Source organism: Cornus florida, unplaced genomic scaffold, assembly GCF_030987335.1.
Source record: "Cornus florida cultivar Cherokee Brave unplaced genomic scaffold, ASM3098733v1 CherokeeBrave_3.0.0_Hap2_Chr10, whole genome shotgun sequence".
Taxonomy (NCBI): Eukaryota; Viridiplantae; Streptophyta; class Magnoliopsida; order Cornales; family Cornaceae; genus Cornus; species Cornus florida.
In genome coordinates, this window is record NW_026775580.1 from 65,013,838 (window position 1) to 65,085,926 (window position 72,089).

The window sequence follows — 72,089 nt, forward strand, 5'->3', positions numbered from 1 at the left end:
AATAAAATGAATTGGATCCATATGTCAAAACAAATCGAATTCAAATGTTCCTAAATTATTGATCAGTCTCTACATTTTCTTGAGGGAGAAAGCCAATGTCAAGGGATTAATAAATAAATTCAATATTAAATGTCTAAAGAATATGCAAATACGGTTAACCAAAATAAGTACTAGCGATTTCAAATAGTTGCAGATATTTCTAGTATATACACCAAAAGACACAAAAGCACCAACAGTTGCGGTCGATGACATAACCAAGTTAGCTTACCTCCATGAGCCAGGAGTCCTTTACAACCTTGCTTCTAGATTTTCTCTCAATGAGATATATGTGAGTCGCCTCCACCCAATTAACTCTGGAACTGCAGTAAAATTATTTAGTTCAATAACTTCTATCCAATGAACCATAGTTCAAAAAGGAATTCAATAGAGAAAAGTTAAACTTTTTCTTATAGATCAGACAAAGGGTCGTTTCTTTATAAAACTGAATTTTGCTCTCAATCAACATATATACATCTCATCAGCCGGATGGGGTCGGTAGCCAGCACGAGCCTTGCGTGCCGGACTAGATAGCGAAAAATTGGTTCTAGCCAATTTAACATGGTTCTTAGAATTCGGATACTTAGAAAGATCCCACGCAATCCTAGTTCCAATCTGCTACGTTGGCTCTTGCATTCTCTTTCACTTTCCTTTGCTTGTTTCTCATTCTGGAAATGACATTAGCTTCGCTACCGCTTGCTAAACCTTATCGGAAATGGAAGAAGTCGAAGCTCCATTTACCTTTCTGAGTAGAGTATATATAAGAGCTCTTTTTGAACAACCGATATCGAATTTTGAACAATTTGAATTGCATTTTCTGACAAATCAAAGAGCATTTTCTTCCAAATCAAATAGAGAAAAGGGGACTTTGAGAAAGCCAGATAGGTGAAATCAAAGAGGATTTCTCGGTGAATGAATTCGCAATAACAAGAACAATCCAGCAGCATAGAAATAAATTAAAGAAAGACTAATACTTTCAAAGATTTGGGCGAAACAACAACAAAAATCAAATCTGGGTCGTATGTACAGAAAGGGAAGATCTTACATACCTGTAATTTTTGATTGAGAGAGAAATTCAAAACACAATCTTTGGGCTTAGGGTTTCGTTTCTGAGCAGTGTGTTATCATTTTGGGCTTACAGCTTTCTTCGATCGATGGGCAATTGAAAGAGTAGCCAATCAGCTGACCTCCTCGCAATGGCAACAGGCAAGGATTCGTTCCTCTTGATTTTCGTTTTGAAAGCATTTTAAGGGCTCCCTTCTCTTTCCAAACTTAGGGGCAGTTGTTAGCAATTTAAACTATGGTGATCGACAGAAGATAGAGACAGAGTAGACAAAAGAAATCCCTTTCACACCGAAATGTTCATGAAGAGAAAGTTGGGGCTTGATGAAAGAGGGTCTGTTGAGTGGCGTATTCGTTTTTGTTGAGTCGTGTGCAGAGAGCGAAACGAGAGAGAGAGTCGTGGTGGGTCGTGCAATTACAAAATTCTTAAACGCGGGCAATAGACATATGCGCGCGAAAAATTGAATTAAAGTTAGTGCTAAAAAATTTCAAATTACTTCACAACATGCTCAGTATGTTGTATCTTTTCAATTTTACGACACACATGGAAGCATGTTGTAAAATTTCTTTTTGACAAGGTGTAATTTTGCATGTTGTAAATACCTCGTTGTAAATAATCATTTTTCTTATAGTGAAGTCTTGTCGTGAGTTTCAATTTGCCGCAAACAACACTTAAAAATACTAAGAATTGAGAGAGGAATCAAGAATGGAAACTTTGAAGTAAAAAAAAAAAAAAAAAAAAAAAAACTGAGAGGAAGACAGAGCAGCGGGTGAGAGCATGAGAGAACAGAGAGTAAATGTGGTCTCATGACCACTTAAAACATTTAAATTTATTTATTTTCCTTTTTCCTTGTTTTTAACTTACACCACATATATATATACACATATATATATATATATATATATATATATATATATATAATTAAATCATAACATTACATGTTGGCGGTGCCGGAAGCTTACTGAAGGGGCGTGTTTGTTACAAAGTTTTTAAATTCAAGGAGGTAAGCGAAATTATCCAAACTAAAGAGAATACAGGCATAATTTGACATATGTACAAGGCAGGTAACGGTAAATTACCCAAATTATTATTATTATTATTTTTTGTATTATTAGACTTTTTAAAAAATTTACTTTCTTATAATATTGGATAACTCCTTTGTAGTCCAATGCTGTCCTTGGGAGCCCCGCTTCTAGTCTTGGCATCTTTAACTTCTAACCTAACATTCTTGCATTGACAAAAAATAAATAAATAAATATATATATATATATATATATATATATATAGATATTTATTATTATTATTAACTTCTAAAATTATTATTTCCTTACACAACAGATTTTTAAAAAATTTTACTTACTTATAATATTAAGGCCCCTAAAATTATTATTTTTACATAACAGACTAAAATTTTTTACTCGTTATATTATTAAGGCTCCTAAAATTATTATATTCTTATACTAAGCCAGGTAATTGCAAAGATTAAATAGTTGATGCAATTTTAATTCATTTTAAAACTTTTCAATTTACATACTATTAGAACTCTTAATTTCTATTTTTATCTCCTTTTTTGTTTTCTTTATCTAACTAATAATTGTGGCAATTAATAAAAAAATTCATCTTTATGTATTACTTTTTATCTTTTCAAGTCAACTAAAATAATTTTTAAAAAAAATTATGAATGAAAAGGATTATGTTATTAACTTCATTCACAGTAAAAATTAAATGTGTAAACCTCTAATGTCCAAAAAATTCTATTTATATAAGTGTAAATATTATTAACACAATTAGAGGTTACTTTTATATGCTTTTGTCTACAGCCTCTGAGTATGAGCCGCCCGTGATCTCAATTTCAACTATCATATATACTTTATGCTTATATATACAATATATACAGATACAAAATAGAAACTAGTCACAGGTCCCATTAGTGTCTAACCAAAATTTTCAAGCTCTGGAGGAAACAATGAAACTCATTAATGGGGTTCCTCTTCTTCATTTGATCTTGCTTGCATTGTGTCTTCTAGTTCAGGCAAGATCAACATCAGTTAAAAGGTCCACCTATAGAGTCCACATGGACAAGTCTCACATGCCCAAAATCTTTGCTAGCCACCACCACTGGTACTCCTCCACTGTCGATTCCATAAACTCTGCCGCTAACACAACATCAAACGGTCATCAATCCAAACCAGAGCTTGTCTACACTGATAACGCATTACATGGTTTTAGTGCACTGTTGTCTCTAGATGAACTAGTGACTCTTAAGGAATTCACCAGGTTTTGTCTCAGCTTATAGTGATAGAGAAATCACACTTGACACCACCCACAGCACTGAATTCCTCTCCCTCAATTCTGTCACCGGCTTATGGCCAGCTTCAGACTACGGCAAAGACGTCATCATTGGTGTCATCGACAGCGGTGTGTGGCCGGAGAGCAAGAGCTTCAATGACAAAGGAATGACCCCAATCCCCTCTAGGTGGAAGGGTAAGTGCGAGGAAGGACAAGAGTTCAATTCCTCGTTGTGCAACTTGAAGCTTATTGGAACTAGATCCTTCAACAAGGGGGTTTTAGCTGCAGATCCCAACATCACAATCCGCACGAATTCGGCAAGGGACACTGATGGCCACGGCAAGCACACAGCCTCCACAGCTGCTGGAAACATTGTGGAAGGCGCTTCGTACTTTGGCTACGCACAGGGGACAGCTAAAGGGGTTGCTCCCCGCGCTCGGGTGGCCGTCTATAAGGTCAGTTGGGACGAAGGAAGCTATGAATCTGATTACCTTGCCGCAATGGACCAGGCCATAGTTGATGGTGTTGATGTGATATCGGTTTCAGTGAGTGTCGGACGTGGGGTACCTCTGTATGAGGATCCTTTCGCAATAGCTTCCTGTGCAGCCATGGAGAAGGGTGTGCTTGTTTCTGCTTCAGCAGGCAACAGAGGCGATTCTCTTGGACAAGTGCGCAATGTGAGCCCATGGATCTTGACCGTCGCAGCAGGTTCAATCGACAGGTGGTTTGCCGGCACTTTAAATCTCGGAAATGGGGTAACAATCACCGGATGGACCCTGTTCCCTGCAAGTGCCTTGGTGTTAGACCGCCCTCTCATTTACAACAAGACGCAGTCTCCATGCAATTCAACTGAATTGTTGTCAGAAGCACCTAGTGATATCGTCCTCATTTGTGATATCACTGAGGCATCTTATTATCCATATGGACCATGTATTTATCCAGTTATTGATCAAGCTAGGCGTGTCTCACGGTAAAATGTGGCTGCAGCTATTTTTATTAGAGATGATCCTGCATTCGTTATCTCCTATAAAACTGAAGTATTTGAATCCAAGGAATTCCCCTTTCCCGGAGTTGTGATTAGCACTAAAGAAGCCACAGCCATGATGAAATATGCTGAAAGTGCAAATACAGCCGCAACTGTAATGACCCGGTCAAATTTTTTTTTTTGTCTTTTTTTCTATTTTGTCTTTTTCTCGATTTCCATTTTTCCTTGCATAACCTCACTTTTTGTGCTTGGATTTGATTCCGGCTTTGCATACATCCATGACATTTAATTTCTATGATATCTGCATTTTTACTTTTGTAGTGTTTACTTTCCTTGTAAAAGGTATGGATGCATAACTTTTTTGTAATATTTTTGACTTTTGGGGTTTTAGTGCAATTATGCAAAGTAATTATTTTTCGTTTTAGGGACCATTTTGTAATTTAATTTGAAAGATATTTTCAAAAAGGACCTTTTTGTAATTTTTGAAAAATGTGACAAGTGTCACACTCTCATGGTGCCACTTGTTGATCTTGTGGTGGAACCATTTGGAGGCTTAATCTCTTGACACATGGAGGATGGGATTCACTCATTTGTTGGCCTAGGATTGGAGCAGTTGTTGCCTTAGATGAGTGACAAGTGTAGGCTTAGGACTAAGCATAGGAAGGAGCCTTAGATGAATGACAAGTGTAGGCACCATACTTGGTCTTGTAATTGTATGTGTGAGAGTTAGTGCAAGAGCACATAGTGAGTGGAGAATCCCACCACATTTAGTTTAGGGTTTGTGTTTTTACTTTATTTCATCTCCTTCCTCTCAAACCCTAACTTGGCTACCATTGGAGCAAAGCTTGATTTAAAGCTTTTGACTTCATTTTTAGCCACCTTCCACTTATCTTAGACCCATAAGCTTGGAATACTTTTACTTCCTCTCACCTTTCTTTATAAAACCCTAGTTTGTTTTACCATTTTAAGCTTGGCTTATTGGTTTATAGAGATTCAATTCTCCATTGAGGTAGGAGGTGTTCTAAGTTATGTTTTTTTTTTTATTTTTTTTTTATTTTTTTATTTTTTTATGCCTTATTACTTGGTACAAATGAACTACATGTCCTTAATCTAAATCTTTAAGTTGATAGTTAATGATACCTTGCATGAAATTAATCTAAGACATGATTTTTGGAAAAGCCATGACTTGATTCATAACTCATGTTAATTTGAAGTCAATTAGGGTTGCTTTGAAATCTAGAGGAATTAATTAATTAATTCAATTAATTTTCATTTATATGTTCTTATGACTTAAGTCAAGTTTTGAAGTGATATATGTAATGATCATAATAGATTCTTGAACATATATTAAATTGAGTATGTTTGGATGAGAAATGAAATCTAGAGAAATTACTTGTTTTGTTTAATTAATTTCTATCCTTGTTGTGTTAGTGATTTGAGTATATATTTTATGCCAATTGCATGTTTAAATCATGATTCTACACTTGTACTATAATTGTGAGATTGTGTTCTTAATATTGAAGAATATTGTTATAACATGTGACAAGTTGCATAATGATTATTCAACATTTTTCATGCCATCGTAGTTGTGAACTTAGGGCATGTATTGGGTTTCCAAAATTGGTTGTGCATGGCAGATGGTTTCATATTGTATATATATGTTATGTTAATATATATGCGTTGCTGTACAAATTGTTGATTTTGGAAACTTGGGATGTTGTTGTTATAACTAAGGCTAGAGCATGGTTCTAATACGGGGAATTGTCCCTCTACAAGTCTAGTGCGCACATAGGGAGGTTACCCATGGGCTAGTAACCCTAAAGTAACTATGGTGTCGGTCTCATCCGGCGTGATGTCCAAAATATCCACTTTGGTTTGATTTCACATTTAAATTACAAGTTAATAAACTTATGAGTTTGCATCTTATTGCGTTATGATGGAAGTTCCATTGTCGGTTAAACATTTTAGAGTAAATTGTAAAGTTGTACAAAGATAAGTTTATGCATGCTCATTCCCAACGAGTAAACTTGTTTACTCACCCCAAAGTTACCTGGTGTTTTTCAGGTAAAGAAGCTTTATTGTGGGATGCACAACACTCTTAGACTTGCTAGAATTCTTAGAGTATTTTTGGTGACATTGAATATGCACTTGTTAGCATATCAAGATCCTTTTTGGTTTAATATATCAAAACTTTTAATTTTTGCTCTAACTATGCAATGTGCACTTAAGTGCACCTCTTGTTACTCTTAGAATGTGTTTGTAATGAGTTCAAGGGCCAAAGACACTTATGTGATATGTATACTAATTTTAACTTCATTGTTGCCTATGGAAGATATGTGATTCAATGCTTTGAAGGGTCATATTTTGCATATAACATGCTATGAGACCTTAGGCCATTGTAGCACATTTATTTTATCATATTACATATACTTGCATGTTCATTTTGGCAAACAATACCATTCTTGATGAAGTAAAAACTTAAAGTTGCATTTTCTTGAATTTTTACCCTTTTCTGACGAAGGGGCATTTTGGAGTTTTCCTTCAAAAAATAAATTTCGGTTTTGACATAGTCATTTAGAAAGCGTGATTTTAGGGGGGGTTTGTTCTTCGTGTTTTTCCAGAAAATGTCATCTTGGTATCGGAAATCCATTATAAAGTTTAGCTTTCAGTTTTACATTATAGTAACTTTTTGACCCTCATGACCTGATTTCATGGGGGGGCATTTTGGGCATTTCTTAGCTAGTTTTTTTTTTTTTTTCGTTTTCTTCCATATTTTCAAGTAGAAAACTCAATTTTGAGTGGGGTTTTTTCTTTGTGTTTTTCCAGAAAATGTCATCTTGGCTCTCAAAATCCCATTTTTTACCGAAAAACCCCTGCTGCCAGGTTTTTGCTAAGTTGTAGTTTAAGTGTGCGAATGGTAAATTTCTCGTAACCGGTTAGATGACTTGGGGCAGTGTTGTGGTCATTATTTTTGGCTTCCTAGCTGGTTAGAAAAGTTTGGTAACCGATTAGATGACCTAGGGTTGACTATTTTGACCTTTTTGCCATTTTTTCTTCCGTTAGCCATATCTTCTTCATCGGGACTCCGAATGAAGTGCTTCTTGAGTCTAAGTTCATTAATTTTTCATTGTGTTTTCAATGGTGTGCTCAGTAGTACCCACTTTCACCTTGAAAATGACCATTTTGCCCCTAGGTTCCCTTTTGTCCCTTTTTGAAACGTCACTTCCGCATTTGTTTTCTTTAGGTTCTGTGACCTCATTGAGGGTCACATTGGTGTCTTAGAGATGTGTTGTATCTCTAGAGACTATTGTTTCACCTTTCACTTCCGCATTTTGGATCCGTTACTGGGTCAACTTTCGGGTCATTATTGACGCACCGGGTTGAATAAAAACTCGGGTCATTACAAGTGGTATCAGAGCTCCTATGTTTAAATACCTTAGGACGATGGGTTTTGGGTGCATATCATGCTTTTGTTAATGTACTTTGATATATTCGCATGCTTTTGATGACATGTTTTGGCATTGTAATATGTTTATGTGGTTCTTGGCAACACACTTGGTATTATAACATGCTTTTACGCTTATATGCTTATGTGTTTAAAAAGCATCCTTATTTAACATGTATGCTTATTTTTTAAGTGCTTAGTTGTTTAAAGAGCTTTCTTTGATTGCTTTAGCATGACCGTATGTTGTATACCTTGTATTGGTTCGTGTTTCATGCTTTTATAGTGTTAATTGCATTTGGTCATGATAGCTTGTATTATTGTTGACCTCTTTCTTTCCGTACGTTTAACATCATTGTTGTCACGCGTGGAGAGTCTTCACGTCAGGGCGTTGAGGAACAAGTTGATGACACTGAGTTTACGAGAGGTCCGGGAAAGCCTAGGATTCCAGTTCGTGGCATGGGTCCTAATCCACCACGAGCACCGACTTATGAGGAGCAGATCGCACAGGGAGTGGCACTGGGATGTTAGAGTCCATTCAGCAGAGGTTTTGTCAGCATATTGCAGGGATGTAAATTCCGGTACCGGCACTAGTTGCTAATGAGGCATTCGACTACTTCATGAAGTTACAGCGGATTAAGATCGACCAATTTACAGGGAGTACGGATCCGCTTGTATCAGAGGTTTGGTTTGATCTCATGGTACGCAAGCTCGATAGCATGGCAGTACCTACAGACCAATTGAGGATCTCCTTGACAGCCTCTACGTTCATAGGAGATGCCGATATCTGGGGGAGGTCTATGACCAATATCCACGATGTGGAGGTGATGACATGGGAGGAGTTTAGGACATTGTTCTTCGACCGCTTCTTTTCGAGGGCTATGAGGCAGGACATGAGAGTACAGTTCACAGGTCTCTATTAGGGTATGATGAGTGTCATTGAGTATAAGACACGTTTCACTTTTCTTTCCTACTATACAACGAAGATAGTAGCTACCGATGAACTCAAGGTAAGAAAGTTTCAGGATGGATTACATTTTGATATTAGGCCACGGATTTCAGTATTGGATTTGAGGACCTACGGAGAGATGGTCTAAAAAGCTATGTTAGTTGAGGTAGAGGACCAAGATCAACTCAGGATCAAGGGCTCATATAAGCGTCTCTTGGAGAGGCTTCATTGGTACCTGTTGGGGGTCAGTGGAAGAAGGCTAAGGCCGGGGATAGTTCTCGTGTTCAGGGACAGTCACAGCAAGCTCGGTCTGCACCCACAGTTCCTATTCCTTCAGGGAAGTTGATTTGTCACCACTGTCAGCAGCCGAGGCACATTAAGCCTCGCTGCCCACAATTACAACCTCAAGGCAGTCATTCTTAGACGGGTAAGTCTTCAGCTTTGACGCAGGGGCACCAGGGAGCTTGTAATTACTGTAAGCAGCCCGGACATTTCAAGAGGGAGTGTCCACACCTATAGAATAAAGCACAGGGTGGCATTGGTTCACAAGCCACACCAGCATAGTCTGCAGTTGTTCAGTCGGGTTTCAGGGTGCCTTAGGCACCACAACCAGTGGCGCCGTCAGTTGGTTCTTATCCGGTTAGGGGTTCTACGCCTACTGTTTCCGGATATCAGTCGGGCCACCAGGGCAGTTCTCAGCAATCAAGGGCTTAAGGACGAGCTTACACATTGCCATAGGCCGATACCTCCGCAGGGACTTCTACAGTTTGAGGAATCTTTTTAGTTTTTAGTTCTTGGGGTAGAGTTCTTGTTGATACAGGTGCATCACATTCATTTATATCTGCTTTATTTGCACATTCTTTTAATCTGGAGGTCACGTAGCGGGATGGTTTCCTTTGTGTTGACACACCAGTTGGGGGTCCAGTGTTTTTGGACCATTTTTGTCGGGGTTGTGCCATCGAGATAGCTGGGCGGACCTTAGAGTTCAATTTCATCATTTTTGATATGACGGGCTTTGACGTTATTCTTTGGATAGACTGGTTGTCTTTCTTTCATGCCATGATCGATTGTTTCCATGGGAGAGTGTCTATTTGCACTCCGATGGGAGATTGTTTTCACTTTGTGGGAGATCGGAGCGATTCCCACTCGACTATGATTTTCAGTATCGGTGACTGGAGTCGCCACAGGTCCTACTTGGCTAGCCTGTTAGCTGACAAAGATAACAGTTCGGGCCATGTTTTGCTGGTAGTTGTAGACAAGTTTCTGGATGTCTTTCCGGAGGAGTTAACGGAGTTTCCTCCTCTTTAAGAGGTTGTCTTTGCCATTGATGTCATTCCCGGTACTACACCTATCTCTATGGCACTGGTAGAGCTTGACGAGCTGAAAGCTCAATTGGATGATTTGAAAGCTAAGGGTTTTATTCGTCCTAGTGCTTCACCCTAGGGAGCACCAGTTCTTTTTGCGAAGAAGAAGGATGTGTCTTTGAGACTTTTCATCGATTATCATAAGTTGAACCATGCCATGATCAAGAATAGGTATCATTTTCCTAGGATTGAAGACTTATTTGATCAGTTAAAAGGAGCCACTTGTTTTTCAAATATTGATTTAAGATCAGGTTACGATCAGTTGAGGGTTAAGGATGATGATATATCCAAAACCACTTTTCACACACGATATGGCCATTATGAGTTTCTAGTGATGCCATTTGGTTTGACCAATGCTCCAGCAGCTTTCATAGATTTGATGAACTGTGTATTCAGTGACCATCTTGATCAGTTCGTTATGGTCTTTGTTGACGACATTCTCGTATACTCAGCTTCGGTGGAGGAGCATGAGTATCATTTGAGGACAGTGTTGCAGATCCTTAGGGATAATAAGTTATACGCCAAGTTCGAGAAGTGCAAATTTTGGCTATCGGAAGTGAATTTCCTTGGACATGTTGTGTAAGGGGGCGGTGTTGCAGTGGATCCATCAAAGATTGAATCAGTGATGGATTGGGAGCGTCCGAAGATAGTGTTTGAGATTTGAAGTTTTCTTGGCCTAGCTGGCTACTACCGGAGATTTGTTTGGGATTTCTCTCATTTAGCGGCACCTATGACTTGACTTACCCGCAAGGGGGTCAAATTTGTATGGAACGAGGCATGTGAGTTTGCCTTTTAGGAGTTGAAGGTCAGGTTGACATCGGCTCCAGTTTTGATCATTCCTTAACGTGGTTTGGGTTATGTGATCTTTTGTGATGCTTCGCGGGAAAGTTTGGGTTATGTCCTGATGCAGACTGAGCGGGTGGTTGCTTATGGGTCTCGACAGTTAAAGACTCACGAGTTGAACTACCCGACACATGATTTGGAGTTAGCAGCAGTTATCTTTGCCCTGAAAGGGTGGAGACACTATTTGTACGGGGCTAAGTTTGAGGTTTTCTCCGATCACAAGAGTATCAAGTATCTATTTTCTCATAAGGATTTGAACTTGAGACAGCGCAGATGGGTTAAGTTCATGGAGGACTATGACTTTGAGTTACAGTACCATCCGGGTAAGGCTAATGTAGTGGCCGATGCATTAAGTAGGAAGTCGTGGGGAACTCTTGCTAGCATTTCCATTCACAGATGGAGGATGCTAGAAGAGCTTACAGATCTTGGTTTACAGTGTTATGAGGATGTTTCACCGGCTATTTTGTTTAGCCTTGTGGCTCAACCGGCTCTTGTTAGTAGAGTTATTGAGGCATAGCAGGAGGATGGGGAGATGAAGTCCATCCATGTTCGGATTTCAGGCGGCGAGAATGTAGAGGGTTGGACCTTATATACAGACAGTGGTCTCAGGTACAAGGGGATGATGTTTGTTCCTTTGTCTTATCATGAAGACATTCTTCGGAATTTTCACCACTCTCAGCTCACAGTTCATCCTGGTGGTACGAAGATGTATAATAATCTGCAGCAACAGTTTTGGTGGCAAGGCATGAAACGGGATGTTTCATAGTTTGTGGCTCGATGCCTTACTTCTCAACAAGTGAAGGCAGGATATCAGCGACCAGCAGGATTGTTGCAACCATTACCAGTAACTGAGTGGAAATGGGAGTATATCGCTATGGATTTCATAACGAGACTTCCGAGGTCTCAGGCAGGGAATGACGCTGTTTGGGTCATAGTTGACAGGTTGACTAAGATGGCTTACTTCTTGCCAATGGCAGTGACAGACAGTGTAGAGAAACTAAGTGGACTATATATGAGGCAGATTGTAAGGCTTCACGGGGTTCCTGTGTCTATTGTTTCAGATAGGGATCCGCGGTTCACGTCTCACTTTTGGCAGAGTTTTCAGGAGGCTTTTGATACGGGGCTTCATTTCAGCACGGCATTCCATCCTCAGACTGATGGTCAGTCAGAACGCACCATCCAGATATTGGAGGATATGTTATGGGCTTGTATCTTGGATTTCGGAGGTAGTTGGGAGGACTACTTACCTTTGGTTGAGTTTGCCTATAGCAATAATTGCCAAACCATTATTAGCATAGCACCTTTTGAGGCATTGTATGGCAGACCTTGCAGATCTCTAGTTTGTTGGACCGAGGTCGGTGATACCGTTGCCTTGGGTCCCGACATTGTCATTGAGACTATTGAGAAAATCAAGTTAATTTGGCAGCGGTTGGCTACCGCACAGAGCAGACAGAAGAGTTACGCTGACAGGAGGAGACGATCCTTGTCTATTGAGGTAGGAGACTATGTCTTTCTCAAGATTTCTCCGCGCAAGGGACTTCTGAGATTTCGATAGACAGGCAAGTTGTCTCCTAGGTTCATTGGACCATTTGAGATATTGGAGCGCATCGGTGAAGTTGCTTATCGTTTGGCGTTACCACTAGACCTGGACAGGGTTCACGACGTCTTTCATGTTTCTATGCTGAGGAAGTATGAGTTGGATCCATCACATGTTTTACGATGGATAGATGTTGTTGTTAATAAGGACATGACCTACGAGGAAGATCCGGTCCAGATTCTTGATTCACGAAAACAGGTCTTGCGGACTAAAACCATTCCAATGGTAAAGGTCTTGTGGAGATACCATGGCGTTGAGAAGGCCACCTAGGAGCTCGAACAGGAGGTTTGCTTTTGGTATCCTTATTTGTTCTCTCTTTTAGGTATGACTCGATTTTAGGGACGAAATCCTTTTAAGGAGGGTAGGTTGTAATGACCCGGTCATTTTTTTGCTTTCTTTTTTTTTCAGTAATTTCTTTTTTTCGTCTTTTTCCCTATTTTGTCTTTTTCTCAGTTTCCATTTTTCCTTGTATAACCTCATTTTTTGTGCTCGGATTTGATTCCGGCTTTGCATACATCCATGATATTCAATTTCCATGATATCTACATTTTTACTTTTGTAGAAAAACATGCTAAGTGTTTACTTTCCTAGTAAAGGGTATGGATGCATAACTTTTTTGTAATATTCTTGACTTTTAGGGTTTTAGTGTAATTATACAAAGTAACTATTTTTCATCTTAGGGACCATTTTACAATTTAAATTAGAAGATGTTTTCAAAAAGGACCTTTTTTGCAATTTTTGAAAAATGTGACAAGTGTCACACTCTCATGGTGCCACTTGTTGATCTTGTGGTTGAACCACTTGGAGGCTTAATCTCTTGACACATGGAGGGTGGGGATTCACCAATTTGTTGGCCTAGGATTAGAGCACTTGTTGCCTTAGATGAATGACAAGTGTAGGCTTAGAATTAAACATAGGAAGGAGCCTTAAATGAATGACAGGTGTAAGCACCATAGTTGGTCTTGCAATTGTGTATGTGAGAGAGGTAGTGTAAGATCACATAGTGAGTGGAGAATCCCACCACATTTAGTTTAGGGTTTGTGTTTTTACTTTATTTCATCTTCTTCCTCTCAAACCCTAACTTGGCCACCATTAGAGCAAAGCTTGATTTAAAGCTTTTGACTTTATTTAAGCCACCTTCCACTCACCTTAGACCCATAAGCTTGGAATACTTTTACTTCCTCTCACTTTCCTCTATAAAACCCTAGTTTGGTTTACTATTTTAAGCTTGGCTTCTTGGTTTATAAAGATTCAATTCTATATTGAGGTAGGAGGTGCTCTAAGTTATGTTTTTTTTGATGTTTTGTATGCCTTATAACTTGGTACAAATAAACTACATGTCCTTAATCTAAATCTTTAAGTTAATAGTTAATGATACCTTGCAAGAAATTAAGCTAAGACATGATTTTTAGAACGGTCATGACTTGATTCATAACTTATGTTAATTTGAAGTCAATTAGGGTTGCATTGAAATCTAGAGGAATTAAGTAATTAATTTAATTAAATTTCATTTATATGTTCTTAGTACTTAAATCAAGTTTTGAAGTGATATATGTAATGATCATGATAGGTTCTTGAACATATATTAAATTGAGCATGTTTGGATGAGAAATGAAATCTAGAGAAATTACCTGTTTTGTTTATTTAATTTCTATCCTTGTTGTATTAGTGATTTGAGTATGTATTTTATGTCAATTGCATGTTTAAATCATGATTCTACACTTGTACTATAATTGTGAGATTGTGTTCTTAATATTGAAGGATATTGTTACAACATGTGACAAGTTGCATAATGATTATTCAACATTTTTCATGCCATTGTAGTTGTGAACTTAGGGCATGTCTTGTGTTTCCAAATTTGGTTGTGCATGGTAGATGGTTTCATATTGTATATATATGTTATGTTAATATATATGCGTTGTTGCACAAATTATTGATTTTGGAAACTTGGGATGTCATTGTTATGTGACGAGCCCCTTTCCAAGTGTTTAGAAAATGAACTTTTTAATGCGAGAGGTCGCTTCGCAAGGTCAAAATAAGAAGGTGGTTTAGGAAGCTTTTCTAGTCAAATTTACATTTATAAAAACCACTACTACAACTAATGAAGTATAGTGAGTAGGGATCGTCCACAGAGATTATACGTGTTACAATTACAAAACACGATCTCACTTACAACTTAAAGATGATTAAAACACACAAGGAATATTCACAAAACACGATATTCACAATCAAACTAAAATTTAACCCTAAACTTTGGTTGCTAAACCGTTTGCAAGTCCCCGGCAACGGCGCCAAAAATTGATCGGTTGATCAACTATACATCAACCTTCGCAATAGCACGAATCATTGTAAAATAGGGCTATTGGTCGAGTAAGCCGAACCACTGGGACTGCGCTAATCTATGGCAACCTAAGTGTCTAGAGTCATTTTAGAGTGATAAGGAGTAATAAGGGTTTGTTTGATGGTCACTAAACTAGAAATGTAAAGATGTATAAACTAGTAGATTGCAAGGAATGTAAAGAGGTGAAATACAAGTAGAGAAAAACTAGGAAAATGAATCCGCTCCAACCCTATACACATTCTAGATTAAGATTAAATTGGGAAAATCAACATAAATGATAGTCATGACACATAACAACCCTTGGTTGCTATACTATCCTCAAGAGGTTCATTAAATCAAAAACAAGAATAATCTATCAAAGATTCACATGCTTGAACTACCTAAACTAGGGTGTAGTCTTCAACATGCTCCCTAAGCCAAAAATTATCAAGCCCTTAATTAAATGATGAGAGCACACAAAGTTAAGAATCAAGTATAAACCATCAAAGGGCATCCTAAGCGATGATTTATCAAAGTTCTCAAACTCCATGCCAAAAAATCATTCCATGATCTAACTTCCATTGTCACTATGGAAATGCAAGCAATATGATTAGGAAGAGAAACCATCTAAGACAAGATGAATAGCTCAAAATAATCATGTATAGACATTAGAATTCATTACAACACATATGATGCTCTAGATCATAAAATCACCAACAATAATACATTGAAATCCCAAAAGTAAAATCTACACTAGAACATGCTTACAAGGGAGGGGCTTCATCACCTCCTTAGAGAAGATTTAGTTACCCATAGGAGCAATGGAAGAAGGAAGAAGCTTGAAGACCTCCTCCATTTTCGTGCTCCCTTCTTCAAGCTTGAAGAACTCTATCTCCTTGCTCTCTTCTCTCCCCAAAATCTGATCCAAACTCCTTAGGAGATGTGTGGCTCTTATCCCTCTTATCTACCACCAAACTAGGCTCTCTCTCCCCCCCCCCCCCTAGGAACATCTCCAACCACCTCATAAAGAAGGAAATCAGAAAATGAAGGAACCAAGAAACAAGTGGCTGAAATAGTGATTTTTTGGAGACAAACTGCCCAAAATTCGAGTGCTCGAATTTGGGCCTCGGGCACTCGAAAATTGGGCAGAATGCCTATTCTCCATTTGCTCCGCCCGGACCTACTTTGATGAAATGGCCATAACTTTGCGCTCCAAACTCCAAATGATGAACCATTTGAAGATTTAGAAAGCTAATTCAGAGCTTTAAATACTTTATGTTTTGGTGGAGATCCACTTCACAAGAATGGTTGGTCGAAAATGCAGATCAAGGTAGAATTTCATTGCTGCCAGGTAGTTCTGCGCACCTCTGGTAACAAGGCCATAACTCTCGGCTCCGAGCTCTGAATGACAAACTGTTTGAAGATTTAGAAAGCTAATTCAGAGCTCTAAATATGCCATTTTATAATGGAAGTCCAGATCTCAAGATTTCTGGGTCAAAAGTGGCAATAAAAATCGAGTTCCACTGCTGCCTGAAATTCAGCTTTTGAGCACATTGTTGATCAAAAATCCACAACACCTTATTTTTGCGCCTTTTGGGCCAAGGAACCTGAAAATGCATAAAAACATAAAAATGAAGATAATCTACATAAATTAACATACAACGGACTTTACTAATGCAATTTAGAGCGTTTGAATATACAATATTCGGCGCTTATCACACTTCTCAAGGTTGTCACCATATTGACATGCTCTATTATAGGACTTTCCGATGAGGAATGAGTCTCCACAACACATTGTTGCTTTGGTAGGGCATTTAAAGGCATTTTCCCTTTCTGTCTAGCATTTAAAGTTCTAGCTATTTGCCCTACTTGGGTTTCTAGCTTAGCAATGGATTGAGAATGAGAATGAAGCAATTAAGTGTTCGCCTCTAGAGTGCCTAGAGCGGTCAAAACTTTCTCTTCAAACGTGGGACTCCTATAATTTCCTTGAGAATATGATAGTTAATTAGGAAAATGAGAATTAGAAAATTGATTTCCTTGTGATTGAAATGATGATCTAAAACCTTGGGAACCTTAGCTTTGCATCGGAGGTGGAACATACTTCCCTTGAAAACCACCTTGGGGAGGGTTTGAGCCTTCCCCTTAGTTTCTCCAAGAGAAATTCAGGTGATTCCTCCAACTAGAATTATAATGATTGCCATTAGGATTGTTTCCTTGATTAACAAAAGTTGCATTGACTTGTTCATGATGCTCATTTTGCACATATCCATGGGGACAATTGGAAGTAGAATGTAAAACACTTGAACAAGTCGTACATGTCTCATTGGATGCATGATGGGAATGGTTAGGGATGGAAGATACTTGATTTACAGAGTTTTGGTTGATCAAGAATTGATCAAACCTTTGAGATAAGGATTTCATCTCAGCAACTATTTCATTGGAATGGTCAACTTGATGTAAGCCAACACTCTTTCTTCCACTTAAATTCCTACCATTCTTAGAAGATAAAGTTCGATACAAAGAATTTTCACTCATGGTCTCATAAAGACGCCACACATCATCCTCATGCCTATCAATGTAAGAGCTACCCATGGAAGCATTAACCATGCCCTTGTAATTATCGGATAAACTTTCAAAGAAATATTGAACTAATTGTCATTTGGGCATGTTATGATGTGGATACTTCCTAATCAATTCATTGAATCTTTCCCATGCCTTATGGAACGTTTCCCCATCCCCGTGTGAAAACTCTCGAATTGAGGTTCTCATGGCATTGGTCTTAGAAACCGGATAGTACTTCTTCAAGAATTCTTGTTGCATTTCTGCCCAAGAAGTTATTGAGAAAGGCCTAAGATTGTTAAACCAATATTTTGCCTTATCTTTAAGGGTGAATGGAAAAAGTTTAAGCCTTAAGACCTCTTCTGGCATATCCGTGTATCTCATGGTGGAACATACTTCAAGAAACTCATCCAAATACTTGTAAGGTTCTTCACTTAGAAGTCCATGATAATTAGGAAGCATTTGAATGGTTTATGGTTTGATCTCATAGTGGTGTGCTTTAAATGGTGGCAATTGAATGCATGTGGGTGCATTATATTCATTAGGCATATAGTGATCTCTTAAAGCAAGGGGAGGGTTTACAATTGGAGGTGCAACATGGGCACCTTGATTGCCTTGAACTATGGGAGGTTGTGGAACAAACATTGGCTTAGGCATTTCCAATGGAACTTGGCCTTGTTGTTGTGGTGGGTGAATGAATGGCCTCGGCATACCTAATGGTACTTGCATGTTATCATGATGCACATTGGGGTGGAGGATACCTTGTTGGTCTATGTGACCAAGGTCCTCCACGTGGTCCTCATTATGTACTTCCATTGATAAAATGGATTGACTAAAGCTTCCTCTTCCCCTAGGGTTTCGAACCATGGATTAAAATCGAGAGGGGTAAGAATAGGTTTCAATGATTTACGACCATGCATGCACAACAAAACACAATAAGCAACAAGTAATGAACAATCACTTCACATTCGCAACAATTCAACAATCAACAAACTTCCTCCACATACAATGATCCCATACTCCAAAGCTATCAACAATATGCAAAGAATAATAAAATTGCCTCCACGTGGGCTCACGATTTATCTAAGAATTGAAATACAAGCCTCCACGCGGGCCGACGATTTAACTAAAGATTGAGTTAAGAAAGAGTTCACAAAGGGTCCTTTAGAACTTTAATTCAATTTTCAATTTTAGCCTTGCAAATTTTTTAGATCTTAGCTTTTTCTTACTTTTGCTTAGCTCCTTACTTAAAATGCTCATTTGCTTGCCTTCTAGCTCAATGCACCTAGTCAAACAAGAACCAACACAATAAGTAACAAAAATGAAAACGAAAATAAAGTAAAGACACGATCAAAAGAGTACTAATTCCTAATTGATTCCACAAATACGACGTTACCTTCCATCAATCCCCGGCAATGGCGCCAAAATTTTGGCATAACCCTTTCCAAGTGTTTAGAAAATGGACTTTTTAATGCGAGAGGTCGCTTCGCAAGGTTAAAATATGAATGTGGTTTCGGAAGCTTTTCTACTCAAATTTACAGTTATAAAAACCACTACTGCAACTAATGAAGTATAGTGAGTAGGGATCATCCACATAGATTATACGTGTTCGAATTTAACTTCAACTCTAATGTACTAATTGATTGCAAAAAGAGAGATTGGTTGATTAAACTAAGATGCAAGAAAATTAAAATTCAATTAAAATAAAACTAAGTTGAGATAGAGATTTAAGAGATATAAAGAGAGGTCTTAGGGTATTGGAATCACCACTGAGCTCATGTAATTAACCACTTTCTTTCCATTAATGGGGAATACATTGTTGTGAACAAAATGCACTAATTGCAATATTAAGCATGGACCATCAAATTTATGTATGAATTGTCTACCTAACCAACAAATAAACTAAGTGTAGAACAACCCTTCAATTCTAAGCATGACCCATCAAACTAGTCACAATTGTAGCACACATCAATCTAGATAATCATGGAATTTGTAATAATTAGTGTGGAGTATCAAACCAAGCAAAGATTGTCTACCTACCTACAAACATGAATTAAATTGTAGACCAACCCATCAAGTGTAAGTATAATCCATCAAATTAGTTTACAAACCCATTCAATGAAAACCTATGCTTAGCCATCACTTAATCCTTAATTAATCACACATAGACATGCAACCAACATAGAGAAACTAGTGTGGAGATCAATTACCAAATAATCACATATAAGATAACATGTAATCAAATAGAAAACCAATAGAAAGAATTAATCCATATGAATCATGTAAGAAATAATTCCTAATTTAATCACACATAGACATGCAAATAAACTAGAGATCATAGAAATATACCAAGATTCATTAAATTCACAAGGCTGGAACACTAATCACAACAATACATATAAATCCCCAAAAATAGAAATACAAGGGTTTAGATTACACAAGACTTAGGGCTCATCCAAGCCCTAAGTGTAGATCTAGCCAATCATGGAGGAGGTAGATGTGGTCATGAAACCTTCAAGGGTAACATGGCTCCATCTTCTTCTTTCTCTTCTTCTTCTTCTTCTTTGAAGCGCTAAAGAGAGAGAGAGAATGGATTTAGAGATAGATCTAGAGATGTGCCTCCACTTCCCTCTTTTCTTTTAACCTTAATCTCTAACTTTCTAGAGAGAGAAACTAATGAAGAAATAGAAATTACAATCTAAAATATAAATCTCTCAACAAAAATGGTTGAATCCCTCTTATATACAAGGCTTTAGGAGCCCAAAAATATGAGAACTCGGCCCTAGAATCGTCCCTTTGAAGCACAGCCCGAGTTGGGTCAAAATGAGATTCCGATATGCTTTTTAATAACTTTCGCGAATAGTTCGATCAATCCAACTTTTCTTCAATCAATCAGAGAAAGTTCGATCAATCCAAAATAAGTTCGATCGATCATAAATAAGTTGGATCGATCAGAAATAAGTTGGATGGATCCAACGTGGCAGATTTATAGCATTAGCCTCCTTTCGCTCCAAATTCTCACCAAGACTTAGTTTTGACTCCAAAAAGGTTGTAAGAAACCATTTTTAGCCCATTTTAACATTTTTGACCTTAAATAGACAAAAACACAAATAAGTACTAAAACGGGTAAATAAAGATAGATGAATGAACTAAAATACCCTTACTTAAGGGGTTTAAATGTGCACTTTTCAGCGCTCATCATTATGACTAAAGCTAGAGCATGGTTTTTAATACGGGGGATTGTCCCTTTACAAGTCTAGTGTGCACATAGGGAGGTTACCCATGGGCTGGTAACCCTAAAGTAACTATGGTGTCGGTCTGATTCGGTGTAATGTCCAAGTATTCACTTTGGTTTGATTTCGCATTTAAATAACAAGTTGATAACCTTGTGAGTTTGCATCTTATTGCATTGTAATAGAAGTTCCATTGTCGGTTAAACATTTTAGATTAAATTATAATGAATTATAAAGTTGTACAAAGATAAGTTTATGCATGCTCATTCCCTACGAGTAAACTTGTTTACTCACCCCAAAGTTACCGGGTGTTTTTCAGGTAAAAAAGTTTTATTGTGGGATGCACAACACTCTTAGACTCGCTAGAATTCTTAGAGTATTTTTGGTGACATTGAATATGCACTTGTTAGCATATCATGATCCTTTTTGGTTTAATATATCAAAACTTGTAATTTTTGCTCTAGCTATGTAATGTGCACTTAAGTGGACCTCTTGTTACTCTTAGAATGTGTTTGTAATAAGGTTAAGGGCTAAAGACACTTATGCGATATGTATGCTAATTTTAACTTCATTATTGCCTATGGAAGATATGTGATTCAATGCATTGAAGGGTCATATTTTGCATATGACATGCCATGAGGCCTTAGGCCATTATAGCACATCTATTTTATCATATTACATATACTTGCATGTTCACTTTGGCAAACAATACCATTCTTGATGAAGTAAAAACTTAAAGTTGCATTTTCTTGAGTTTTTACCCTTTGCATTTTGGGGTTTCCCTTCAAAAAATAAATTCCAATTTTGACATGGTCACTTAGAAAATGTGATTTTAGGGGGGGTTTCTTTTTCGTATTTTTCCAAAAAATGTTATCTTGGTATCAGAAATCCATTGCAAAGTTCAACTTTCAGTTTTACATTATAGTAGCTTTTTGACCCTCATGACCTGATTTCATGGAAGGGAATTTTAGGCATTTCACAACGAGTTTTTTTCATTTTCTACCACGTTGTCAAGTAGAAAGCGTGATTTTGTGGGGGGTTTCTTCTTTGTGTATCCAGGAAATGTCATCTTGGCCTTCAAAAACCCATTTTTTACTAAAAAACCCCTGCTACCAGGTTTTTGCTAAGTTGTAGTTCAAGTGTGCGAACGGTAAACTTCTCATAACCGGTTAGATGACTTGGGGTAGTGTTGTGGTCATTATTATTGGCCTTCTCGCCGGTTATGAAAGTTTGGTAACCGGTTATATGACCTAGGGTTGACTATTTTGACTTTTTTGCCCTTTTTTCTTCCGTTAGTCATATCTTCTTCATCCGGACTCCGAATCAAGTGATTCTTGAGTCTAAGTTCATTGATTTTTCATTGTCTTTCCAATGGTATGCTCGGAAGTATCCACTTTCACCTTGAAAATTGATGAGCGCTAAAAAGTACACTTTTAAACCCTTTAAGCTTAAGTATTCTAGGAACTTTATCTATCTTGTTTACCCGTTTTAGTACTTATTTGCGTTTTTGTCTATTTCAGGTCAATAATGCTAAAATGGGCTAAAAATGGTTTCTTAAGGCCTTTTTGGAGTCAAACTAAGTCTTAGAGAGGATTCGGAGCAAAATGAGGCTGACTTGGAGCAAAAAGAGGCTGATCCTGAAAAGCTGCCAAGTGAGATTGATCGTGAGATCGATCAGAAAAGTGAGATCAATCAAAGTCTGATCGATCAAATTTTTTTCTGATCGATCGAACTTTTTCTCTGATCGATCGAACTTTTGCTGGCAGTGAGCTGTCTTATTCTCGTGCGCGCCCAAAGCTCCACCTATCACATAGTACGGGATTAGATATTTTTGGAGCAATATTCCTGACTTAGTGACTAAGAAAAGGACCTTCTATATAAAGGGAAGTGACCCATTTGTAAAGAAGCTTTTTATCATTTTATTTTTTACATTGTATTTTTTATTTCTCTCTAGCAAAGTTAGAGATTAGGGTTAGAAGAAAAGGGGGAAGTGGAGGCACATCTTAAGATCCATCTCTAGACCACACTCTCTCTCTCCATCTCTAGAGCTTCAAAGAAGAAGAGGAAGAAGAAGATGAAGCCATATTTGGAGCTTGATTTCATGACCACATCTACCTCCTCCATGATTGGCTAGATCTACACTTAGGGCTTGGATGAGCCCTAAGTCTTGTGTAATCTAAACCCTTGTATTTCTATTTTTGGGGATTTATATATATATTGTTGTGATTAGTGCTCTAGCCTTGTGAATTTAATGAATCTTGGTATATTTCTATGATTTCTATAGTTTAATTCTTCCTATTAATTCTCTAGTTTATTTACATGTCTATATGTGATTAAATTAGGAATTATTTCTTACATGATTCATATGGATTAATTCTTTCTATTGATTCTCCATTTGATTACATGTTGTCTTATGTGTGATTATTTGGAATTAATCTCTACACTAGTTTTTCTATATTAATTGCATGTCTATGTGTGGTTGATTGAAAATCTAGTGATGGCTAAGCATGGGTTTTCATTGAATGGGTTTGTCAATTAATTTGATGGTTTATACTTATGCTTGATGGGTTGTTCTATAATTTAATTCATACTTGTAGGTAGGTAGACAATCTATGATTGCTTAGATATTCCATGGCTTATTATTGCAAATTTCATGATTCTCTAGATTAATGTGTGCTACAATTGTTGCTACCTAGATGGGTCATGCTTAAACTAGATGGGTTGTGGTACAATTAGTTTAGGTAAGACAATTCATGCTTAAATTAGATGGTCCATACTTAATATTGCAATTAGTATTCGCATTTTGTTCACAACAATGTATTCCCCATTAATAGAAAGCTAGTGGTTAATTACATGAGCTTAGTGGTGATTCCAACACCCTAAGTCCTCTCTTCTCATCTCTTAAATCCCTATCTCTAATTAGTTTATTTTAATTGCATTTTAATTTCATTGCACCTTAGTTTAATCAATCCAAACCCTCTCTTTGCAATCTTGTGATCCACTAGAGTCGAAGTTAAATTCCAACACGTATAATCCCTAGGGACGATCCCTACTCACTCTTGTTACTTTAGTATTAGTGTTGGTAGTAGTTTTTATAAATTTAAATTTGACCCAAAAGACTTTTCTTGAACCGCACACTCACTACATCAATTTGGCGTATAAGGAATGGCCGTCGTCAAAAATGACCACTTTTCTCCTAAGTTCCCTTTTGTCCCTTTTTGAAAAATCACTTCCGCATTTGTTTTCTTTGGGTTCGGTGACCTCATTGAGGGTTACATTGGTGTCTTAGAGACGTGTTGTATCTCTAGAGACCATTGTTTCACCTTTCACTTCCGCATTTTTGATCCGATACAGGGTCAACTTTTGGGTCATCACTGATGCACCGGGTTGAATAAAAACTCAGGTCATTACAGCCGTGAGCATCAAGTTCCAACAGACCAAATTTGGCACAGAACGTGCCCCTGTTGTTGCCTCATTCTCTACAAGAGGTCTTGCCTTGAGCTGTCCGACCATTTTGAAGTAGGACTTAATGGCACCGGGGATATTATTTTTAGCAGCATGGATTCCAACCGTTCCGGCAAGTGCTATTGGCTCAAATATTGCATTGTACAGTGATTACAATATGATCTACGGGACATCCATGTCATCTCCTCATGCTTCTAGCATCGCCGCGCTCCGTAAAGGGGTGCACTCGGAATGGAGTCTAGCTGCTATTAACTCAGCCATGATGACCATAACCAACACATTTGATAACACTGGCAATCTCATCCTACACAATAGTTTTAATTTTGATGCTTCACCCATAGCCATGGAAGCAGGTCATGTTGATCCTAACCTGAACGACGGATCGATTACAATTATAAATCAACCCATTTTGCAATAGCACAAATCACTATAAAATAGGGCTATTGGACGGGTAGGTCGAACCACTGGGATTACTAGTTTATGGCAACCAAGGTTTTCTAAAATCACTTTTGGTTTGATGAAAGGTGTATAGAGTTTTGTTGGATTGTCACTAGAATTAGGAATTACAATGTGCATAAAACAACAATTAATGCAAGAAAATTAAGGAAGAGAAAATGAGTAGAAAGGGCTAGGGAAGTGAATCCACTACCAATCCTATAAACATGCTAAATTGCTATTAACTTGGGAAACAATTTCACTACATGGCAATGATATGTAGCAATACTAGATTGCTATATTATCCTCAAGAAATTCATAGGATTAAGACTTAAGTATAATCCCTCAAAGTGCCACATGCTAGAACTACCTAGATTAGGGTGTAGCCATGACATGCTCACTAAGCTAGGGACTATCAAACCTCTCAATCACTATGGTGAAAGCACATGGAGCTAAGAATTAAGATAAAATCCATCAAAAGAAAGCCGAAGCAATGGACTACAAGCTTCTCATACAACATGCCAATAAAAACCATTCCACAATCTCATTTCCATTCTCACTATGAAAATGCAAACCATACAATCATGTGAACATATAATCTAAGACAAGATGATAGCTTCAACATAATCATTTATATAAATTAAGATCCATTACAAAATGTAAAAGTGTTCTAGATCATGGAACCACCATATACATGAACCATTTCCCAAATTAAATGAAATTAAAGCATGCTTACAAGAGAGTGCTTCATCACCTCCCTAGGTAGGGAGTTAGTTACCCATGGATGAAAGAAATGAAGGAGAAGAAGAGGCCTCACCCTCCATTTTCGCACCTAGGGGCTCCTTAGCACACAAACCCACTTGCTCACAATATTTCTCTCTCTAAAACCTTGCAAAATGAGAGATATCCCCCTTTACAACCATACATGCCTTCTATATATCACCTAAGCCTCCTATCCACTCCAAATTCATGGTCCTAAAGCCCCTAGACAACATTAGAGCAATCCCCTAAAAAAGGGGATAAGATTTGGTGAAGAAAATGGAGGCCCATACCTGCTGGTCTGTAGAATGGCGGGTGCCAGCGGGCGCAGGGCGGGCGCCCACAGATGCAGGAAGCTACTGGCCCTTTTGGCGGGCGCCCACGGGTTCTTGGCGATTGCCCGCGGGTGCTTATCAGCTTTGCGCACCTTTGGTAAAATGGCCATAACTCTCTGCTCTAAACTCTAAATGACAAACCGTTTGATGATTTGGAAAGCTAACTCAAAGTTCTAAGTATGTTATGTTTTAATAGAAGTCCAGTTCTCAAGTTTGTTGGGTCAAAACTGACGAGCAAAGTCAAACTCCACTGCTGCCAAGCTGTAAACTTCAGCATTGCGCACTTTGATATTCAAGAACTCATCAAAACATCATTTTTATTCCTTTTTGGGAAACAAACCTGAAAATATAAAAAAAAAAACATGCAAATGAAGATAATCTATATAAAATAATCAAATAATGGACTTAACTAACGCAAGTAAGGGCACTTGAATATGCAATATTCGGCGCTTATCACACCCCCAAACTTACATTTTGCTAGTCCCTTAGCAAAACTAGAATGAAAACACTTAATGAAATGACAACAAATCTCCTCTTTCGTGAGAGCGACGGTTGCATTTAGCATATGCAATAAACCTTTTAAACCCTTAGGCGTCCCTAGAGGACGAGTGAAATCTCGTGAGGGTTTAACAGGAATGTTACCCACAAACATCAAACATGGTGCATGAAGATGCACAAAGCTCATTTGCAAACTAGGAACATAGAAAACATTAGAGATGGAATCATTATGAAGACTACCTTGTGTATATAAAGCATTGATAGAACAAAATGGCTAATCATCTTTCAACTCTCAAATATTAACATCATAGTCTATATAAATACATCAATTATCATATCTATAATAGAAATCATCTCTAGCTTCATTTAAAGTGAACCAGATTCCCAATATACAGCTTTTACCCTCTTGTTCCAATTTCAAGAACATAAGGCATGATTTTATTCAAAACACAACTTTTTTTTTTTTTTTAAATACATATTATGGTCGTGCAATGCCGAAGTCCCTTAAGCTTTCTAACCGACCCCTGTAGCAAGTGTTAGGCCAGCAACTCCCAAACCGGATGGGTTTAGGGTGCTAAATGTAAAGACACTCCTAGGGCTTAATAACTCGAGTCAGCAAGGCTACGAACTCCAACGAACCATATTTATTTATTTTTATTTCTTGAATGACTGTGCAATGCCTAAGTCCCTTAAGCTTTCTAACTAACCCATGTAGCAAGTGTTAGGCCTGCAACTCCCAAACTAGATGGCTTTAGGGTGCTAAGTGCAAAGACACTCCTAAGGCTTAATAACTCGAGTTAGCAAGGCTACAAACTTAAATTAGTCATTATCATTATTCAACTTCATTTTTTTTTTTTTTAATAGTTCATGCCAAAGATATCCATTCATTAGGGTCATCAATTCAAATCAACTGAGTCATGGTCAAGGTCAATCAGGTTGCATGCCTCACAATTGAGTTTCCGGTGTGTATCTGTGCAGTGTGAAGCATAGAAGAGTATGATACTCGAAGATAATCTAATTGAAGCATTTATACAAACTTTTTTAAATCCATATGCTCAATAGATTTTTCTCAATTCAAAACTATCATTTACATCTATACACAAAGTATTCAACACATGCTTCAATCTCCAAAAAATTCCAAAATCATTGCTTCCATTTTTTTTTAAAAAAATTTTTAGTTTTATACAAATCTATTTGTACAAAATAGCAAATGCAAACACTATACAATACACAATACCCCCAAACTTGAATGGCACATTGTCCTCAATGTGTGAAGACAAAGATGTATAAATAAAGAGCATATGGGTTAAAATGAACAATAATACCAAGTGAGTGAGTTAATTTTGGCATTGGAGCCGCATGCAATCCCGTAAAGAGATGCCAAAATAATCTTCTCCCAAACTTGGACATAAGAACCTATGAAAACAACACTAAAGCACACAAGTATAATAGCATAGGCACACAAAAACAAATTGAAAATGTGCAAAGGAAACTAAACTAAGCATATCCATAAGTTCATGAAATCAAATCTAAAATTGTCTAGTAAAATCAAAACATCTAAAAATTAAAATGGAAAGAAAAACAAACTAAAATCTAACTATGAATCTCAAAGTAGGGTTTACCCTACACCAAGTCTCTCTAGAGAGTTATACTTCCCCAAATAAGAAAGTTCTTATAGAAGTGGAGGAAAGAGAGCTTGAAGATAAAAATTTAAAAGAGGTAAAGGAAAGACCTCAACCCACTCTTCTTCCTCAATGAAGAACTTTGGATTATGGGCCTGATTTAGATTATGGGAAGATGGATTAAGTGAGGGCACACCTAACAAAGGTTTGTGAAAGATCATATTTAGCACGGGAATGCCCAAAAACTTGTCTTTCACACTTTCAACATCCTCCTCACACTTATCCGGTGGTTCGGGCTCAACAGCTTGAGATAACTCAAGTGAGGGAATAGGAGGAGATGTAAGCTCCCAAGAAAGAGATACATTTGATGTTGCCCAAGGAAGAGAGTGAATAGGGGAAGGAATATCAAACAAAGAATTTACCTCCCAAATAGAATTGTCAACACCAAAATCCTCACAATTGAAATGAGCCAAGCAAGTTTTTAGAGAATCCTCCATTAAAGGAGGTGTATCAAGCAAAGGATTATTTAGGGGCTGTTTTGGATTTTTAAAGGAGACAATCTCTTCATCATTAATTTCCTCATTTTGAATCACAAATTCTTCAATTTTTTGCGTAGCAACATTTGATCTTTAACTACCATTTCTTCATTTTCACATGTGGTAACCATTTGATCATTCTCATGATGAAAGTTACTAGGAGTAATCTCATCATTCATGGAATTTTCTTTTGGATTGGCCATAAGTTTAATTGGAAATTCTTTTTCCTTTTCATCATTTAGAGCATTAACCATTTATTGAATTTGGGCTATTTGGTCATCTAACTCAACTCTAGATTGGGAATGAAAATAGGTGGTGGATTGCATGCTAACAATGTCATCCAACATTTGCTTATTGGAATCCGTCATTTGCTTGTTGATAGACTCCAACATTTGTTTGTTGGCAGCAATAAACTCATCTAATTGAGATGGTGGAAAAATAGAAGAAGGCTGGAAATAATGATCATTGGGTTGAAAATTGGCGTGAAAATGTTGCCCATGAGATTGTGGGGCTGAATTTCCAATGTCATGCCACAAGAAGTTTTGATGATTTCCCCAACCTGAGTCATAACCATTGAAATATGGATCATTACCCGGTTCAAAGAAATTTTTAGTTGGTTGCTTTAGATTAAAATCTGAGAATTGTCCCGGTGGAGGACAATCTCTTGTATGATGTGTATAACTAGAGCAATATGCACAAAACTCATGTGGTGTGTAAAATTGAGTTGGAAGATAATTACCCTCCATTTAGGACTAATTCAACCACTTGTTTAGATACATTAAGATAAATTCACACAAAATATATACAACACAAACAAGATACACAACAACCCTTCACCAAAACATCCACATGCAATGATCCCTTTCTCCTCCATTATCAATAAGATAGAAAATAAATGGCCACGACAAGGACCGATGCTTTGTAAAACAGTAAAACAGGAATAGCCTCGACAAGGGCTTCACAAGCTAAATAACACTAAGTTAAACACATGCAAGATATTCACAATTTGTGAGACTAGAACCTTGAAAAACTTACCGGGAGTCCTCTAGACTTACGATTTTCTCAATTTTCCCTCGACAAGCCTTGAGTACCTAGAATCTTACTAAAACACTTAGAACACAACAATAATCAAAACCGAACAAGAAAATATCCATAAAACACAATATTCACAATCAAACCAAAGGTAATTTTTAAAACCTAGGTCACAAAACCGTTTACAATCCCCGGCAATGGCGCCAAAAATTGATCGACGGATCGATTACAATTATAAATCAACCCATTTTGCATTAGCACAAATCACTGTAAAATAGGGCTATTGGTCAGGTAGGTCGAACCACTGGGATTGCTAGTTTATGGCAACCAAGGTTTTCTAAAATCACTTTTGGTTTGATGAAAGGTGTATAGAGTTTTGTTGGATTGTCACCACAATTAGGAATTACAATGTGCATAAAACAACAATTAATGCAAGGAAATTAAGGAAGAGAAAATGAGTAGAGAGGACTAGGGAAGTGAATCCACTACCAATCCTATAAACATGCTAAATTGCTATTAACTTGGGAAACAATTTCACTACATGGCAATGATATGTAGCAATACTAGATTGCTATATTATCCTCAAGAAATTCATAGGATTAAGACTTAAGTATAATCCCTCAAAGTGCCACATGCTAGAACTACCTAGATTAGGGTGTAGCCATGACATGCTCACTAAGCTAGGGACTATCAAACCTTTCAATCACTATGGTGAAAGCACATGGAGCTAAGAATCAAGATAAAATCCATCAAAGGAAAGCCTAAGCAATGGACTACAAGCTTCTCATACAACATGCCAATAAAAACCATTCCACAATCTCATTTCCATTCTCACTATGAAAATGCAAACCATATGATCATGTGAACATATAATCTAAGACAAGATGATAGCTTCACCATAATCATTTATATAAATTAAGATCCATTACAAAATGTAAAGTGTTCTAGATCATGGAACCACCATATACATGAACCATTTCCCAAATTAAATGAAATTAAAGCATGCTTACAAGAGAGTGCTTCATCACCTCCCTAGGTAGGGAGTTAGTTACCCATGTATGCAAGGAATGAAGGAGAAGAAGAGGCCTCACCCTCCATTTTCGCACCTAGGGGCTCCTTAGCACACAAACCCACTTGCTCACAATATTTCTCTCTCTAAAACCTTGTAAAATGAGAGATATCCCCCTTTACAACCATACATGCCTTCTATATATCACCTAAGCCTCCTATTCACTCCAAATTCGTGGTCCTAAAGCCCCTAGACAACATTAGTGCAATCCCCTAAAAAAGGGGATAAGATTTGGTGAAGAAAATAGAGGCCCATGCCTGTTGGTCCGTAGAATGGTGGGCGCTAGCGGGCGCAGGGTAGGCGCCCGCAAATGCAGGAAGCTATTGGCCCTTTTGGCGGGCGCCCGCGGGTGCTTATCAGCTTTGTGCACCTTTGGTAAAATGGCCATAAATCCCTGCTCCAAACTCCAAATAATGAACCATTTGATGATTTGGAAAGCTAACTCAAAGTTCTAAGTCTGTTATGTTTTATTGGAAGTCTAGTTCTCAAGTTTGTTAGGTCAAAACTGACGAGCAAAGTCAAACTCCACTGCTGCCAAGATGTAAACTTCAGCATTGCACACTTTGATATTCAAGAACTCATCAAAACATCATTTTTATTCCTTTTTGGGAAACAAACCTGAAAATATAAAAAAACATGCAAATGAAGATAATCTATATAAAATAATCAAATAATGGACTTAACTAACGCAAATAAGGGCGCTTGAATATGCAATATTCGGCGCTTATCATAACCGAGCACTTGATCCAGGTTTTATCTATGATACTACTCCACAGGACTATATGAATTTCATATGCTCACTGAACTTCATTGAGAATCAATTCTTGACCATCACAAGATCAAAGGGTTACAATTGCTCATATCTATCTTCTGACCTCAATTACCCTTCCTTTATTGTTTTGTACACTGATGAAAAGGATAATTTGGTTATGAAATTTCAGAGGACTGTCATGAATGTGGGCAATGCCACAGCCACTTATATAGCTAAGGTTGAAGCACCAGAGGGTTTTGTGATCACAATCTCGCCCAAGACACTGGTTTTTAAGAAGGTGAATGAGAAGAAGAGCTACTCTTTGACTATACGTTATAAGGGAGTGGAGGGTCTAAGAGTTAGAGATAGTTATGTCATTTCGGTAGAAGATGGTGGTAAGCATATTGTGAGGAGTCCTATAATGATCTCACCCTCACCTGATATTTTTGGGTAGGACATGGTTCGTGTTTAAATATTGCATGCGATGACAGGGAATTTTCAGTGCAAGTGCGTTTGTGTCATGAGGACTTGGTTACTTTGATTAGTGAAAATAAAGAGCAGGTTCTAATTCTCAATCTTTGTAAAGGATCATACCAACTGATGACTAAGTGGTTGTGTGTATCTACATATATATATATATATATATATATATAATTTGGTGTATTTCTTAATTTTTATAAATCAATTTCTATCAATTATGTGCACAATGAGAAATAAATTCAACAAAAATATAAGCTAGTTCAATTTTGTATTCTAAAAACAAAATGAACTCTCTTTGAAAGAACGCACAGTTCAATTTTGTATTCATTTTTTATACTTCTGTTTTTCTTATTTCACTCTGTGACAGCTTTCAACAATATCCTTTGGACTTTTCTTCTTTCTTTTACTTTGTTTCACTTCATAGCCTTTTTTACGAAATATTTTTTTTTTCTAGTAATCTAATATATAATCTCATTAGATAGCCTTCACGTCACACAACCACTTTTTTTTTTTGGCAAACAACAATCAAGAAAAAACGCTAACAATCTTTCGCTGATATCTGCCGGAACTTAAATAAGATCAATATCACTTGAGATATGAGGACAAGAAAGCTTAGCAAGTGCATGGGCGATTCCATTGCTGACGGACATGACTAAGACGAGAATAGGAAAACCGCTCCAACAGCACTTGCACATCGAAAGAAACCGAATGAATCTCCACTGGACTAGCATCGATACCATGAACTGCCTGAACCACCACCAACGAGTCACTTTCAAACCAAACTCAATCGTAGCACAGAGATATGACCCAAATTATTGCATTACGAAGAGCCATAGTTTCAGCTTGACAAGCACTAGAGGAAATAAAAGGAGGAAAAACAACTACTTTCAGAATCTGACCCTATGAATCCCGGAAATCACTCCCCCACTATCAACTCTAGACGATAAATAAAATGATACATCCACGTTACATTTGACCATATCCATAGGCAGAGGGGACCATTTGACAAGGGAAGGAGAAGCGGTGATAAGAGACTACCTTCCCTGGGAGAAAGGCATCTGAGATAGACCCATAGAGGCAACTGAGTCCTTAAACTCCCAATACTGAGTGGAAACCCATGAAATAATACTCAAAGAAGATAACATGTCTCTTTCAAACAGGAACCTATTGTGCGCTTTCTATATTCCCCAATAACAAAAAGCAATCCATCCCTGTGAGTCTCTATTACCATACCCTTGTCCTCCTAAGTTCAACAAGTTTATCCACCATTCCTGAAAAGAGCCAAGAGGATGGGACACAAAGTCTAACCGCAGTGGCGAAATCTTCCACACAAAGGTTGAATGAGGACATTGAAAAAACAAGTGCTCTATGGATTCCTCAGCCAGACCGCATCTAGGACACACTAGCTCCACTTCCATACCATGAAGTTTAAGAAGACCACGCACAGGTAGAGTCGATTGATAACATTTCCACAAAAAATGCTGGATTTTGGGAGGGACGTTATATTTCCATAAACGAGTCCAACCATTCATATGTGGTTAAACGACAATATCATAATGCAAAGAAGAGGAATCTGGTATTTTGGACAGGCGGTTAGCCAAACGATAGGTAGAACTAACAGAAAATTTTCCCAACGCTTCGTCAACCCAAACCAGTGAATCCTCCTTAGAACAAAAACTGAAACTGCAAGCACAAATATTTGCCACAACAGACGGTGGAAATAAATCATTAAGTAAGTTAATGTTCCAACCATTCCCAGCGGAATTAAAAATTTCATGCACCATATTGGGAGTTCTCTCAACTTCTAGTTGAGGTAGAAGGCCAGAAATACCCTGCACCCACCGATTCTGCCAAATATTAATAGAACGACCATTACCCACCACCCACCTAGCGCCAGAACCCAAGAGAGACTGTAAAGACCAAATACTTCTCCAAGCCCATGAGGGATTGGACCCTAGTGGGGCATCCAAGAAAGAACAATTTTGAAAGTATTTGGCTTTAAAATTTTTGAAGGCCAATCCCTATTTAGTAACTTGAAAATGCCACCCTTGCTTAACCACTAAAGCCACATTATACGCCTCAAAATTACAAAACCCTAATTCCCCTTCCTCCTTTGCCTTATATAAAACATCCCATTTAACCCAACTAATTTTTGCAGATTCCCCATCTGAGCCCTACCAGAATCCTTGAATAAATTTTTGCATAGAGTCACAGAGTTTCCAGGGAAGTTGAAAACAGGACATCACATATGTCGGAAGGGCATTTAAAATAGCTTTAATTAATGTTTCCTTACCCGCAGGAGATAAAAGCAAGGCCTTCCAGTTTGCCATATGAGAAGCCACTCATTCCGTAATATAATGGAAAACATCCCACTTTGAGCGACCAATGAGAGCTAACATCCCCAGATATTTGGCACCCAATCCTTCTTCCTGAATTCCCAACATTTGAGAAATACTAAGACAATCCTCAGTAGGCGTATTTGTGGAAAATAAATCGAAGATTTGGAAAAATTTATCTGTTGTCCCGAGGCGTGTTCGTACTGCTTCAATAACTTTATCAGAAATGCAATCTCAGACCTAGATGCCTGAGTAAAAACAATAAAATCATCTGCAAAAAATAAATGTGAAATAAACGGAGCCTAGGGACTAATACAGATCCCTGATAGAACACGATGTTGTAATGCAATCTGTAAAGACATAGATAAAGCCTCAGCACACAAAATAAATAAATACGGAGAGAAAGGATCCCCCTGTCTGAGCCCCCTCGAAGGCTGAAACATACTGACCAGTCGACCATTAATCATAATCGAATACGAGACTGTAGAGATACACACATGGATAAGTTGAATCCAATGCAGATGAAACCCCAATTTCTTGAGTATTGCCAATAAGAATGGCCATTCAATTCTATCATAGTCCTTACTCTTGTCCAATTTCAAGGCCATAAAAGCCTTCTGCCCTATACGTTTATTTTTAAGATAATATAGAATTTTATAAGTGATAAGTATATTATCAGAAATGTGACGCCCCAGAACAAAAGTACTCTGGGATTCACTAACAACCAGAGGAATGACCTTACGAAGGCGATTAGTCATCACCTTAGCAACAATTTGGTAAGCTACGTTACACAAAGAGATCGGTCTATAGTGTAATACAAAAGTGGGAGATGGAATTTTAGAAATAAGAACAATGTTGGCATGATTCATACTAGATAATAAATAACCCGAATGCATAAAACTACGTATCGCATCGATAACCTCATGTTTTAGAATAGGCCAATAATGTTAGTAATATAAATGAGTCATACCATCTGGGCCTGGGGCTTTGCAAGGTTGCATATCAAACACCGCCTTTCAGATTTCATCTTTTGATAGTTGCTAAAGTAAAGTCTAATTCATGTCTGAAGAAACCCGAGCCGAAATATGTCTGAGAAAAAGATCAATTCCGTGAGAGGTATTCGATTGGAACAGACCTTAGAAGTAGCTAAGAAAGAGATCTTAAATTTGACCCTCCTCCTCGATCCAGCCACCAGTAGAATCTTCCACCTCAGAAATGTGATTCCTGCTTTGTCAGCGGGCAGTGGAAACATGAAAGAATTTCGTATTACGATCCCCTAACCTAAGCCAGTTAATCCTGGACTTTTGGAACCAATACAGCCCCTCTTGCTTCCACAAAGAATTCAAATGGTATACTTCCATACACACCTGAGCAGAATCATAGGCCTCCATATTTTCTTTCATATGTTTCAGTCAAAGTTCAGAAATGATAATCTGATGCCGTGAGTTGAATTTAGTAGTTCGAACCCATTGAGTAAGAGCTTTCTTACAGGACTTAATTTTTTTCGACCACCTAAACATCTGAGACCCAGAAATACACACTCCCCACTGATGTGTGTCTAATTTTACCACTCGTCATAGGATGATTCCATGTAAAATAGTGTTATAGAAAGAGATGTCAAACCTACAAAGAGATGAAATTTATTTCAGTCTTTAACTTCGTTCTATGGTTTATAGGTAACTTTGTTGGAAAGTTTGTTGGTTGCCATGATTAAAAACAAACTAAAATTAAACTGAAATAATAAACTAAGTAATCAGAGAGAGAAAATCTTAGGGCTTTGACTTCATCACAATCATCATACTATGGTCAATTGAATCAACTTTGGGAATTTAACCAATTATGTTTTCAAATGAATTAAACTCAATAACATTCATTCAATTCGGATTTTAAAGAGAGATATTTTACAAAATTCAGTTCACGGTAACCTATCTGCGGTTAGCGAGGATTATCCAACTACCTACTCTAACTACTTTGTAAACAATCCACCTTTCCTAAGCATAGACTATGAAAACATTCTTTTGCAAAAAAACATTAGAATACCATTATATGACCTCTATTCTTGTGTTTGGCAGGCCTCTGTCAGATACCACACAATAAGATAGGTTGAGAATAGACAATAAACCATTACATCTAAGACAAGGGAATAACAGTTTATAATCTACTAAAGCATGAAAACCAATTGAGTTGTCTCAATTACTTATAGTCATATCAAGAAAACATTATATATTAAAATAATCTTAGAGTTAAAACAATCAAACCATAGTATCATATTAGGTTACATTAGTGCCCTAAGAAAGAGATTAGCTACTCATGACGATGTTGGATGTCATCTGTGTTAGAGTTGTCTCCATCATCACGGATGGCACTTCTCTTCTTAGGATCTTCACTTTCAAGGTTATAGGAACCCTAAAAGTCACCACGCAACCAGCCTTCTGAATAACACCGTAAAAAGAACTTAAAATTTTAAACCTCTTCTATCAAGGCTTAAGCCTTCTTTTATAGAAGAAAACAAGGATCTGGTGGGCTTTTAGGTCTTCTGGCCCATCTAGATGAAATACGGCTAATAAAGAGAGCAATCTCGTACTTTAAATCTGATATGCCATGGAAGGCTCGAGCTTTAGGAACAGAGGCTCGAGCTTTAAGGTTTAAGCTCGAGCTTTAGGAACAAGGCTCGAGCTTCTCTGGATTTATACTCGAGCTTCAAGAATTGGTGCTCGATCTTCACTTTGACTCTTAGCCAATTTTCTTTAACTATTTTCTGAATCGTCTTTTTCTTCAACACTTAGAATATTTTTGGGATTGAAATTTGTTAACATTGCTCGATCCAAGCTTCATGGGCTCGAGCACTAGGTACCAGGCTCGAGTATTTCGGACTCTAGGATCGAGCTTCAACGAATGGTGCTCGATCCTGAAGGTGAGGCATAAGACCTGGGAGCATAGCCTGTCAATTAAAATCAACTCTTCAACTTCCGATGCCTCATGCTCGAGCTTGAGGGTCAAGGCTCGAACACCCTTAGGTAAGGCTCGAGCACCCTAAGGTAAGGCTCGAGCACTAAAGTACAAGGCTCGAGCTTTAATGCCTTGTTAACTTTTCTTCTTTTCTTTGTTATGATGCTCGAGTGTAACGACCCACTCCAGCACATGGTATGATATTGTCCGCTTTGGGCCTGAGCCCGCACGGTTTTGCTCTTGGGCTTTACCCCAAAAGGCCTCATACCAATTGGAGGTGACACACTTACATATAAGTACTTCACCTTTCCTCTACCCAGGCGATGTGGGACTGTGCACCCGTAGCTCGCCAGTGTGGTAGCCTGACAGTGTCTCTCGCACCCGCCCACGGCACACCCGCCCACAGGATTTGTAACGACCCACTCCAGCACATGGTATGATATTGTCCGCTTTGGGCCTGAGCCCGCACGGTTTTGCTCTTGGGCTTTACCCCAAAAGGCCTCATACCAATTGGAGATGACACACTTACATATAAGTACTTCACCTTTCCTCTACCCAGGCGATGTGGGACTGTGCACCCGTAGCTCGCCAGTGTGGTAGCCTGACAGTGTCTCTCGCACCCGCCCACGGCACACCCGCCCACAGGGTCATCACATCGAGCCTCAACACTTGGGCTTGAGCTCTAGGGCTTGAATTTCTTCAAACTTTACCATTTAAGCTCTCGGCTTGCTCTGCATGATCGGCAACGACTTTGTAAGCTTCGATATCATCATAAAGTCCCGGTTTTAACCATTTCTTTGGGAAAGTACCTATAAACACACATTAAATATAAATCACTCTAACTACGGATAGAAGTTTCAGTTTAAGCCTTAACATAGAATATGCATATATTCAACGCTCATCACACCCCCAAACTTACATATTGCTAACCCGTTAGCAATACAGAACTAAAAAGCCACTTTCGCGGGAATCACGGTTGCATTTAGGTTATGCAACATGCCTTTAAACCCCTAGGTTACCCCTAGTGGACGAGTTGTAGTCTCGTGAGGGTTTCAGTGAAGATACTCACAAACTTCCCAAATCAGTGCCTTAACTGCACAGTAAGCTTATTCAAGTCTATTTTCAAATCATATCATCCTGCAGTTCATTAATCAGTCAAATACAGCAAGTATACAAATCATGTAATCAAAAAAACTTTCAACTTCCAATCTCAATTAAGCAACCATAGTCCCCACATATCAGTTTAATCATTCATTCAATAATCATAATCTCTAAAATACTTTGAAAGTGATCTTACAATTCAACGTGTGGCTTACTGTCCATACTTGCATTTATTCCTTGCTATTCCTCAATTCACAGTCAAACTTTTCAAAGTCCGATTCCCACGGCATTATTATTCTTCTATGAGTATGCATTTTTTTCAAAAAGGATACTGTGCAAAGTTCAGGTTTATGAAGCTTTCTAAATCACCCATGTAACGAACTTTCAGCCAATGACTCCTAGACCAGATGATCTTAGGGCATTAAGTGTTAAAACACCCCTAAGGACTTAATTGTTCAAGTAATCTATGCAACCTAAACCCCTTATGTAGCAAGCTTTCAGTCAATAACTCCCAGACCAAACGATTTTAGGGCATTAGGTGTCAGAACACACCCCAAAGGACTTAATTACTCATGCAATCTAAATATAAACCTGAACTTGATCCTTTTTTACTTTTTTTCTTTTTCATCTAGTTTTTTTTCTTTTTCATTCATATTGGTGAAGAATTTTTCCTTTATTGTATTGCATACATACAAATTTTTTCTATTTCTTTTTTCTTTTTTTTTCTTTTTATTATGCCTTGGTCATCAAAATTATCAAATTTACCTACTCATCTTAGTCTAACTCAAAACAAAACAAGACTTCCAATTTCTACCCCACAGAATTCATGTAAGTGTGAATATGTGCAAAGTGTAGCATCTCAAAGATTAACATCATTAAACAATAATCATCCTAACAAAGTGGACCACAGACCACCAACTGATTTCAAAAAAATTCAAGGAATCCATTCTCACAGTATTTTAGTATACAAACCACGTTTAATGAACATCAGACTACAAACAGATTACATCACCATCAACAGACTCAAACACATGCTTATATCATCAACTATCAAAATATATCCTTATGCAAACAGATTAAGCTAAAAATTAAAAATTTCCCTAACACAGCCTTACCCCCAAACTTAGTATGCACATTGTCCTCAATGTGTGACAACAGAAGAGAATGAGAAAGATATTACCATACAAACAGGCTAGCAAAGATGAGTAAAAATGAGTTTTCAGCATCATCTCCTTCAATATAGTGGTTCCTCTTAAAGCCACCCAAAGGTGCTGTTAGGCAAATCACCCCCAAACTTAATTTGTAGGATTTGGCAAAATCAATAAATTCCCACACACATCAGAGTATCAAGTATATGGAGTAAGCATAGAGAATTATCATAGTGAACTAAAATATCAACACAAGGAAAATAAAAAGCAAAAAGCATGTATATATATCAGAAATCAGTACAATGCTTCTAAAAGAAAGACTTAGGGCTAATATACATCATATGGAAATAAATACATCAAAAAGACTGCCTTAGTCAACAAAAATACAGAAAAGCCCTAGAAAGCTAATCCGTAGAAGATGGTGGGGGATCGGAAGAACTAGATAGAGCGGACGGAGTGCGGCGCAGTAATTCCTCTAATATGTTCTGTTGTGCAGTCAACATCTGCCTCAGTACCATCTGACCATCTTGCAGCTCGGCCACCCTGGCATGTAAAGCTCTAATCTTAGCCTAAGAAGAACTCCCAGGTTGGGCTGCAGGAGTGGCCTCCTCCTCAGTAAGGGCTGGCTATCAGAGAAATCCAACTCATCGACAATAGCCTCATCATCAAACTCCTCATCATTGTCCCCCTCCACCAACACAACATCAGTAGGGTTGGTAGATAGAATAACAGGTGGGGGTGGATAAGGTAGAAAATGTAGTACATATGGCATACCCCCTGCATCGGCGTCTATGCGCCGTCGATCCTCTCGGATCTCATTGTTAACACCCCACTCCAGCTTCCTCATCTAGGGTATATGCCCCAAGACGTTGTTCCACTGTGTGAATTAGTACTGGGTGAAGATGGTAACAGTAGCCTCATTCGGGGGTATCAGAAACCCCAATATCTCCATCAGGCTTGTGACAAGCCTGAGAAAGTGAATATGATGAATAGGAGGGCGTCGAGCCTCTCGATCTAGTCGTAGAGACGACGGAGCTGCACAAAAACTAACTGGGGAATAAACACCCAGTAGCTGGCATGAAATGCATAAGTCGCATCCACCATCTCAGTGCATCGCCCTATCTTGTGTCTAATAGGGCGAGCGTTGGCCACGAGGACCATATCCAAGAACTAAAAATGTCTCAGAAGCTGTGACTTCCAGATCGTCTCCTATGTAGTGGCATATCTCCCCTGGCCCATAGCACGGACCATCGCCTCCTGGGTCATGCCAGGGGGAATCTAAGGAAACCTCCCCTGAAGAGCATCTGGGCACCTGTGGTGGCAACCCATAGCCTGAGCAATAGTATCACAACTCACTGTCAGCTGTACACCCTCGACAGTGGCTGTGAAGTGATCTTCCTCCTCCTGCTCCTCATTTTCTGCATAAAACTATAAGAATCTGTAGAATGCCTGCACCAGCCTAGGATAAGCAATCTATGCCGAATGCCGGAAGAATCCCGATAGCTGGCGAGCCTGAAGGGCCTCCATTATCTAAAAGGTATCGCGGTGGTGCTGAAAATCCTCTAAAACAAAATCTGTCTCAAAACAAATCTTACTGTACAGCCAAGAATCGTCTAATGCCATCGCCGGCGTCCCAATAACCCGCTACCTCAGCCATCTCGGCATCTCTATAACCCAAGAGCACTATCCCAGCAAAACTCCCAACTCTGTGCTCCAAGGCTCTAGCCTAGAGGCTAAAGGCTCAAGCTTCATACTAGATAAGGCTTGAGCTTGGTATCCTGATGCTCAAGCTTGCTGCAAGCCAAAGGCCCGAGCCTCAATCTGAAGGCTCAAGCTTCCTGGTTTCCAACCGAAGCAAAATCACTCTCAAAGTCTCCAAAATCGCCCCAAATCAATCCAAATCCACCCCAATACTCCTTTGTAATTGCTCAAAACCCCCCAAAATTTCTATATTCACACCTTAACCCTCCAATATTCAACAACCGATTTGAGATTTTGGAATTTCTGCAAAGTTGTGAATGATATCGTGATTAAAACGGGTTATAAAGGATGAAATCTAGTATTTTAAGGAATTTGGGCATTATTTTTGGGGTGGATCCATGTGTATATAGACAATATATACATATATATCTCAATATATAATGATGAAGAATGGAATGGAATTTGTACCTTTTTGGTGTAGATCGAGGCCTGAGATCGTAAGGATAATGATTGAATGGAGATTGAAGAGTTTTGAGAGAAAATGGAGGTAAGAATACCAAAGGCATGAGGGTTTCAAGCTCGGCACGAGGGTTTTCTAATATTTTAAAGTACAAAGGCTCGAGCCTCAGTTTAAGGCTCGAGCATGGTGGCTGAAAAACCCTAAAATTAACGATGATGGACGTCTCAAGCTTGGAGTATGCAAGCTCAAGCTTTTAGCAGCTGATGTTCGAGCCCTAACTTTCAGGCACAATCATTGAGACAAATTTTTGGATTTTTGTTATTTTTTAATTTTTTTTTCTTTTTTTATTTTATTTAAACCTAAACTATCCTAAGCCTAAATGAAGCCTTAAATAAACCTAAAACCTAGAAAAGAGAATAACTAAATCAAAACTAAAATAACGAAATCAAAATCAAAATAAACTACAGTACAACATACAAATGCTAAGTTTAATGTCGACAACTTGATAGCATGCTAAGTTTAACGTCGATAGCTCGACGAAAACCTGACCTCTCTAGTCCAAGAAAATAGGATCATGAAGTTCTACTGACTCCACTGTGCATCTCTGTACACTACCCTCTATGTAGGGTTTCAGTCTTTGTCCATTGACCTTGGATAGTTGTCCAATCTTGCAATCTTATATCTCTATTGTACCGTAAGGTGTAACAGAAATAACCATGTATGGACCTTCCCAACATGACTTTAACTTTTCAGGAAAAAGTTTCAGTCGTGTATTAAACAACCAAACCTTCTTCCCAGGCTCAAAAGTCTTACGCAAGATATACTTTTCATGAAACGCCTTAGTCTTTGATTTGTAAACCTTAGCACTCTCATAAGCATCATTACGTAATTCTTCAAGCTTAGTTAGTTAAAGCTTCCTGTTAGAACCAGCAGATATCATATCAAAGTTGAGCTTTTTTATGGCCTGAAAAGCTCTGTGTTCTAACTCTACAGGAAGATGGCACCCTTTACCACAGATGAAACGGTAAGGTGACATGCCAATCGGAGTCTTATAAGCAGTACGGTAAGCCCATAAAGCATCATTCAATCAATAAGACCAATCTTTATGATCTGGCTTAACCGTTTTCTCAAGAATTCTCTTAATTTCATGATTGGATAATTTAACTTGGCCACTTGTTTGGGGATGATAGGGAGAAACAACTTTATGAGTGACGGAGTATCTTTGTACCAAAGTATGGAAATACCTATTACAGAAATGAGCACCTCCATCACTAATAATAGCTCGTGCATACCAAGCCGGCTAAAGATGTTCGTTTGAATGAACTCAATCACAACTACGTGATCGACAGTTTTAGTAGCTACTGTTAGTCACTAATTGACTCTAGAGGGGGGGTGAATAGAGTCAAGGGCCAATTTTTTGTTATTTAAAATTGTTAAATCTAATAAACTGTTAAGCACAAATCAATTGAAATATTCAAGCAGTATATTGCATAAGTAAGAGAGATAGAGATAATAGATTGCAAACAGTGACCCAGTAATTTAGCGAGGTTCGGAAACTCCTACTCCTCGGCTCAAGGTCCTCCCTTGAGACTTCCCAAATTCACTAAAGCTTCTCCTTAATGGTGGAGAGCAAACCTTCAATTTGAAGCAAGACTTGCTTCTCTTCCTCGCTAGGAGAACACCCTTCTCCTAGACTTCGTTTTGGGTCACACCAACCCTTACAAGATCGTAGCAAAGTTTGAAATTTGAAATACAAGATTGAACCTCTCTCTCAATATAGATGTATAAGTGTAAGCTCACAGCTAGAGTAGATAAGAATATTAATGAAGCTCAAGATCTAGAATGAGAAATTGCAGTACGCAATGAAAGTTCAGAGAAGGAATTTATATATATTGAATGCTCTTGAATGCTCTACTTAAAATATCCTTTCAAGTGGTGTATCTCTTTTTCAAACCACACCTCTGTATAAATATTTATTCGCACCTCCATATAGCTGTTAGAAGTAGTTGGAAGAATTAAATGCAGAAAAATTGCCGTTGTAGTTCAAAACCCTTAATGGAGCCGGCTCCTTACAAGAAGTGGAGGCGGCTCAATTTCAAATGGAGGCCGCTCAAAAAAAAGATTAAGCAGGCTCATTTTCTAAAATGGAGGCGGCTCAAACAAAAAGATTGAGCAGGCTCATTTCTGAAAGATTGTTCTACGAGCCAAGAAATGCTACTGGAGTGAAAAGAGCAGGCTCATTTTTTTGAGTGGAGGTGGCTCCAAAAATGTGCATGACTAAAAATAAATTTAATTAAGACCTATGCACATCCTATTATATGTAGCTTGCATATATAAGGTTTATGAGAAAATTTTAGGCATTTTAAAACTGAATTTAGAATGAGTATGCATGATCCTAAAATTGAGCTTCAAAATATATTCAAATAAACTTTGACATTAAATCTTAAGCTCTCACCACCCTATCTACCCTTTTCTTCATTCTTTGACCATGATCGATTAGGCTTGATGAAGACTTGCTTTGTTTCTTTGAAATGCTTTGTGTGATCTTTGAAGTCCGAGTTTTTCTTTGATTTCTTGTACTTTGAGGCTTCCTTAAATCCATTGCTTAAATGTTTGGAATGCTTTGGAATGCTTGGAATGGATCTTCTAGCTCATTATTGAGGATTGAATGTTGATCAACTATATATCACTCAATGAAAACATTAGTACATAAACATCATTAATGGTTTGTAATCATCAAAACATAAGATTGACCTTTAGATAAAATCCTTAGGCCAACAATCTCCCCCTTTTTGATGATGACAAAACATTGATATGTTTATTGTCAAGATGGAGTTGCATTTTGAAAGAATGCTCCCCCTATCGACAAACATACATTGAGTTTATATCAACAATAAATACTTTAGACATTAAAGTGTATAAGTCTCCCCCTATCAATGTGCATAATATTTTAGACATTAAAGTGTATAAGTCTCCCCCTATCAATGTGCATCTATCAAAGTATTTAAAAGCAATAGAAAAAAAACATAGCACATCAGCATAAGAACACATCTTTCTCCCCCTTTGTAATCTCAAAAAGGTGGGAGATGAAAAAATAACTTGCCGTTTCAAGAAATGTCAGAGAAAAATGAATTAAAGGGCAATTGATGAGCAAATATGTCATATTATAGATAACAGAAGGCAATACAGAAGGAGATTGTGAACACGACAACCATATGATAGACAAAAGCATATTTTATAAAACATAGGTAAAAAAAAAAAAAAAAAAAAATTGCTTCTCTAAAGCAAATAAAGCGAAGAAGTGCACACAAACACAGTTCTAAGGAGAAGAAGGTCCATATGTGTTTCCAAATTCTTCAAAATCCTCATTAAGATGAATGAGTGTCATTTGTATTTCGTCAAGTTGAGTTTGTTGTTTGGCAAGAGTGGCTTGGTTTTGACGAGTGCCTTTGAGAATTTCCAACAAAAGATCACAATTGGTGCACTTTGGAGCGGCAACTTCCTCATCTTCAGAACTGTCATCACTTTCATGTTCTTCTTCATCCCCATCATCAACATCCTCAATCTCTTCTCCTCTAGCTCTAGCCTCTTTGAACCTTCATTGCCTAGGATAAAACCATTCACCATTTGAGTCCCTTTTTAGCCCCATTTGGTCAAGATTGAAAGCATCGAGTATATCTCTTGGTCCTTGTTTGACTGAATCACCTTTGTCAAGTGGAACATGTTTATCTATGAAAATGTGAGTGAGAACCATGGCATAGTAGAGGGGACTCTTTTCCTTGTTCTTGCAAGCCAACATGTGATAAAAAATGATGTATGCCAAATCAAACACTTCTCCATTCAAGACACACCAAATCAAAAAGATTTCCATGTGAGAGACTTTTGAGCGACTACCGGTTTTAGGAAGAATGGAGTAAGTAATGATTTTGTGGATCAAGCGAGCTTCCATGGTTAATTCTTTGGATTTGACTTCTTTGGTATTGGTAGTGCGGGAATCATAGCTCATTTGACGAATTGCTGCTAGTTTGTCAAAACCTTCTCCATTATACCATTTATTGGGTGAGTAGAATTGAATTCCATCCATAAGATGAAGAATTCTGGCAATGCTGTTAACATCAAGATGGAATACTACTCTAGCCACATAGCACTGAAATTTCTCTACATCGGGCATTTTCTCAAGGTGGGTGTAGAATAATTGCACAAGTCTGGGATAGTACTTATTGTTCATCCCAACAAATGCACCAAGGCCAATAGCATCAAAGAGTTTATAGGTGTTGAGATTGAGGTCGTCACAAATTATGTGTGACAGAACTTTTCCTTTTGCCACCTTCTTAAGAAGAAAATTTTTCTCATATGACTTCTTGTATGTAGGAGTTCTATACAACATTGTTGCAGAGATTTGAATGGGTCTTGGAGGAGGATTTGATTCACTAGGGCCGGATTCATGATCATGGGTAGGTTGAGTACGCCTATTTTGGCCACGAGGAGGATTCTTTCTATGGGAAGAGGAAGCCATAGAATAAAATTTGAATACTCAAAAGACACTCAAGATAGAGATTCAATGGTTAGAAAATATAGAAGCCCGAGAATTTGTGCTAATAAAAACTGATTTAATTTGCACATTCAGCCAAAATTTTGAGTGGAAAGAGAAATCATACTTAAAGCCCCAAAAAGATAATAGTTGAACAGCAAGGACAATGTTTTTGGATTTGATAAAGATTAGCCTTGAAATTGAGACCCAATGTGGAATTTGAAAGGAATCATAATAGAACTTACAATTTTAAGCATGGATTCACAAAGCACACCCAAAACCTGTGTTCAAATGAATACTTGACATGTCTAGGGTTATAAGGGTTTGACATAGATAAGATTTACAAAGATGGAAATAGATATTCATGCTTGAGTAATAGTGACAATGAACATCAAGGAGACATGAATTTAAGAGAAAAAGGAGTGAAATCTTACCAAAGAGGGTGAATTTAATATTTGTGATGAAGAGAAGGAAATGGCGAATTTAGGAGAGATACCCAAGAATAAGGAGCAAAAAGAAACAAAAATAAGAGCAAGGAAATATAAAATGAAGAGTGAGTTTCATGAATTTGAACATACCAGTGAAGAAATCCAACATATGGAGGAAATCGCCCAAAGCAAGAAGAAGCCCTAAGATAGTTATGCTCTCTGGAATGTTGGGTGATATACTCCAAAAATTAGACTGCCGAAATATAAAGGGAATGAAGAATAGAGCCGGCTCAAAATTTTATTTGGAGGCGGCTCAAAAGACACTAGAGGCGGCTCAAAGAATTGTTTAAGGCGGCTCAAAAAATGTTGGAGGCGGCTCAAAATTTTTTAGAGCCAGCTCTTTTCCCATCAATGAGTGAATATGTGAAGCAATTTTGTTTTGAGAGCACAGAACATATTGATAACAGAGAGTGAAGCATTATAATGCTTGTGTACAATTGAATTTTAATCCAATTAGCAATTTCATAAACACAGGAGTTTAAAAAAAAAAACAAAGCTTGTGAGAATCAATGGTGCTTGAAACATGGGTGTTTGGCAGCAAGTGGTGTGAGAAATAAAAAAAAAAATCACACTTGCAATAGTCTGCTCTCTCACATTTTATGAAATTTTTTTTTTTGTTTTATTTTTATGGAGCCGGCTCCTTTTTTTTTTTTTTTTTTTGTTGAGCCGGCTCTAGAGTCTACAGCAGGAGATCCCGAGAGCATAGACAATGAGAATTTTGGATGCATGTTTAGGGAGCCGGCTCTTGTATAAGTGGAGCCTGCTCTAATTCTCCATAGAGGCGGCTCTTATTTTGATAGAGCCGGCTCTGATGCTGCAACTTCATTGTATGGCATTTTGTTCTGTGATCATTCCAATTTCCCTTCTAAGCAGACAAAATCTATCTTCTTGGAGTGGTTTTGTAAAAATATCAGCCAATTGTTTTTCTGTATTAATAAATGTAAGTTCAATGTCGCCCTTAGAAACATGATTCCTAAGAAAATGGTACCTAATTTCTATATGCTTTGTCCTTGAATGCTGAATAGGATTTTTAGAAATGCATATTGCACTGGTATTATCACACATAATAGGAATGTTATCAAAATAGAATCCAAAATCCTCAAGTTGTTGCTTAATATAAAGCGTTTGAGCGCAACAACTATCGGCTGTAATATACTCGGCTTCTGCCATTGATAGAGCAACGGAATTTTGTTTCTTGCAAGACCAAGATACTAATGATTGACCAATGAAGTGGCAAGTTCCGCTAGTACTTTTTCTATCAACTTTGCATCCTCCAAAATCAGCGTCGGAGTAACCAACAAGATCAAATGATGTATGCCTAGGATACCAAAGCCCTAAGAATGAAGTACAACTTAAATAACGAAAGATGCGTTTAACGGCACATAGATGAGATTCTTTAGGACAAGATTGAAAACGAGCACATAAGCATACACTAAACATGATATCCGGTCTACTAGCAGTTAAATATAAGAGACTACCAATCATACCTCTATATTTTTTAATATCCACATTAATGCCCTTTTCATCTTTATCAAGTTTCAAGGATGAGCTCATTGGAGTATTGGCATGTTTGACTTCCTCCAAGCCATATTTCTTTAGCAAATCTTTAACATACTTAGATTGGCAAAAAAAAATGCCATCAAGTGTTTGTTTGATTTGCAACCCTAAGAAGAAGGTAAGTTCACCCATAATGCTCATTTCAAACTCATTTTGCATGCTAGAGGCAAACTTTTCACATAGCACACTATTGGTTGATCCAAAGATAATATCATCAACATAAATTTGAATGACCAACAAGTTGCAATCAATGGTTTTAGTGAAAATAGTATTGTCAATTTTTCCTCTAATGAACCTATTGGCAAGTAAAAAACCACTTAGTCTTTCATACCAAGCTCTTGGAGCTTGTTTCAAGCCATACAATGCTTTTGTCAATTTGAAAACATGGTTTGGACAATTATAACTTTCAAAGCCAGGTGGTTGTTCAACATACACTTCTTCTTCAATGAAGCCATTTAAGAAAGCACTTTTTACATCCATTTGATATAACTTAAAGTTTTTATGAGATGCAAAGGCAAGGAGAATTCTTATAGCTTCAATTCGAGCTATGGGAGCAAAGGTTTCCTCATAATCAATTCCTTCTTCTTAGTTATAACCATGAGCAACAAGCCTTGCCTTATTTCTCACAATTGTTCCCGATTCATCCTTTTTATTTCTAAACACCCACTTTGTGCCAATGATAGTTTTATCTTTAGGTCTTGGAACCAATTGCCAAACTTCATTTCTTTCAAATTGGTTAAGTTCTTCTTGCATGGCCAAGAGCCAAGATTCATCATTTTCGGCTTCAAGAATATTCTTTGGTTCTAGTTGGGAAACAAAAGCCACATAGTTGCAAACATTACTTATTTGAGATCTAGTGCTTACTCCTTTAGAAGGATCGCCAATAATTTGATTTATTGGATGATTAGGCACTTGCTTCCAAGCCTTAGGAAGAGTGTCTATATGAGAGTGACTATCTTTTGGAACATCTTTGGAGCGATTTTCAAGAGACGGACCATTTAAATCAAGATTTTCAATGTTCTTTTCAATCTCAATCACATCTTCATTATCATCCAATGAGCATCTAAGAGGGGGTAATGGTGATTCATCAAATACGACATGTATAGATTCCACAACTACTAGTGTTCTTTTGTTAAACACTCTAAATGCTTTACTACGAGATGAATATCCTAGGAAAATACCTTCATCCGATTTAGGTTCAAATTTTCTTAGATTATCTTTGTCATTCAACACAAAGCATTTACACCCAAAAACTTTAAAGTATCCAATATTTGGCTTCCTTTTGTTCCAAAGCTCATAAGAAGTCTTATTAAGGAGTTTTCTAATGATGATTCTATTTATAACGTAGCATGAGGTACTAACGGCTTTGGCCCAAAGAGTTCTAGGAGATTTATGTTCATTTAATATAATCCTAGCCATTTCTTGAAGAGATCTATTTTTTCTTTCAACAACTCCATTTTGTTGAGGAGTTCTAGGAGCCGAAAGATTATAATTGTAACCATTTTCATCACAAAATCTTTCTACATCTTGGTTATCAAACTCTCTTCCTCTATCACTTCTAATGGTCTTAATCTTACACTCTTTTTCGTTCTCGATTCTCTTACAAAATTTAGCAAAGATTGTATGAGCCTCATTTTTGTGAGTAAGAAAAAATACCCAAGTGAATCTAGAGTAATCATCAACAATGACAAATGCATAGAGTTTTCCACCAAGACTAGTAGTTCTCTCCGGATCGAATAAATCCATATGAATTAATTCAAGAGGTCTTGAAGTTGTTATGTCCTTTTTCCTTTAAAATGATGACTTGATTTGCTTGCCAATTTGGCATGCGCTACAAGTTTTATCTTTAGAAAAATTAGTCTTTGGGAGGCCTTTGACTAATTCATTTCTAGATAGTTTTGAAATCAAGTCCATACTAGCATGACCTAACCTTCTATGCCACAACCAACTATTTTCATTTAAGGATACAAGACATTTGACTTCTTGATCATGTAATTCACACAAAAGCAAAGTATACACATTACCATTTCTTAGAGCATGAAAAACTTCATTATTATCCTTTTTGACAATGCATTTATCCGATTTAAACAAAACATCATATCCTTTATCATATAGTTGGCTAATACTAAACAGGTTGTGTTTTAAGCCTTTAACAAGTAAAATGTCATCAATAGATAAGGAAAAGGAGATACCAATAGTTCCAATGCCAATGACCTTGCCTTTTGAATTGTCGCCGAATGTAACACTTCCTCCTTTATAAGGTTTGATGGAGCGAAATTTTGATTGATCTCCCTTCATATGTCTTAAACATCCGCTATCAAGGAACCATTTGTCCTTGGATGAGTATGGAGACTTTAAGTAAACCTACAAAAAGAATTGGAGTAATCTTCTTTTAGTACCCACACTTTCTTGGGTCCATGGGAGTTAGGAAGCACCATATATGTCCTTTTAATAACCCAAATTTCTTTTGTCATACATGGCCTAATAGGACAATGATTGATCTTATGTCCTAGCATTTTACAATAATTGCATTTTGGACTTGAAGAGGAAATTTTAACAAAATAATTGTTCAAAGGTTTTCTCTTTTTCAATAAACAAGAATCTTTGTTGTGAGGATCATATCCAAGCCCATCTTGAGCATAAGCATTTCTTTGCTTTCCAAGAATGAGGCCTAAGTTTTCTCTACCTTTTGTGAATTTGGCTAAGGTTTCAACTTGATCCTCAATAATGACTTTTAATGATTAATTTTTAGAAATTAACTTAATTGAGGCCGCTTCTTTAGCTAATTCTTTTTCCTTTTTCAAATTTTCATTTTCAAGTTGAGACTTTTCAAGGTTTTGAGAGATGATAAGCTTTTCTCTTCTAAGGCTAGCATAATTTTGAACCATTTTGCCTAATTTATCATGTAATTCTTTAAAAGCATCTAACAAATAGTTATGTGCATCAACTAATTCATTATAAGAAGTTTCTAAATCAAATGAGTCATGATTAGAATTTACCTCATCTTCATCGGCCATGAGACAGAGATTGACTAATTCATTGAGATCATCATCACTTTCGGATCCATTTGAATCATCATCCTCCCATGTAGCTCGCATGGCTTTGCCTTTCTTTTTCCTTTCCTTTTCATTTTTGTAGGCATAGCAATCGGATTTGAAATGCCCCGGTTTTCCACAATGAAAACATGTAGGTGTTTCTCTTTTTCCTTGCTCACTTGATAAACCATTTCTTTTGAAGTTGTTACTCTTTTGGTACTTCTTCATTTGAAGAACTCTTCTCACGGTCTTGGTAATGAGAGCAATTTCCTCTTCTTCTTTATCATTAGGAGCTTTATCAATTGCGATTTCTTTGGTAGAAGCTTGAAGAGCTATATCTTTCTTTTGAGCTTCTTTGTCTTCATCTCTATCATTCACCTCTAGCTCATAGGCCATTAAGGAACCAATGAGTTCATCTATGGGAAGTGTATTGAGATCTTTGGCCTCTTGGATGGCGGTCTTCTTGGCTTCCCAATTTTTTGGTAAAGACCTAAGAATTTTTCTCACATTGTCGGACGATGTATATGATCTTCTAAGAGCCTTCAAAGGATTCACAATGTTAGTAAAATGAGAATACATTTCACTAATGGTTTCTTTGTTATTTATGGTGAAAAGTTCATATTTATGGACAAGCATATTCATTTTAGATTCCTTAACATGACTGGTACCTACATAGGTAACTTCAAGTTTATCCCAAATTTCTTTGGCCGTTTCACAATCAGAAATTCTATTGAATTCGTCTTTGCTTAAGGCACAATAAAGATTAGTAATAGCCTTGACATTACATTATGCAAGCCTACGGTCATTGAGGGTCCATTCAATATCGGGTGTTGGAACATTTTCATTATTTACTATTTTGGTTGGAACATGGTCCCCTTGTTCTGTGGCTTTCCAAACAAATATATCAATACCTCTTAGGAATGCTCTCATTTTGATTTTCCAATAGTTATAGTCACTTCCATCAAACCAAGGGGGTCTATTGTTAGATTAACCTTCTTGATGAAAATTTGTATCGGCCATGATCGTTCTCTAAGATGATTAATCTTTTTCTAGAGATTAGGCTCTGATACCAATTGTTAGTCACTAATTGACTCTAGAGGGGGGGTGAATAGAGTCAAGGGCATATTTTTTGTTATTTAAAATTTTTAAATCTAATAAACTGTTAAGCACAAATCAATTGAAATATTCAAGCAGTATATTGCATAAGTAAGAGAGATAGAGATAAGAGATTGCAAACAGTGACCCAGTAATTTAGCGAGGTTCAGAAACTCCTACTCCTCGGCTCAAGGTCCTCCCTTAAGACTTCCCAAATTCACTAAAGCTTCTCCTTAATGGTGGAGAGCAAACCTTCAATTTGAAGCAAGACTTGCTTCTCTTCCTCGCTAGGAGAACACCATTCTCCTAGACTTCGTTTTGGGTCACACCAACCCTTACAAGATCGTAGCAAAGTTTGTAATTTGAAATACAAGATTAAACCTCTCTCTCAATATAGATGTATAAGTGTAAGCTCACAGCTAGAGTAGATAAGAATATTAATGAAGCTCAAGATCTAGAATGAGAGAATGCAGTACGCAATGAAAGTTCAGAGAAGGAATTTATATATATTGAATGCTCTTGAACGCTCTGCTTAAAATATTCTTTCAAGTGGTGTATCTCTTTTTTAGATAACACCTCTGTATAAATATTTATTCACACCTCCATATAGCTGTTAGAAGTAGTTAGAAGAATTAAATGCAGAAAAATTGCCGTTGTAGTTCAAAACCCTTAATGGAGCCGGCTCCTTAAAAGAAGTGGAGGCGGCTCAATTTCAAATGGAGGCGGCTCAAAAAAAAGATTGAGCAGGCTCATTTTCTAAAATGGAGGCGGCTCAAAAAAAAAAAGATTGAGCAGGCTCATTTCTGAAAGATTGTTCTACGAGCCAAGAAATGCTACTGGAGTGAAAAGAGCAGGCTCATTTTTTTTAGTGGAGGCGGCTCCAAAAATGTGCATGACTAAAAATAAATTTAATTAAGACCTATACACATCCTATTATATGTAGCTTGCATATATAAGGTTTATGAGAAAATTTTAGGCAGTTTAAAACTGAATTTAGAATGAGTATGCATGATCCTAAAATTGAGCTTCAAAATATATTCAAATAAACTTTGACATTAAATCTTAAGCTCTCACCACCCTATCTACCCTTTTCTTCATTCTTTGACCATGATCGATTAGGCTTGATAAAGACTTGCTTTGTTTCTTTGAAATGCTTTGTGTGATCTTTGAAGTCCGAGTTTTTCTTTGATTTCTTGTACTTTGAGGCTTCCTTGAATCCATTGCTTGAATGTTTGGAATGCTTTGGAATGCTTGGAATGGATCTTCTAGCTCATTATTGAGGATTGAATGTTGATCAACTATATATCACTCAATGAAAACATTAGTATATAAACATCATTAATGGTTTGTAATCATCAAAACATAAGATTGACCTTTAGATAAAATCCTTAGGCCAACAACTACTGCTTCAACCCATTTAGACGCATAGTCAACAGCCACAAGAATGTATTTATTTTTATTAGACTGAACAAAAAGACCTATTAAATCAATACCACGGACGTCAAAAACCTCAATAATTAAGATTGGAGTCAAGGGCGTCATATTTCTCCTAGAAATTGATCCTAGCTACTAACATCTAAGGCATGACCTACAGAACAAATATGCATCCCGAAAGAACGAAGGCCAAAAGAAACCACATTAAAGAATTTTAGCTGCAGTTTTCTTTGCACTGAAATGACTCCCACATGCCAAACTGTGACAGAAGGTCAGAATACTATGAAACTCACTCTCAGGAACACATCTACGAATGATTTGATCATCACAGTATTTGAATAGCTGGGGATCTTTCTAATAGTATATCTTGATTTGGGAGAAGAATCAATCTTTTTCCTGCTTTGACCAAGACAAAGGAATTTTGCCTATTGCGAGGTAATTCATAATATCAGCAAACCAAGGAAAATCCTTATGAGAAACCTCAAACGGTTGTTCATTCGGAAAGGAATCACAAACTGAAAGTGAAGTTGAGGTATCCTCAATCAGAATTCTAGAAAGATGGTCAGCTACCACATTCTCTGATCCTTTTTTATCCCGAATTTCATAATCAAACTCTTGAAATAAGAGGATCCATTGAATCAAATGGGGTTTGGTTTCCTTTTTAGAAACCAGATGTTTCAAAGCAAAATGATCAGAATAGACTATGACTTTGGAACCCAATAGATATGATCTGAACTTGTCCAAAACGAAGACAACTACAAGGAACACTTTTTCAGTTGTCGTATAATTCAATTGTGCATCTGAAAGAGTTTTGCTCGCATTGTAAATAACATAAGGAAGTTTATCTACTCATTGTCCCAAGACAGCACCCACAGCATAATTAGATGCGTCACACGTAATCTCAAATGGAAGAGCCCAGTCCGGAGGATTCATTATAGGAGCTGAAGATTAAAGAGAGCGAAGATTTTGGAAAGCGTCAAAGCATGATTCATCAAAGACAAAAAGAGCGTTCTTTGCAAGTAAATTACACAAAGGACGGGGAAATTTTGCTAAAATCCTTAATGAAGCGTCGATAGAACCCGGCGTGCCCAAGAAATGATCGCATTCCCCTTACGGAGGTAGGAGGAGGCAATTTAGAGATCAAATCTGCTTTAGCTCTATCAACTTCAATACCTCTCTGTGAAATGATATGTCTTAAAACAATACCCTCCTGAACCATAAAATGGCTCTTCTCCCAACTAAGAATAAGATTGGTTTCCCTACAACGCTGAAGCACTAGGGAAAGATTTTGGAGACAGTTTTCGAATGTAAACCCAAAAACAGAGAAGTCATCCATAAAAACTTCGAGAAACTTTACAACCATGTCCAAAAAGATAGACATTATATACCTCTGGAATGTTGCTTGCGTATTACACAATCCGAAAGGCATCCGTCTATAAACAAATGTACCGAATGGACAAATGAAAGGAGTTTTCTCTTGATCCTTAGGAATATACATTTAAAAAGAAATAATAACTCTAGCCAACCAATCGCTCTAGAATCTGATCAATGAATGGAAGTGAAAAATGATCTTTTCTAGTACCGGAGTTGAGTTTTCGGTAATCAATACACACACGCCATCCAGTGGTGGTGCGCTATAGAACTAATTCTCCCTCAGAATTCTCAACTACTCTAATACCTGTCTTTTTAGGTACTACCTGAGTAAGGCTCACCCATTTGCTATCTGAGATGGGGTAGATTATTCCCGCATCTAGCAACTTCACAACTTCCTTCAAAACCACCTCCTTCATATTAGGATTTAATCTTCGTTGGAGTTCCCGAGATGTTCTGGAATCCTCTTCCAAATGAATCTGATGCATGCAAATGGTGGAACTAATTCCTTTTAAATCAGCCACATTCCACCCAATAGCCTCTTTATTTTGCTCAAGAACTTTTAAGAGACTACTTTCTTGGGAACTTGTAAGATGGGAAACAATGATCACCGGAAGGGTGTCATTTAAATCCAAGAAAGCATACTAAGCTTTTCTGGTAGTGGCTTAAGCTCAAGCTTAGGTGGAGACTCTAAAGAAGGAATAGGTGGAGACTCTAAAGAAGGAATAGGCGGAGTACTAGAAAGTGGTGGAAGAGGCTCTAACCTAGATTTTCATGGAGGAAAATCTATGATAGGAGTGGAATTGAGCAAAGAATTCACTTCAGCTAATGAAGAATCGATATCAAAATCTTCATAATTAAAGTGATTCAAATAAGCTTCTAAAGGATCCTTGGATAAAATAGTTGGGAGTGATTCCTTAACTAACTCATTAATAACATCAAGGAAGAAACATTCATTTTCATCATGGGGATGATGAATAGCATTGAAGATGTTTAACTTGACTTTCATATTCCCAAAAGATAAATCCATGGCTCTAGTCCTATAGTTAATGCAAGCATTTGCTGTGGCTAGAAAAGGTCGCTCAAGAATAACAGGAATATACTTTTTGGAATCGTGGACCGGTTCTGTATCAAGAACTAGAAAATCGACCGAAAAATAGAACTTATCCACTTTTATGAGTACATCTTCAACAATACCTCGTGGTTATCTGACAGAACGTTCAGCAAGCTATAGAACAACCGACGTAGGTTTTAACTCTCCCAAACCTAGCTTCTCATACACCGAGTAAGGAATAAGATTTACACGTGCCCCAAGATCAAGAAATGTTCGCTCTATCACATTATTTCCAATGATGCAAGCAATTGTAGGAGCACTAGGATCTTTAACCTTCAAAGAAGTGTTATACTTAAGAATAGCACTAACATACTCGGTGAGACAAATTTTCTTAAGAACTTGGTGGTGCGTTCCAAGGTCATAACACCCCAAATTGCATATAAAAAGTGTGGCCAAGTTTAAATTTATAAAGTGCGGCTACTACATCTAAATACTAATATAGCTTCGGTGCGTAGGGATCGTCCTAAGGGATTGGGTGCATGCTTGAAATGGAAACAAAGTCGGACTAGTAGGTCGATTGATCACATGTTTTGATTGGTTAATTAAACTATAATGAAAAATAAATTCAATACAAGGCAATTAAAATAAATAAAGGGTAGAGAACAAGAGAGAGAGGTCTTGGGATTTAGAGATTACCACTAAACATCACCATTCTAGATACTCAATGTGTAATGAATGAGGAGAATTATGTGTTACAATACAAAGAGGTGTGATTGATTGAATCAACAAGCATGGATTGACTAATTAAGTATACATTGTCTAAACAACCTAGTGAATAGCATAATATATCAAACTAAGCCATTATTCCTTCCTTTAAGCTCACAATCAACACACTGACAAGTTAGAGAATTATACTACTTGCATTCATAAGTATAGAACATCAAACAACAAACATGGATTGTCCTCACATCTAAGAAAGTAAAGCGACTGCACTATATCTGAGCTAAGGACATGAAAATTAAACTAATTAAACTAAGGTAGAGGCACAATCCATCAAGAAATGAGTACGAACCATTAAATAAATCACAAGAGTATTCTATTTAAGCACTATGTCTTAACAATCTCTAGATTCATAGCATCAATACACATAGACATGTATCAATATCACAAAACCAAGAGATAAACACATGAACATCTATTCTATCATATATAGACATATGGATAAAACGAAATGATCAATTGGAAGTATTAATCAATACAAATCATTGTAAAAAAAATAAGATTCATATATAAATCAAATGTCAAGACAAGATTACAACACAAATCCCCTCAAAATACAAAACATCATGGTCTAGAAGGCATGCTTAGGGCTATATCTAGCCCCAAGAAGATGTTTAGCCACTCATTGATGTAGTTATCCAACCCTCAAGGGCCATTTCCATGGTAGGAATGATCTTCTTCTTGATGGAAACCCTAGAAGAATGGAAGAACTCCCAAATAGTGTATGTCTTTCTAAGCTCTAACCTCTTATCCAAGATAGTATATGATATTCTCTATGAGATATATTGAGATATGATGTAAAAATAGCTCAAAATCCTTATATAGGTAGCTCAAGTGTCACACCCAATGGTCAGGTTTCGTGCACTAGGGTCCTCTCAATGATTGCACTAGGAGCCATCTTTTAGTGAGCTGGACTCTGTTTTATTTCAGACTTGAGGAGGTTCTGTAATACCCCTAGTTTTACATAGGGATATAATTGGAATTTTACTATTTATTTTATTATTTTCATTATTTCTTTTATTATTTCTGGGTGCTTACGTGGCTATGTGTTGATGTGTTTATTTAAATTAATTAATTATTGATTTGCATTTATTATTTGATAATTGAATTAAATGGATTTAAGTGCTTTATGTGAATTATTTGAATTATTTAAATACTTTAATTATTGTGTGCTATTTAAATTGTTAATTTTGTTATTCGATTTAAATTTCACTGTTGTAAGATTAGGTTATTAAATTAGGTTAGGGTTTTAGCTTTATAATGCATCTCACATATGTAGCCAACGTTTATATATCATAGGTTGTGTTTTATGGGCCGAGTTTCAATTTAGCGTTTAGTTGGACTTAGGTTTAAGGGTGGCCTATAAATATATGTAATACGGTCTACCTAGGGTTTTAGAACCCTATTCACGATAGTGGAGGTAGAGAAGGAACAGAGGGGAATTACAGTAGCTCGTCGGAGAACTTAGAAGACGACGTTGGGATTTTTGAACCGAAATCTCAAAGGCAAGTTCTAATCCTAACTCTATTCCTTAGGCTTGTGTTCTTTGCATTCTAACGCAACTCCAGGAACGTATAAGGATTAAAAGTAAACTGGTTTGCATGTCTCTGTTATTTTAAAACTGAAGGTAGCTATGAGTTATACTGCTTGCTTTATGATCTTTCGTGTTTAACTCATAAACTAATTCACAGAACTGGATGTATAATGCAAGTGAATTGATATAAACAGAGTTAAATCAGCTTGTAACACTGGAAGGTATTAATCTGGTTTGCATGTTTAGGTTCGTCTGTAACGGTATATATTTATATGTTTCATTTTTTATTTATTTTATTTCTTTCTTGTAGAACTCTGTTCTAATTAGAGTGGATCTATGATTAATTATTTTTGCAATATCTGGGCCATTGGAACTTAGTTTTATTCAGTAAAATCATTAGAGTTGAGGACTGATCAAACTAGACGTCACCGGAGAAGACATAGTTGAAGAGAAGAAGCAGAGAGGAAGAGAGGAGGAAGGAGGCGGCTCCATGGAATCATGGAGCTGGCTCAAAGTGACTTGGAGGCAGCTCCAAGTGGTTTGGAGCTGGATCCATCTTGTTTGGAGGCGGCTCCAACTTGGTTGGAGCCGGCTCCTTCAAGGTTTTCAGTTTTTCTTGGTCTCTGCGAGTTCTGGGCTACTGTGGTTGAATTTTTAAAGTTCTAGGTTGATAAAGGAGTTTTTCTAGGGGAGTACAGTGATGTCAAAACCCTTATTAAAGCTTCAGAAGGTATGGTAATATAGAATATACCATAAGAAACAAATATAGAACACAGTAGGAGACCCTTTAGAAAGTTGGTCTATTTGGTTTGGATGTGAATGATTCAAGTTGCTCGTGTTTAATTTAGCAAGTGACTTGGGGAATTTGTGGTTTAAATCATGTCACAGTATTATTAAAAAAAAAAAAAAAAAAAAAAAAACATAAGCATGTCAAGTGTGATAACTCTCTGTTATGCTTAATGGGAACCTAGTTGCTAAATATACAGTATTGTGTCTTATAAACTTACTGAATATCTTGGAATAGTTTAAAGTGAGCATGTTAATTCTGATAATGTTATCATTATGCTCATAGTGGATTACAGAATGGATTATACCTATGCTCCGTGTTTTAATCTTATTGGAGAATCATGTATCGGTAGAACAGAACAAACATGTTGTATACATATTCCTATTATCCTTGTGATGGATTCTGGTTATATTTGTTATGGACTTGTTGATATTCATTTTCTTTATTAGTGATATCAACTGCTGGATGGTATGGAATAGTTGGTATTTACTTATATATTTGTATTGTCAACTATTAGATGGATGGATGGTATGCACCGGTAGGGAACGGTGACATACTAGGGATGGATTGGTTTCAAAATACTACATCCTACCTACACGGAATAAGGGAATGGATTCTAAAATAAATCCTACTTATACTTAAGTAAAAAAAGCTGCACAAGCTAAATGACTAACTAGATTGCTTGTTATCAATGTTAAGTCAAAGAATCTGCACAAGCTGAATGACTAACTGGATTCTTTATCGATAGTTAGGATCAGACTTTAAATATATTTTTATGGTACCGCGATATGAGCTTGAGTCTCAGAGTCGTCGGTTAGGGAGCATATATGCAGTAGGATGCGTAGCTGGATATAAGAGGTTGAGGTGTACCCTGTTAGGTCTAGGTACTCATGCCCACCTATGGGTGCGTTTTCACATGTTGCCTTCTATTCAGGTTGAGACCCTCTCTATAGTCCAATGAGAGTCCTGTAGTGTGAATATATATACGTACAGACTAATAGCTATTGTTGAGTTGGTTAGAATGTATATGCATATCGAGTCTCTGCTTGGATTGTAGTAGGTTAGAACTTATTCGTAGGCCTGACCCACCTCTATTTTTCAGGTACTCATCAGTTCCAAACTTAGACTTGATCGTGCTGAGCAGAGACTACTACTCACTCTTCCGACGACGTTGGACTTTTCTCCATGGTTTACTCTGGATGTTCTTTAAGTAGCTTTTATTTCCGTTTGGATTATTATTAGGGGTCCATTAGAGGTGGATTCCCTAGATGTATTAGAATTGAAGAAGTTGGATGTATCAAATCAATTCTTTATTTATATAATTTTATTATGAGGTTTTCAGTTTTGGATTATCATTCTAGTTTCGTTTCAGTAGTTTTATTTATTCTTGTTTATCTTAACTGTATTCTGTGTTCATTTATTGCTAATTGGTTTGATATCCTCGGGTAATCGAGAGTGGGCCTAGCCAACCCACATCTGGAAATCCGGGGGTATCACAGTTGGTATCAGAGCACTCCATGTTCTAGTGTCCTTAGGAGTGTTTTCGTTATAAGACTTCCGCGTTGCATCTCTTAAAAACTTAGAGCCATGTTAGGATTCGTTGTCCTCTCTTTACGATTCGTTAGGAGGAACGGATGTTAATTATATTCCATGGTTGTGGAATGGTTGACACTAGGAGGAGGATGGGGTCCATGACGAAAGCGATACAGACCCAATGGAGTAAAGGAGTATGTTGTCGAGTTCTTTGCTAGAAATAGAACTTGGGGATTGAAGGTTTAGTTCTAGAGTTGGCACTACTCAGAAAGTATAAGCCACGAAAGGATTAAGGTGTAGGTGTTAGGTCACCGTATGTCGGGGCCAACACAATTTCGGTTGTTCTTAAAAAGGAGACAAGCAAAGAATAAGAGTCTAAACTAGGGAGGAGATTTCCGCGTATCCAAGAAAAGGGGATATAGAAGTTTGAGGATGAAGGATCGCACAAGTGTGCTCTCATTCACTAGCAGTATAGTCAATGGTACTAATGGAGTTGGAGTAAACCAATTTACATATAGTTAAAGTTTTGTATCATCTCTCCTGGAGTTATTTGAGAAGTACTCTTTAGGAGTTTGGGAATCGGATGGAGTTCTTACCAGAACAAAGACATGATTTTATATCACATTCTGGAGAGTATGGGGATTAGGTTGTGACATTCTAAGTTGCTTTGTAAAGCGACGTTAGATGGTTTGTATTCCGCGTATAAAGAGTATGATGGTTAAAACTCTAGATATTTGCTTAGGCAAACGATTGTGCAGTTAAACTATGGTTAATGGATAGGTTTCAAGGTTGGATGATTACCAATGAAACTACGAAATGAACTTTTGTGACCTAATTTGGCAACTTGAGTTTAAAGGAGGTTTTCTTCTCTGGAATGGAGTATGACTAAAGTAGAATTATATTTTGGTTGTTTTGTGTATTGTGTGTATCTAAGTGTTTCATCTTTGATTGTTATGTGTTTCGATTTTGTTATTACGTGTTTCATTTTTGTTAATTAGTCCAGATTGGGAGTATGGATTAGTTGGGGACACAAGTATGTGATCAACCAACTATTATTTTGATAACATGGGTAATAGCACTATGTATGCTAGGATTTGTGAATGTATGGTCATAGGATTGGGTAGAAATACAAACTTCTAGCCAATCTATTGGACCTGGATATGCATCAATATGGTATGCTATTTAGGATGGGATAGTTAAACTATCAACATGAGTCAAATAATCTAAAATGATTAGTTTGATATGCTATATGCTAGGTAGGGATTCGTTTTTACAACGCTATAATAATGGGGATTGTTAATGCTTTAGGGATTCGTGAGGATGTGGTAGGTAAAGATCACTGTAATGCCATTATGGTTCGGATAGAGGATTTCATGTTGGTCGGTACTTATTAGCATGATGCCGAGGGAGGATAGTGGACTGATGAAAGCTTTATCAATCTATTCGTAATCTAAACATTATTTTACGAGGGTGTCATGTGGAGGAGTTGCTGGTGTTGCACTCGGAGGATGAACCAAAGTTTCTACATTGTATAAAATGTGAAAAAAAAATTTTAGAGTCATAAGTCGCAACAAATAGGTGTTACTACGACAATGATGACTCTATGGAGGATGGGAAAAGTTCCATATTCCTTTGAGGTGAGACAAGGAGTCAGATTGACACTTACTTATTAGAGAGGTAGGGTGTGTTAAGGACAGGAAGGTGAGACTAAACACCTATATACGGAAGCGGTGCACGGTGTGTGTGAAAAAGTCATAATGAGTTGACCTTCGTTGAATGGAATTACTGGTTAATTTTATTATCGGTAAGTTTATCACTAACTGGTGATGCATAGATATAGTTGCAGGGTTAGCTTTTGACAATGCTTCGATGTAAACAATGGGTGCAGATGGAAGCTGGTGGTACTAGACCAGTTGGTACTTTTTGTAAACAAATGGGAAGGAGGATATAAGGACTGAGATTCATATCTCTTAGTTCTTTATTCATCCCAGTGCAACATAAAATACTTCATGGTATAAAGCAGTTGTTTAGAGGATTGGCAAGCAGAGGGACGTGGTGATTTGGATACCATTTCTAATATGATCGAGATGGACCATTCAAGATTATGAGACCCTTGTAGACATTTTCTATGTTCAAATGATAGACCTTTTTCACAGATTTGGATGAGGGGTTGCTGACTTTTACAAAGGGTCAGGATTTGGTTGGAATGTTGGTTCGTTTCTTTATTAAATCAGCTAAATTCTGGTTTATTGTGAACCGGTGGGTCATCAGTTCGTATGCATAGAGGGGATTACAAGATTACTTAGATGCCTCAATGTGGTGATTCACATTTTGCATTAAGTTCTGTCCGGGGGAAAGGAATAGGGAGGTGGATGCTCTCAACAATCGATCGGATATTCATATCTTGCGATTCATTGTTGAGTTCATAGTGGTAGTTTCGCTTGTATAACAATGACACGAGCTGGTACTACAAGAAACAAGGAAGTCAACTGCACATATTGGGGTTGATCTTCGTGGAGGTGTTACCTTACTCAGTAGAGTTTAAGGTACTTACGGGGCGATTTGTAGTTTTGTTAGTGCTGTTAGAATGAATGCGATTTCATAATCGACACTTCTTCTCCATGCACACGGATGGTTATCAGGAACATCAAGACATCAACTGTCAGTTCTAGGGATCAGGTTTGGGACGAGACATGTATATACTGCCTGAACGAGTAACATTTGTTTGAAAGGTGGACGTTGGATAACCGGAGCTCATTGGAGATTTTTCCCACTGCTCAAATCAAAATGGGAGTGGGAAACAATTGATTTGGGAATGTCTTCTATATCAGAAGCAAGGTACGTTACTGAGGAAGGTCCATTTTTATATATTACATTGACGTTCATGGAGGATGTTTCTCTATTTAGGCGGTAGCCTATCAATTCGTGATTTACAATGTTAGGATGAGACGGATAAAACTATTACACATTTATGCTATGTACCTTGGAGGAATGTGGATCTATGCCCTGTTTAAACAATTTGGGTAAGGATAGGAAGTTGCTCTATACAACTTACGTGTTGCATAATTTTTATGTTTCATTGACATCGAACTCATAGGTTTCCTATGAGGATTTGGAATTCAGTGGAGCTCCTGTACAGTGGCAGCATCCACAATGGAATGCAAATGAATTTTAACAAAAATAGTTCAGAGTTTCGTGAATTCTGAGAACGGAATTCCATTTGTTAAGGGGGAAAAATGTAATACCCCTATTTTACATAGGGATATAATTGGAATTTTACTATTTATTTTATTATTTTCATTATTTCTTTTATTATTTCTGGGTGCTTACGTGGCTATGTGTTGATGTGTTTTTTAAATTAATTAATTATTGATTTGCATTTTTTAGTTGATAATTGAGTTAAATATATTTAAATGCTTTATGTGAATTATTTGAATTATTTAAATAGTTTAATTATTGTGTGCCATTTAAATTGTTGATTTTGTTATTCTATTTAAATTTCACTGTTGTAAGATTAGGTTATTAAATTAGGTTAGGGTCTTAGCTTTATAATGCATCTCACATATGTAGCCGACGTTTATATATCATATGTTGTGTTTTATGGGCTGAGTTTCAGTTTAGGGTTTAGTTGGACTTAGGTTTAAGGGTGGCCTATAAATATATGTAATACGTTCTGCCTAGGGTTTTAGAACCCTATTCACGATAGTGGAGGCAGAAAAGGAACAGAGGGGAATTACAGTAGCTCGCCGGAGAACTTAGAAAACGACGTTGGGATTTTTGAACCGAAATCTCAAAGGCAAGTTCTAATCCTAACTCTATTCCTTAGGCTTGTGTTCTTTCCATTCTAACACAACTCCAGGAACATATAAGGATTAAAAGTAAACTGGTTTGCATGTCTCTGTTATTTTAAAACTGAAGGTAGCTATGAGTTATACTGTTTGTTTTATGATCTTTCGTGTTTAACTCATAAACCAATTCACAGAACTGGATGTGTAATGCATATTAATTGATATAAACAGAGTTAAATCAGCTTGTAACACTAGAAGGTATTAATCTGGTTTGCATGTTTAGGTTCGTCTGTAACGGTATATGTTTATATGTTTCTTTTTTTGTTTATTTTAATTCTTTCTTGTAGAACTCTGTTATAATTAGAGTGGATCTAAGATTAATTGTTTTTACAATATCTGGGACATTGGAACTTAGTTTTATTCAGTAAAATCATTAGAGTTGAGGACTAATCAAACTAGGCGTCACCGGAGAAGACATAGTTGAAAAGAAGAAGCAGAAAGGAAGAGAGGAGGAAGGAGGCGGCTCCATGGAATCATGGAACCGGCTCAAAGTGACTTGGAGGTGGCTCCAAGTGGTTTAGAGCCGGCTCCATCTTGTTTGGAGGCTGCTCCAACTATGTTGGAGCTGGCTCCTTCAAGGTTTTTCAGTTTTTCTTGGTTTTCTGCGAGTTCTGGGCTACTGTGGTTGGATTTTTAAAGTTCAAGATTGATAAAGGAGTTGTTCTAGGGGAGTGCAATGCTGTATAAACCCTTATTAAAGCTTTAGAAGTTATGGTAATATAGAATATACAATAGGAAACAAATATAGAACACAGTAGGAGACTCTTCAGAAAGTTGGTCTATTTGGTTTAGATGTGAATGATTCAAGTTAGTCGTGTTTAATTTAGCAAGTGACTTAGGGAATTTGTGGTTTAAATCATGTCACAGTATTATAAAAAAAAAAAAAAAAACATAAGCATGTCAAGTGTGATAACTCTCTGTTATGCTTAATGGGAACCTAGTTGCTAAATATACAGTATTGTGTCTTATAAACTCACTGAATATCTTGGAATAGTTTAAAGTGAGCATGTTAATTCTGATAATGTTATTACTACGCTCATAGTGGATTAGAGAATGGATTATACCTATTCTCCGTATTTTAATCTTATTAGAGAATCATGTATCGGTAGAACAGAACAAGCATGTCATATACATATTCCTATTATACTTGTGATGGATTCTGGTTATATTTGTTATGGACTTGTTGATATTCATTTTCTTTATTAGTGATATCAACTGTTGGATGGTATGGAATAGTTGGTATTTACTTATATATTTGTATTGTCAACTATTGGATGTTTGGATGGTATGCCTCGGTAGGGGATGGTGACATACTAGGGACGGATTGGTTTCAAAATACTACATCCTACCTACATGGAATAAGGGAATGGATTCTAAAATAAATCCTACTTATACTTAAGTTAAAGAAGCTGCACAAGCTGAATGACTAACTAGATTGCTTATTATCAATGTTAAGTCAAAGAAGCTGCACAAGCTGAATGACTAACTGGATTCTTTATCGATAGTTTGGATCGGACTTTAAATATATTTTTATGGTACCGGAATATGAGCTTGAGTCTCAGAGTCGTCAGTTAGGGAGCATATATGCAGTACGATGCGTAGCTGGATATGATAGGTTGAGGTGTACCCTGTTAGGTCTAGGTACTCATGCCCACCTATGGGTGCGTTTTCGCATGTTGCCTTCTATTCAGGTTGAGACCCTCTCCATAGTCCAGTGAGAGTCCTGTAGTGTGAATATACATACGTACAGACTAATAGCTATTGTTGAGTTGGTTAGAATGTATATGCGTATCGAGTCTCTGCTTGGATTGAAGTAGGTTAGAACTTGTTCGTAGGCCTGACCCACCTCTATTTTTCAGGTACTCATCAGTTCCAGACTTAGACTTGAACGTGCTGAGCAGAGACTACTCTTCACTCTTTCGACGACGTAGGACTTTTCTCCATGGTTTACTCTGGATGTTCTTTAAGTAGCTTTCATTTCCGTTTGGATTATTATTAGGGGTCCATTAGAGATAGATTCCCGAGATGTATTAAAATTAAAGAAGTTGGATGTATCAAATCAATTCTTTATTTATAAAATTTTATTCTAAGGTTTTCAGTTTTAGATTATCATTCTAGTTTCGTTTCAGCAATTTTATTTATTCTTGTTTATCTTAACTGTATTCTGTGTTCATTTATTGCTAATTGGTTTAATATCCTCAGGTAATCGGGCGTGGGCTTGGCCAACCCACATCCGGAAATCCAGTGGTATCACAGGTTCGATCGATCGAATTCAGATGAGATCAATCGAGATGTGGCCAGATCCATCGAAATAAGGCCAGATCGATCAATCCTTGGCAGTGCCTTTTTGGAATAAGACAAATCTAAGATTTTTTTGGGATATTTTTGGAAAAAAGACAAAAGTGGTAGGTGGGGATAAGATCAAGGAAGTTCGATCGACCTGAAGAAAGTTGGATTGATCGAAGATAGAGATTCTAGAGGATAAAGACAAGGGGTTTTGATACATCTTAGCAGGGCTTGATCGATCACTTTGAGATTGATCAAAGATATGTCTGATCGATCGAAGCTTGCTGTTTTCCACCACTTTGCTTCCACTTTGGTCCAATATTCCATTCTACTTGATATTGCATCTTTTATGCTCTAATTTGGATGAATTGACTTATTTTGGGGATAAGTGCCTAAAAAAGGCAATAACATGAAATTAATCTGAAATGAAAAAATAAGATAGATAAAGGTCCTAGAATACTCAAGCTTAAGAGGTTTAAATGCACACTTTTCAGTGCTCATCACTTGGCTTTTGGATTTTCTTTTAAGAGTGCATAAGTCCTTTAGAAATTTGGAGTAGGCTGGAATTTGTTTTATAGCATCGAGGAGAGGAAGATTGATTTTGACCTGTTTAAAGAGCTCCATCATATCTTGAATTTTCTCCCCTTGTTTACCAAAGTGGGAGGGTTTCTTGAGACGTTCAGGATAAGGCACTTTTGGCTCATAAGTTGTCTCAGGGTTAGGAGTAGATAAAAAAGTGACTCCACCTTCAACTCCTCTTGTGGATTGTGGAATAGAATTTGAGGAAACATCCTTAGGATGTGGATTATGAATGATAGGAACAATGGGAACCAAAGCCTTTCTTTTTCCTGATGTCCTTTTTTAACTTGGTTATGAACCACTTTTCCACTCCTCAATGTAGTGATAGCCTAAACTTGTTCAGGATAAATACCTGAGGAATTGGTTTCATCAATCATGTAAGTCTGCCCTTTCGGGTTGGCTATTGGCTGACTAGGAAACTTTCGATCCTCTCTTCGAGACAGAGTACTTGCTATTTGCCCAACTTGTGCCTATAGCTTTGCTATGGTTTGAGAATGAGTATTAAGAAGTTGGGTATTGGCTTTAATATCAACAAGAGCATTGAGTACTTGTTCCTCAAAAGCAGAATTTCTAAGAGGAGGTGGAAGGTTGGGAGCTTGAGTAGGTTAATTCCTAAACTGAGGTGGACAATAAAAACCAGATTGGTTGAAAGAATTATTTTGTGGCATAGGATTGGAAGAATTTTTATACTGCACCTGTGATTGAGGAACAGTGGTTCCTTGATTTTGATTACGCCATGATAGATTAGGATGATCTCTCCAACCAGGATTATATAAAGAAGAATATAGATTATAAGCTGGTCTAGAGAATGCAGCATTCACTTACTCTTGTGCGATCTCAAATGATTGTCCCAGCATGGCGCAAGTGTTAGCAAAATGGTTGGGACTAACATATATTGAACAAACTTCCTTTGGCAAGGCAGTTTGTGGATTAGCAACAAGAGTGAAGCCAGATGATAAGATTTGATCGAACCTACAGTTCAAGACTTCTATTTGAGTGGCTAACTCACTAGATTTATCTACCTCATAAAGTTTTTCAACCTTATCCATTCCAGGTGAAGACTTAGACCTAGAGGAAGAAGAATGTTGTACTGAGATTTCACTTCGGACCTCAAACAGTTCCCAAGCATCAGCCGAACTCTTACGCAGAAAAACTCCATTACTGGATGCATCTACCATGTTTTTATAAGAATATGTAAGATTATCATAGAAAATCTGTATTAAGTGCCATGAAGCAATATCATGGTGTGGACACTTTCTTAGAAGATGATTATATCTCTCCCATGTATCATGGAACTATTCTCCCAGGATTTGGGAAAATGCCATGATTTCACTTATCATTTGTTTGGTTTTACCCACAGTGTAGTATTTCTTTAAGAACTCCTATTGCAACATGTCCCTTATAGATATGGAATTTGTTAGAAGGGACTGCAACCAAGTTCTTGTTTTGTCCTTTACGGAGAATTGGAAAAGATGCATTTTGAATGAATCATTGGTAAGAGTGGTCAACTTGGTAGTTGAACACAATTCCAAAAACACATCCAACTGCTTATAAGGATCCTCTATTGCATACCCATGGAAGGTAGGAAGCATTTGGATCATAGCAGGCTTGATCTCAAAATAGGTTGCATCAGCATCCAGAAAAACCAAGTACGAATGGGAAGTATATGTGGTAGGAATAAAATGATCCCTCAATTATTGTTATGGTGGAGGTATAGGTGGATCCTGTTCCCCATTACCATTACCATTATTACCCAGTGCATTACGTTGTTCAGCCATGTTATCAGGGGAACTATCTATATTATTCAAATGCTTCTTAAGTTTTCTTAACTGACTCAAAGTTCTCTCTATTTTAGGATCCTGCACTAAAGGTTTTGACCCAGTTTGGTGAGTTAACATACACTGGTTCCACTAATCCTAATAGTAGTAACCAAAAAAAATATTCCAAGTAACAAAAAAATAGTAAAAACTCACAAAGGGTTTAGTAAACCAAAGCTTTTTAGCCCTTAAGCATCTTTGTCCACACTGCTAATTTGTACCTGAAAAGAAAAAGAATTAAGGTGAGATATCAGAAAGTCCGAAGATTGGTAAACCAAAATAAACTACTTAAAAACCAAATAAAAACTAATCTCCCCAGCAACGGCGCCAAAAATTGATGTGTGTCTAATTTTACCACTCGCAATAGGACGATTTTGTGTAGAATAGTGCTATAGAAAGAGATGTCGAACCCACTAGGAGATGTGATTTATTTCAATATTTAACTTCATTCTATGGTTTACGGGTAACTTGGTTGGAAAGTTTGTTGGTTGTCACGATTAAAAACAAACACTGCAAATAACACCCATTACCCCTAAACTTCAACGGCACAGTTTCCTCAATGTGCAAAGAGAATAAAGGAAAGAGTATACCAGTGCAGCTTAGACAAAGAATGGCCGGGACACAAATATCCAAGGTGGGTAATACAACCCCCCCAAACTTGGGATTGACTGTGGTCCTGAAAAGATGGCACTGGGAGAAAAGCTGATCAAATAACAAATAGGATAATAACAGTGCACAGTGGACATGCAAGTGTAAATGGGATAGTAAATGAATTAAGGAGAGAGGAATAAGGATGGTCCTAAAAAAATTTTGGGCAGCACTCTCTCACTGAAGTCACTGGAATGCACCGGATAATGGAGTCAATCATAGATAAATAGATCAATATAAGAACCTGACATCCAAAAATAGCATGCATATGATAAAGAAAATAAAAATAGTATAAGGTACAACACAGTATCCGAGCCACAAACTGGCCGCAAAAATAACAGTATCAATGCCAAAGTAACAGTCAAATAGCATAGATATATAAAATGACGAAAAAGATAGAGATATAGATCAAGCAGAGGAGGTCAGGCGAGCAAGGCGTGATCCTCGGATATCTCTGTAAATACCCTGCAACGCAGTCAATATGTCTGAGCGGAGAGTAGTCACGTCTGCTCGAAGAAAGACAACCGCATCCTCCAATGTCTGGATACGCTCTCCTAGGTTAGGTGTCAGAACTGAAGCGTTATGGATGACTGGATCATAAAACTGAGGTACATCCTGACTCGGCTCCTGAGAGTGTAATAGCAACCCTATCAGAGAGTGATGTGGTGACTTTGCTGGAGGCTCTCGCTCCAAGTCTATATCCATATGCGCGTCCGCAGCCACCGGTCGGTCTGCTCGATCATCTGTTGCTGCCTACTACTCCATCTTTGCTAGCTCTGCCTCTGCAGCCTCCTCTGCTACTAAGATGGCCTCCTGCTCTAAACTCTTTCTAAGGGCATTGTAGCTCTTCTTCCAATCCTTCTTGCCATAGTGGCAAGCCCCTGACTCAGTATGCTCAGCTAGATAGAAAGGATAATGCTGGTCTCGGAGGATCTAGGTAATAAGATGTCCGAAGGGGAGGAAAGTGGCTCGCCCAGGCTTGGCCTTGCTGATGTAACTCGCATACAGCCTCATCATAACACTCCAATAGAGTGCAGGAACAAAAAACCAATGGCCTATATAGAAGGCTTAGAGGGCTGTAAGAAAATCTGAACGCCTCTAGATCTTATGGCCCGTCATAAATACGTTTCAGTACAGAATTGAATCAAAGAACTATAAATCATCGGGCAAATAAGTCTGGGTGGCGAACGTCTCGCCATCACTGAAATGGCCAGTCAAAGCAATAGCCATATCTGCGTCAGAAGGCCTCTAGAGAATAGGATAATGAAGACCGGGAGGGCAGACATGTGGGCATCGAGAGGATTTGGCCAATGTCTCGACTGTGATGTGGATGAGGTGGCCATCTATTGTAGTCCGTAGCTCTGATACATTACTCGGGGCCGGCCGAAGGTTCTGGTATAACAATCGGACGAGCCTCGAGTAAACCAGGTAGGTGACTGGAGCAAAACTGGTTGAAATGCCGTGCTGCTTAATATCATCAAAGGCCGCCCTGGTTAGAATCAAATGGGAAAAGAAAGCAATGTCGAAGATAGACTCATGCGCCACCTAAAGCCGTGAATATCTCCTGCTAGGTCTATCTCAGACCTAGCCGGGCAGTGCCGGTGGTGGCGAAGGAGGTGGTACATGCTTAGCCTCATCGACCGATGAAGAAGAAGATGTAGAAGTGTAAGAAGAAAAGTGCTCAGACTGAGCTAGAGCTGGCTCCTCATGCTCCTCTGGCTCTTCTGCCCGCTGTCGCACTCGGTGCTAATACTGCCAGTTGGTAACAGTCTTTACTCGAACCATGGCCTGCAAAAGAAAAGAAACACTCGCAACTGTAGTCAGTAATAGGAATAGCGTATGAAATATAGAATTTAGAGCACACAAATAGAAACATGTTTGTCAGGTAAGATAGACAACTCAGAATAATCGACATGAATCTATGCAAGTGGTAATACAGCCAAGCATGGACAGTGAATGTTCAAATAAGTGAAACATGCTGAATAATATAAGTATGAAATGCATCCAATGTGGAAAACATATGCATTGGGCATAAATAAACTAGCATGAACACTATAGAGGGTGCAGAGATATGAAAATGCAAAGTGATGAAATTCGATCGATCAAGAAAAAGATGAGATCTATCCAAGTTGGATCGATCTAGACATGGTGAGATCGATCTTGCTCCGATCGATCTGAGAACAATGTGATCGATCGAACTCTGCAAAAATACGAAAAGTCACAGATTTGTGACGTGGACAACACGGGAGGCACCTGAGCAAGCTTATGGGTCCCTCTACACCTCAACAAATCGATATTGGTCACTTATATAGGTACGTGACCCCCGAGATTGAAATCAGAACAAATATATATATA

The 72,089-nt window shown here is 37.5% G+C and overlaps 1 pseudogene; it reads left to right on the top strand.

The window, feature by feature from the left end:
* Positions 1 to 3,030: 3,030 nt before the first annotated feature.
* LOC132277729 (subtilisin-like protease SBT3) lies at positions 3,031 to 31,636 on the top strand (annotated as a pseudogene).
* The last annotated feature ends 40,453 nt before the right edge of the window (positions 31,637 to 72,089 follow it).